At 34.5% G+C, this 72,089-nt stretch overlaps 3 protein-coding genes across 3 annotated transcripts; 1 reads left to right on the top strand and 2 right to left on the bottom strand.

Moving 5' to 3' along the window:
• Positions 1-10,252: 10,252 nt before the first annotated feature.
• On the bottom strand, positions 10,253-11,154 carry LOC110875124. The gene has a single exon (XM_022123337.2). It carries the CDS (start codon positions 11,070-11,072, stop codon positions 10,506-10,508), a length of 567 nt encoding a protein of 188 aa, XP_021979029.1. The 5' UTR covers positions 11,073-11,154; the 3' UTR covers positions 10,253-10,505.
• Positions 11,155-33,468: 22,314 nt separating this feature from the next.
• On the bottom strand, positions 33,469-34,014 carry LOC110876964. The gene has a single exon (XM_022125120.1). It carries the CDS (start codon positions 34,012-34,014, stop codon positions 33,469-33,471), a length of 546 nt encoding a protein of 181 aa, XP_021980812.1.
• Positions 34,015-57,721: 23,707 nt separating this feature from the next.
• Positions 57,722-58,573, top strand: LOC110876965 (ATP-dependent DNA helicase PIF1-like). The gene has a single exon (XM_022125121.1). The coding sequence runs from the start codon at positions 57,722-57,724 to the stop codon at positions 58,571-58,573; it is 852 nt and encodes a 283-aa protein (XP_021980813.1).
• The last annotated feature ends 13,516 nt before the right edge of the window (positions 58,574-72,089 follow it).

Below are 72,089 nucleotides of genomic sequence, written 5' to 3'. Positions count from 1 at the left end.
TTTAATTTAGCATACGTATCCCATATTCAAAGAATCAATCACTTCAACTCATGTAAATATATATAACTACATTGAGCTTAAAAAAAACAACAACATAATCACATCCGATTGATTCCTTATAAATTCCTTAAGATTATGCAATACTATAAAATTTATGTTTTTCACTCAGCTTTATGCAGCTGTAGTAATTCAGTATTTTCCCACCTTTACATTGAGTATTTCACTTCAAACTAAAATTCTTAGTAACGGTGACTCCGAGACCTTTCCGTGGATATAAAATACGTCCCGAACGGACATTCGGTTAATTTTCTATGAATTTTTAAAGATTAGCAAAAATCTAGAAATAAGCTGAATTTTCAGCACTTGGGTATCTCGACCCATTAACAATTTGCACTCTTTTTGATGGGTTTAAACTCCTAAATCATCGCCAAAATAATACGCTATTGTTAAGTTGAACCATATTCAATAATTTGTATTAAACCACCTTAACTATAAAAAGAACTTCAAGTCAACAATAAGACTATTTAAATCAACACGACTCCAAACACATTCGAGTACTCACCTTGGCCCGTAGGAGTGTTGTTGCTTTATCATTCGTTTGACACGTTGCCATCCAAACATTACCTCACCTATCTTGAGAACAAATCAAACTTGTAAATCATTAGAACACATAACATGGGTATTCATCTCATAATACCTAAGTAATTATCCACTCATTATCAAGCATGTGTTCTAAATCATTCTTTACCCAAGACTTGTAATTGGTTTATTACTACTCATTTGACCCATTAGCACTCATTTATGTTCAATCATAACTACGGGTCAAATTACCAATCCAACATACCCCTTTAACAGCAAGCCATGGTCCTTTGGTTGTAAACCAAACCAAGTTAAACTCACATATCCATTCGATTCGTTTAGGTGACTAAATAAAAATAACATTTACATATGTACTTTATGTTAATCACATTCACCATTTGATTCATCGAACCTTTATGTTTACTAAACACTAATTTATTATTAGCAAATCATTAAAATCAAGTAAACATGACAAATCTTTCAAAATCTCACTTTTATTTTGGTTTAGGCATTTAATCAAACACTCTGTGGGCATGATTAAAATTCATCATTACCATGCCCGTTCGAACTCCCAAAATCACCATTTTATCATCAAAGACGTGTACTTTCTGTATAATACCCAATAGTACTGTTTTTCATGTTTTTAAATAAAATCGTCATTGTTTTTAGGATTGTTAAATTCTACTCAGATTTGGTCAGCAACTTCTCACATGATTTTCATACATCCCTCCCCTAATCACCAAATCATAAATTTGACCCTAAATCATAACATGCAACATGAATCCATAACTCAAAAGTTACAATCAACCAGTCTAGCATAACGACTATGGTTGTTCAACACCAAAATCACACACAATTACTGCCAATTTCGTGGGTTTGAACAACAAGCATGGAGAAGATTAACTTTTGAGTTTTATTAACAAAAACTAAGAAATCACTTACCAAAGCCCTAGAAATCGAGCAAGGACGGTAGAATTGAGACACTAGCCACCCAATTTCATGATTTCCATGGTGAATTTGACCTGACTTCCCCTTGTTCCCTCCTGCTTGCGTCGCACAGGGATGAATCCCCTGGACGTTTTTTTTCTTTATTTCCCCTTTCTTTTTATGTTGTTTACCCCTTTTAGAATATGTTATTTCCCTTATCACCATAACTCATAACTGTTGGTTTTAATCAAGTTTAACCCCTTTTGCAAGTAAATCTCTTATATATATATATATATATATATATATATAGGGCTTGGCTATACAAGAAACCCCATCTTTTTTAAAAAACTATACAAACCCAATACCATCCATTGATTATGTTTCATCACACTTGATCAATGGCTCTCATAATTTTGGTAACAATTAGATATAAAAGAAATGTAATAATACACATTAATCAACTAGAAGGGCATTTTGGGTAGTATATTCCTTCTCTTTCCACTGTCTAGTCCTATCATCTTTAATGCACCTCTCTTTCTCTCTCTTCATACCCAATTCGAAATCACAATCTCAGCTCTCTCAATTCCCTCTTTCCCATAACTTTCCCTTCTCTCTACAAAACACTTACAACCTGCAAGCCTAAAGAGGGAGTGAGAGCCGTGAGAGAGAGTACCAGAGAAATCGAAAGAGAAAGAGAGGTCTAGAGAAATCGAAAGAGAGAGAGAAAACTGGTGGGTTTCCAGCCACCCACGGCAGCAGCAGCGCTGTGGCGGTGATGTTGTTGACCGTTATGGTTGGGGTAGGGGAGGCGGTAAATGCACGATGAGTGAGGCACGATGGTGGTTGGTGGAAGGTGGTGGTTGGTTCATTTCGGGTTGTTGGTAGTTGATAGCGGCGACAGTGGGTGGTTGTAGAAGGTGGTGGAGGGTGGGTGGGTGGTGGCGCCGGAGTTCGAAACGTCGTCGGAGTCAAGATCTAGTAATGGTTAATGTTCTCTCTCTCTCTCTCTCTCCTCTCCTTTGTCTTCAATCAAGATCTAGTAATGGTTAATGTTCATGTATTTTAAATAAATCGAAAACTTTAGGATGAGATTTTTGAACGGGATTTTTTGTTGGTTTGGTTGCTTGTTTGGGGATTTTGATCTTAACAATAATTGTTTTTTTTGTTGGTTTGGTTGCTGGTTTAGCCTTTTGATCTGAACAGTAAGTGTTTTTTGTTGGGTTGTTTGATTTACAGAAACAGACCCGTAACATGTGTTAAGCACCTACTAGAATAATATATAACGTGTGTTGATTTACAGAAACAGATCCATAAAGATATTCAATTGACAAGCTGGATGGATGCGGGGATATTGAATAAGTCAAATCTTTTGGGAAAGAAGTTTTCGTTCGTTTATAATATGTGTTAGTGGTTCATGCTGTAACAGATCCATAAAGAAGTTTTCATGCTGTAACAAGTTTTCGTTCATTTATAACATGTTTAGCACATTTTGGAATGTATAACATGTGTTAAGCCTCTGATATAATCTTTTTGTAACCTGACATGTATTTATGTATAAGCTAGTGGTTTACAAAACACCATGATGTGTATATACTGATCTAACATGTGTTACAATTTGTCTGTTCGGAACATGTAATTGATTAACATGTGGCAAGGGTGAAAACAGTCGACGGGGGGGGGGGGGGGTGAGTTTAATGGTGAGCTTAGTTAATATCGTAATCTTGTTGTAACCCCACTTGTATACATATGATAACATGTAAGCATCCATTATAACCCGACTTGTATTCATGTATATCAAAAGTGGTTTGCAAAAACACCATGATGTGCATATACTGATCGTAACACGTGTACAAGTTAATATGGAACATACAAGTTAATATTGTAACACCGTATACCTGGGATAACATGTGTTAAGCCTCTGTTATAATCTTGGTTTAACCCAACATTGTGTCATGTATAAGCTAGTGGTTTCTAAAACACTATTAACTTGTATAATCTTGGAACATACAAGATAATATTGTAACACCGTAACCCGACTTGTATTCATGTATATGAAAGTCACATCCTTTGGGAAAGAAGTCTTCATTCATTTATAACATGTGTTGGTGGTTCAAGTTGTAACAGAACACCATGATGTAACCTGACATGTGTTCATGTATAACATGTATTAAGCCCCTGTTAGAATGATATATAACGTGGGAAAGAACTCTTCGTTCGTTTATAACATGTGTTTGTTTTGCACATTTTGGAATGTATAACATGTGTTAAGCCTCTGTTATAATCTTTTTGTAACCTGACATATATTCATGTATAAGCTAGGGGTTTACAAAACACCATGATGTGTATATACTGATCTAAGATGTGTTACAATTTGTCTGTTCGGAACATGTAATTGCTTAACATGTGACAAGGGTGAAAACAGTCGACGGGGGCGATGAGTTTAATGGTAAGCTTAGTTAATATCGTAATCTTGATGTAACCCCACTTGTATACATATGATAACATGTAAGCATCCATTATAACCCGACTTGTATTCATGTATATGAAAGTGGTTTGCAAGTTAATATGTGTACAAGTTAATATGGAACATACAAGTTAATATTGTATAACGTGTGTTAAGCCTCTATTATAACGTGTGTTAAGACTTCCAGAATGGATGCATAAACTCCAATAGTAACTTAATAACATAGTATACCTCATATAACGTGTGTTAAGCCTCTTTTATAACGTGTGTTAAGACTTCCAGAATGTGTTAAGTCCATACCGTTTTAACATCATGTACTAGACAAAACAAAATAAGAGTCTCACGTTACATATTACTAGTAAACGAAAATACATAGCACTAAGAAAATGGCGGAGCTTCCTTTGAAAATCTGCCTTAGCTTTTCAGCGGTTACCGTTGCTGCCTTAGCTTTTCAGCGGCTACCCTTGCTTTATTGTTTGGGTCGGTCTTGAAACGGTTTGTAAACATGTGGGTGTGCATATGCCAGGGAAGTTATAAAAATATGTTTTCATGTCACACGTAACACGTGTTACGTTGTACATGGGTTTCATGTCACATGTAACACATGCATGTCCGAGAAGTTCAAACTATAACACGTGTTAGTTGTGTTGTGCTGCAACATAAACATGGTCATGATCCTTGAGTATCTGATCCACGTTTGACGAAACCACGATTGAATATCTTTATTGTTCCGTTTCTGTAAAGCAACACACGTTATATATCATTCTAACAGGGGATTAACACATGTTATGGGTCTGTTTCTGTACTATAACGCACAAAAACAGTTACGATTCAGATCAAAAGCCCAAAACAAAGCAACCTAACCAACAAAAAACAGTTACTATTCAGATCAAAAAGCACCAAACAAGGCAACCAAACCAACAAAAAAAACAGTTACTGTTCAGATCAAAATCCCCAAACCAACAAACACATTTTTTTAACACAAAAATAACTAATCCATGGATCAAAATCAAACGAGTTTGAAACCAAAACAAGTAATCCATGAATCAAAATCAAAATTTATAAACACCAGGAGAATGAAAACCAAACTAAAATCAATAGTATTGAAATTTATTACCTATAAACGTCATTTTTTTGAAACAATAATCAATGGTATTGAAAAATAATTAATCTTTTGGCAACATTCTTAATTCTGGAAAAAATAAAACCAATTGTGAAGAACGAAAATCAAAGTAAATGACAATTAAAAATCAAAACCAACTTATTATTGACAGGATCTTGATTCTTCGACAGTATCTTGGTTCTTCGATTTCTTTTAAGAAATTAACATGTAAAGTTGAATTAGGGGTGTAAAAAAGAAAAAAAAAACTCGAACCCATAAAAAAAAGGATGAAAAACCTTGATCATTCTTGTCCTTGTCAGTAGGGAACTCGTTGTGAATGACGTTCCCGTCAGCGGGGATCTTTAAATGGAGGTTCTGAAATGGTGGATCTTGAAACCGAAATGAAGTTCATGGAAATGGATTTTGGGTAGAACTTGAAACAGATATGAAGTTAATGGAAAATGGAACCTGTTGGGGAAACTATGGATCGGCGACATTAACTCCAATGTTGGTGGATTTGTCTCCATGGAAATTAATGGAGAAAGCATGAACTTGTTGAGAAAGATGTTAATGGAGATATGTAAAGAGAAATTATGAAAAAAATATGAGGATGGGTAATTTGTACACTGGAGTTGATGGGCATTAATTATTAAAGTCAAATCAAGATGGGAAAAGTATCTTGGGTTGGGACAATTACTAATTTACCCTTCTATTCAAAAAGGTAATTGAAATGGATATGGATACGTAGACATATGAGAGCCACATGTTGAGTTTACTAAGTTTCTTAAAAAAATGGGGTTTTTTATAGAGCATTATCCTATATATATATATATATATATTTAAAACTACATCATATTATTTTTTTTCTTCTATAAGAAAAATACTATCTTGCCAAAATAAACTTCTTTTAGAGACTAAATATTTATTTACATTAAAAATGTATTTTAATCACATAAAAAAAGGGGATGTTACAGTTTTATATTTGCCAGTTTCATCCAAATATTCTCAACTTGACAGAAAAAATAAACAAAGTTAGTGGTTTGGATGAAAATAACAAAAAGTTACAAACGTTAGGGGCAATTTGATACAAAAGTGTCATTTTAAACGAAAATGACAAACCTGCCCAAACCTCAGGGTCGATTTTGACAATTATCTCTAGGAAAAGATGAAGACTGAGTTTGAAATTAACTTGATAGAGTTTTCAGCACAACTTTTATAGTTATAGACTTATAGTTATGTATATAATACAAATACTGTTTAGTTTTCTATGTAATTATATTATAAGTAATTATATTAAAAATGTTTATTATAATATCTAGTAAGTAGTGATATAATTACATAGTATTAATTTATAAGTTGTTTTATGCATAATGATGTTTTACCTTATGTTTAGATTTCTTTTTAAATATATATTTTTTTAATTTTTTATCTTTTGTAATTTAACCCAAAACTTGATTTTTTTTTACTATTAACCTAAAACCTTTTTATTTTTTGCAATTTATTCACACAACTTTTTTTTTATTTTTAACTTTAATCCCCTATACTTTCAACTTTTTTTACTTTTAACTTTCATACCGTTTACAACAAACTAATTTCTTTTGTGCGCATAAATATCTTTTTTGTGAATTAAAGGAACTAGTTAAATTTCCGCCCGCGCGTTGCGGCGGGTACCCAATGACTGCAAAACGCGTGTCAGTGACGGTAAGCAGATACCGAATATCAAAACATAAATAAAAATGTCGTGAAAAGGATAGTTAATCCGTAAAAAATGATTTTAATTAACCTAATAATAATAATAGGACCCACACGTTGTAAATTCGGTTGTTTTCAGTTCAATTATTACGGTGCTAACACGTTAAAATATAGATGAGCTCGGTACCGGTAACGGCAATGTTTTAAAAACCGGTAAAAACCGGCCGGTTATACCGGTATTACCGTTTTCAGATGTAAATCCGATACGAAACACCCCGGTAAATAAGTGAAACGGCATAAGGTTTGTACCGGCGGTAAAATCCGGTATACCGGTTTGAAATGTAATACCGGTACCAACCCAGGGTCAATTTAGTTTGGGTTGTTACTTAATTTATTATATATGTTACTTATCTTACGTAATTTTTATATATTAAGATTATTCGTAACTAAAAGTTCTTATTTAATATTGTATGAAACGAAAATAGTTGATATATTCAACACTCAAATGGCTTAAACGTATTGTACACTTTCATTTAAAAGAGCTTGTTGGAAAATAGAATGATTTTTTATTATCTTTTGGATTATTTTTTATTATGGATTTAGGATCATCTTTTAATATGTAATCATGCATTTTTGGATTAACTTTTGAGTTAATGTTGTAATTTATGAAATTATAGAGTTAGATAGTCAACCCGGTTGAACCGCTCGGTACAACCTGGTTCAACCGGTTAAACAATTTTTTAGCCTATTCCGGTTTGATTTAAAAACCCGTGTTTTAAACATTGGGTAACGACACCGAAAGTACCGATCCGGAAAATCATCGAAATTAGGTACTGGCACCAAAAATGCTCGGTACAATACAGTATGGTATTTGAAGGTAAAAATCAATAAATATAGGTATGGTGCTAGACCGGTGTCGAACCGAAAGTAACGATTCTGAAAACGCCAAAAGGTGGGTACCAAATTGGTACCGAAATTGATTTGATATAGTAAATTTGGTACCGATACGATACTGGTTTGATTACAGGATTTGATACGATTTGCTCATCAATAATCTAAATATCCAAGTTTATTTTACATGATACAATTCACTCATTACGTAAAAAGACAAAAAATAAAGCAAAATAAGTTGTTGTGTATATACAACTCATTCAAACGAAACACATTTTACTTATGTGTGTATGAAAAGTAATCTAAACTGTGCAATTATTTGCATTGCTACGTTGCTACAGGATTTGATGAGCTCGGTACCAACTGGTACCGAAAATCCCGTTACCAAAATCCCCAAAAATGGGTACCGGTACCGAATATACCTGGTACAGTACGGCTTGATACGGTCGGTACTGATACGACACCGGTATTTGAGGGTAAAACCCGATGAGTACCGGTGCCGAACGGATACCAAAAATATACTTATTGGTAAATTTGATACTGGTACCAGTACCCGATACTATTAATTTATTTTTATTTTTTATTGTTAATTCATTTCTGTTTTTAATATTTATTATTTATTACTGTTCATTTCCTTGGATTTTTAATATAAGGATAATATATGTGATGAATCCATATGCCTTTACTTTAAGTAAGAAAAATTTGACGGTTAAGATTGATGTTATTTTTGCTAGGTGTTGCGTTTTTAATCAAAGTGACTTTTTTCAGAAAGTTATTTAAAAAAATTAAATTAATTGAAAAGTACAATAATTAAGAATGTTTATTATAAAAGTTCAAGAGACTAATATACACTATATAAAAGTTCAAGAAACTAATATACACTATAACATATCATTTGTTTTGCCTTCTTTTAAACATAGTTGTAAAAAGGTTGAGGTTGATTCCTACATTGTGAAAGTTAAGAATAAAGTTCCCTGTTAATGTGACACACACATAACGCTGATGTGTCGTGATAAATTTTTTAGAGGCTTTATCCCACCTCATACAGCCTAAGAAAAGACAAAGGAAGGGTGTTATGATGTTACATTAGTTTTTTTTTTTTTTTTTTTTTTGTTTTTTTTTTGGTTAATAGCATTTCATATCAGTCTAGATTTCTTACCGTATATTGGTAAATGACTTAACATGTTATCTTTTGATGGACACTAAAGACATATATGTAATTTTTTTTTTGAAAAAAGAAAACTTACATTATGAACATGTAATACGAACCATTCATGTAATTTTGCTTGTGAAAATATTGTTATTTTATACCTTTATATCAATAAAGAAACCATGTATGAACATTAATGGGAGTTTTTTTCGATAATTTTCTGTCAAATATATAGGGTTAAGTTATTGTACAAATGAGTTTTAACATATAAAATAAAGAAGTGAAGCAGATTTTTTTTTTTTTTGAAAATTTTCTCCTACTTATTAAGCACGTTTTATAGTCTATGAATCCAAAAAAAATATTGATTTTACACTAATAGAGTAATTATGTAATTTTGTAAAGTGATTATAATTATTACTCTATAAAATTATAGAGTAATTATAATTGCAATTACTCTACAAAATTACTCTACTACAGTAAAATTATGATTTTTTTTTTTTTTACATTTTACAATTAAACGTCACTAAACTTTAGTAGGGAAAAAAAGATTTCTCCTTCAATTCGTACGTTAAGTGTATTTTTTATGTTAAGACTCATTTTTTACATTAAACATATTATAGAAATTTAAATTTTGAAAATTTAGACTTGAAATCGACATTTCTCAAAACATTAAGGGCATGTTTGGCTAAGCTTATTTAAGTTAAAAAGGACTTTTGGGAAAAGAACTTATTGAGTGTTAACTTTTTGATATGGAGTTTTTAAAAAAAGTGTTTGGATTAGCTTATGGGGTGGGAAAAGCCAATAAGTCAATAAGTTGTTTTTTAAAAAGTGTTTGGCTTTGCTTATTGATGTAAAATGACTAAAAGCTAATAAGTCAATAAGTTAGTTCAAAAAGTCACAACATTCTAACTTTTCAAAAATGACTTTTTGATAACTTTTTCTCCTTCTCAAAAAGTCATTTTGAAAAGGACTTTTGCATTTGGTAAACACTAAAACTCCTTATTGGCTTTTTGATTAAGTCAATAAGTTGGTTGGAAAAGCTTAGCCAAACATGCCCTAAATTAAGGGAGTTAATATTCACACATTACTTCTCTCTATCTCTCTCTATACATACATAGACATACATAGAAAGAATTGGAATGAAAAAGGGTGTAAAAATAAGATTTATGGGTGTAAGAATAATAGAAGCCTAAATTAATTATCGGCAATGTTTTCGACTAGCACACATGCATACTCTAACATGTAATATTTATTTTTTTAACTTCAGCATAATTAGCTAGTCTCGATTTATGATCTTTATATTTTTAGTTTGCAATTGAAAACATAACAATTAGAGTAACAACTAGCAGTTATACAACTTACAGTCTCTAAGAACCTTCTAGAAATATCGATCACCCAGAAACTAGCAGTTATACAACTTTTTTTTTGTAAGTTATACAACTTAGTATGTCCAACTTTATTTTATTATTATTTTGTGTAATAATATACAAGATTGTAATGTACACCAATCTCTTAAAAATAACTATTACAAGCTCCATCTAAAATTCACTTGTAAGTTGAAAACAAGAACTAATAAAAGGCCTCTATACCAATTCATAATCACAAGTTTTATTATCGAGGTCATCACTCATCATAACACTCTTTTCTCTGGTTTAGGGACAACGGACCCTCTTGACTCCTCTGGTTCTGCCTCTGCGAATTCAAGGCGAACTAAACGACGCCTTGGTATTCTGTCGTCGCAAGTCGTTGTAAAACTGGCTTATGAACTTCTCCGCCGCCTCATCCACATGGTTGTCCTCATCCACACTACCCAACGGAAACGGAGAGTCCGTAACTCTTAGTTGCCTAACCACCGGGCTCCTCCCGAACCCAGGCAGGGCTGGTGAAGCCGTCTCACTGTGATTAACCATCTCCATGGCCTTCAGCACTGCATGCTCCACGGGTTTCTTGGAAAACGGAGACAATGTGTAGTTAGTATTGACAGGGCTAGTAGTGCAGCTAAACTCGCACTCACTTGGTGGTGGGGAAGGGGAGGAGAGGTGGTGGGGGCGGCGGTTCGTTGTTAACGCGGCCCAGTTGTGGTGGTGGTGGTGGTGGTGGTTGAACATAAGATTTTGCAACGCCTTACCGGCGATCTTGCCACGTTTAATCATCATGTTGAGGTCCATCAATATTTTTCTCTTGGAGATGCTTTTTCTTAGCATGAAGTAAACCACACGCACCAAGTTCCACACTTTTTTCACTAAAGCTGGTAGATTTTGTTCCATTTTTTAATGTGTGAATGTTTCTTGATTTCTTTATCAAAGTGTAAGATTTGTTGAAGAGTTGGTCGAAATGAGAGAAATATTTGTGTTGATGAATTATCATGAAGGGTGTGAAACAAGGGTATTTAAAGGTGTGGGAATTGAAGACACGTAGGTTGTCCTTTGATGTTAAGTTAACCCGACTTGGTGGTGGTTTCATTATTTTATATTTTATTAGAAAAGACTCTAAAAAGTAAAAGTGTAAGGAATTAAAATATGTGCATCTTTTTGTTATATAATTTTCATATTTTTATTGAGATAAAATAATAACAACTATGTTATATTTGGCAGCTTTAATTAGTTTATTACTGTGAACTGCTTTCAATTATTTGTATGAGCAATTATTGATGGATAGATTGAGGAGTTTGGATTGGATAAGATCATAGTCATGTGAGAATAGATTAAGATTTACCTTAAATTCATATAAGCCAAACATGGTTTCTTTACAATGCTTTGTATGCAATGCTATACTTTCGTATTCTTTGGATAAAACTATATATCCAATTTTATCTTTACAAGGCACATGCTCCAATAACAATTAACAAAACTACAAATTCCAAACAATCTCAGGATTTTATTGTCATTGCTTATATATACTCGACCATTAATCAATACAAAATATAATTTAAACAGATAATAGTGTCATAAACAGGATTACTTTAAACGTGATACATAACTTATAATTTATAATAAGTTTATTTTGTGTGTTGATCATCAAATTATAACCTAATGGTATCTTAGGGTAGAATAAGGCGTTAGGTTCTGCATTCGATTCTCATAAGGTGATTTTTTTCAAGATTATTCACTACTAGAAAATTGTCAAGTTTGTGACAACCAAATTTGTAGCAAATTTGTCTGAAATTGGCCTTACCCACAAATTTCCTACAAAAAAATTCATAGGAAATAAACTTGTGGGTAACTGGATTAGCTACAAAAATACGACAAAATCTGCTACAAAATTCCTACAAAATCTCTCGTCGCAAAATTTCCTACAAAATACTGACAAATCGCTCTTCTTACAAAATTCCGACAATTCTTCCACGTTTTTGCCTTTTTTGTATATTATTTTATGATATTTTAATTTTAAAATTAATAACATTATTAAAAAAAATATTCATAATCTTTTATTTTCTCGACAAAATTCCTACAAAATATAAAACTTTCTTGCGACAAAATTCCTACAAAATATAAAACTTTCTTGCGACAAAATTCCTACAAAATATAAAACTTTCTTGCGACAAAATTCCTACAAATTATAAAATTTATCTGCGACAAAATTCCTACAAATTATAAAACTTTCTTGCCACAAAAATTGCTACAAAACTTTCCACAAGTTTCCTACAAATTTATAAATTTTCTCTAAACAATTTGCTACGAATTATCTACAAAATTAACGGTTTCCAACAAATTTCCTACAAAGTTATCAAAACAGTTTGCGACAAATTTCCTACGAATAAAAAATATATTTTTTAATGCAGCTACAAATTTCCTACAACTTAGAAATTAAGATTTGCGGCAAAATTCCTACAATTTTTTGCGACAGATTTGTGACAAAATAACAATATCTAAATTAAAAAAAACCGTTTTTTTTTTGTATAAAAAATGTAGCAAAATATAAAACATTCTAAAAAAATTGCAGCAAGCAAAATTATAAAAATTCCAAAACATTTGCAACAAGCAAGATTCTAAAACATTCCAAAACAAACAAAAAATCCAAATTAAGAGCAAGTTTTTTGATTCAAAACTAATCCAACATTCCAATACTTAACAAAACGAGAGCTTTGTTTACTTCTTTCCGATGTTTTTCACCATTTCTTCCATATTTTTTCGCCATGCGTCTTGGTCGGCCCACTCTTTTTCACGCTCTTGTTGAAATAGTTCGAAACGAGCTTCTATTTTTGTCAGGCCTCACGTTCTCTTTCTAGTTCCGCCTGAACTTTTTGAAGCTGAAAATTATAAAACCGTAATCATCACATATCAACCCGAACAGGTCGATCAACGCGACCCTACAAAAATCTAACTAACAACGTAAAAATCCCTTATAACAAAATACAAACACACATACATATTAAAAAATGAAATATCATATTAAAATGTTGTTATTTATTTGTACTTAATTATTTTAATAAATTATGACAGTTATATAATAAATATTTCTACATCACATAAGTTGGGGTATCAAAAGAACTAACCTTATAAGTCTCAACTAGATGATGCAAATTGTCTTATTTGTAAAGCTTCCCGATCTTCCAATCACTAAGTCACCAAGAGTAAACAACCAATAATTATTGGAATACAATATGAACCATAAATAACAGAAATAAACAAATAGAAATAATAGAAATAAACAAAGATCTTGGACACAAGTTATTTGCAAATAGGTTCTGGTTGAAATGGTTCCGGATCAGAACGAATTTCGAATCGGTCCAGGATCAACAAAAAAAAAAGGGTCCACATCGTCCTCCTTATCAGGATCAAACTCTAACGTTCAAAATACCATTTGATTCGGTCAAACCATAGTTATCAAAAAATATTAATTAATTGAAAGAAGAGATAAAAGATAGTTGTTTTTAGTGTAATTATATGGTAAAAAATGATTGATAGGATGTGAAAGCTCTAACATTGTGTAATTACAAAATACTGATTTCAAGATTAGGAAGAAATTAGTCACTCACCCTGTTACTGCAGCGTCAAGAATGGCTGGATGAGTTGCTAGAACATCCTCTAAATCAGCAGGGGCGATCTACAGTCCAATCATATTATCAATTTCCGTCAGAATCACGTTTAATACCTTTTAATTTCCAGTTCGCCCTATTACCTGAAACCCTTTGTACCTGAAACCAAACAAAAAGCTCAACCCCCGATATCAAATTCCTATGACTTAAAACGAACCACTATAGTTGTACATAACAGAGGAAACTTAAAAACCATCAAGCAGAACAAATACGAGCAAGAAGGTTGGTAATCCCAACCAGTTTTAATTCATCAATTGTTTTCATAAAGTCTCTTCTTTTAATCGAGATTTATAAAATCTGTAGCTTGGAATTCGAACTTGCAAAGTATTTATACACAAATGGTTGGTCGATCTCACTTTGATGAAATAAAAGTGTCACAAGAGTAGGGCTAGAGTACACCAAATTAAAATACCTTAAAATCAACAAAAAGTTCATCAACAGGCTTTAGTATCCTAGGAGTTAGATTGGCAAACGATGAATCTCCATAAAGGATGAGCTTTGCACAATAAATTTGGATGACTTTTGACCAGGTTCATTTTAAGGCAATATCTTTTTTATTTTTATGGATTTTTTGTAGAAAGATAAAACATACCTCGAATTGACCCAATCAAATGGGTCAAAGCTGCCACCACTACAGCAACTAATATGTGCGTGGACAGAAAGTGCTAACCGTCTAATCCCTGCAATATATGTATACATTAGACTGTGGGGTATGGTGGGACGGGTGTTTGGGGCATGGGTTAACACGTGGACTTCGAGGGGCACCGCTGGTCAGTTGCATGTTGGGTCAGTATGGCGGGGCGTGGCTAGCCCGCGTGGGTTGGCCACGTGTTATAATTTTTTTTTCAATTATTATAAAAATACACACAAAATTAAAAAAAAAAGCCTAGCCACCTATAGCCTAGCCAACCCAGCCAATGAGGCAACGAGAGCCGACCACGGAAGACCGCTAGCCCCGCCCAACGCCCGGGCTGAAACCCCCGCCCAAAGGGCCACGCCGAAACCCAAGCCCACCCGGGGTGGTGACTTGGGCGTTTGTACCCAACCCACGCCCCAACCCCCGCCCTATACCCCATAGTCTTAGGTGACCTGTGGGCAGCTTAGTAGCTAGAGCAAGTGCACCGAGTGTGACCATGATAAGATTTACCCATAGGAGCTGCATAATCAAGACTGCCAACTTGCTTGGTTTAAAAAAGCGCGAAGCGCTCCGAAGCGTTTTGGTTCCAAAAGCTTTAAGCGAAGCTTCAAGCGCGAAGCGAGAGCTTCACGTATACGAAGCGCTCCATATTATATATAATTATATATAATGTTAATTTTATATATATGTATAAAAAATAGCTATCCATATTATATATATGTATTTTATAATGTTAATTTTGTACTTTTATGCATAAATTAAAAAGTTTAAGGACCAAATGTAAACCACTGAAGATAGAGGGGGTTAAATGTTTAAATAGACAAACTATCTTTACACTTTTTAAGTAAAAAGTTAGAAGTTTTAGGGACTGAATGTAAACTAATGAAAGATAAGAGGGGTTAAATGTTTAAAAACCTTAACTTATAAAAACCCTAAAAACCTAAAATACATATACGCAGCCGTCACCGTCCGCATCTCTCTTCTTCTTCCCCCTTCTTCCTGGTTTCCGGCTGAAAGCAACTCCGTCGCCGGAATTTGTCGCCGGATTTCACATAGGAAGTCGCTATATCGTCGCTATAAGGTCGATATGTACCTTGTAAAGACTGTTGGGCTTAAAAAATGGCCCAAATGGTGACCTGATTGGCTGGAGCGTCGCTTCACAGCTTCAACGCTTCACCGCTTAAAGCTCGCTTCAGGTCGCTTCATGTAATGCATCGCTTCAGAGCCAAAAAAGCGTTTTTCCGATCGCTTCATCGCTTCATCGCCTCAAGCGCGCTTTTTTAAACCAAGCCAACTTGTTATTAAATAACTACTGTATCATAAATTAATCAAATTCTACCAAACATAACTGATAAAAATGTTTAAATATTGGCAATTGGCTTAAATTAAGCATAGTTAGACTACTGGTGTAAAGGTAGGAAGCAACTCCTGTACACAAACCTACTGTTTTAACTAAAACTACAATTACTTTATGTATCACGCCAAGTAGACTTTTTATGAGAGGCAAGCAAGAACATAAAAGTGCCATCTTTACAACAAATTATTCCATCTTAAAACAAGTAACCATGAATTTCAAATCATGATTCATGAGATTCATCAACAATGTTAACCATATAACTTCAAATTTAAAGCCGTAAACTCTATTCTCATGCATATAAGTTGAATTGTAGTAGTGTATATACCGAATACCAACTGAGCAAAAGGAATCCATACAATAGCAAGATCTGAGTTTCTAATTGTACTAGATCATATTGGGTATAAACATATTGTATATGTATACTTTGTTATCGTTGGTTGCTGGTGGCAGTTGTGCTTGTTATTCTCTTTTCATATCACCTCATCCTGATCCAAATCCAAAAGTTTTGTATGAAGGGAACTTTTGGGCAAAAACTAAAAATAGTGCAGAAAGAATAAAGCTATATCTGAATCATTCAGATCTAACCTTCAAATCTGGATCCAAACAACACAATTTTGGTACAAACACCCAAAAAAATAACTAAACAAGAGGCCACGCCGAAACCCAAGCCCACCCGGGCTGAAACCCCCGCCCAAGGGGCCACGCCGAAACCCAAGCCCACCCGGGCTGAAACCCCCGCCCAAGGGGCCACGCCGAAACCCAAGCCCACCCGGGGTGGTGACTTGGGCGTTTGTACCCAACTCACGCCCCAACCCCCGCCCCATACCCCATAGTCTTAACACAAAAATGTTGCTTTCAGTACCTGTAAAGTATCACATGCTATTCCTAACTAGAATGCTTAGATCTAGGATGCTGAACATAGATTATACAGAAAGAAAAACATAATCCAACACTTTCATGCCTCTTTCCTTATAACAGTTGAGCATATTTTTTTAGTGGTAGTCGTATGACCGAAATCTTGGTTAGATAGCAACAGATCAACTAAAATCATAAAATTATCATATTCTACCGACAAAATTTAGCTGGGATGTGCAGAAATTCATCAAAATATGTCCGGCATTCGATTTTTTATCCAACACTTCAGCAAAAACACTAATAAGTTTCATATTTATACACTAATAGTAACAAAAAACACTTATAGTAGCAAAAAAAAAACTAAATAAATTTCACAATTTCACTCAAATTTAGGTTTTACAAAACTACCATGAAAGTTAGGGACTTAGAGTTTACGAGATTGGGATTAGGTCAACTTACCGGTTTCACAGTTTGAAGCGCCGACTGAAACCACCGTCTGGAACGCAGCTTCTGGCTTCTATCTTCGTCGTCGCCTACTCATGGCTGGTCGATTTCTTTGTTGGGAAGATTAGGGCTGGAATGAGTAGCGGGAAAGGGGAGACAGTGAGCCATTAGAAGCGGGAATGTTTTCAATTATTTTCAATTAGGGCTTGAAAGGGTGGGCCACAAGGTTGACGATCCAAAGGTGTAAGTTTGTCATTTCTTTTGATTTTCCATTAAATTAGAAGGGCATAAGGACTAGTTAGACACTTAAGAATGGCAAACTAAAAAATCAACCAATGAGAATGTATTATGTAAATGGTTAAATACTTGGTGAAGTGGTAAACTATTAAAAAAAAAAGAAAAAGGTGTAATTGGTTGAGATTGAAATGGACCCCACCCCACACCCCCCCCCCCACCCTCTCTCTTATCCTCCCTCCCCGCATCGGCATGGCATCACCGCACAAACAAGTCAAAATCGGTAAACATCTTGCTGTCGGTGGTTTACCGCATCGGTAAACTCGTTTACCGAGTTTTGTCGATCACCACTCCGGATACCCTAATAGTGGCACATGTGAGACAACATTGACTTTGTGTAGACACGATATATTAATCAAAAAGGGAATGGAGGATACGTGAGACACTTGGCTTTGTGTAGGTCCGATCGGTTAGGCTGTTCGTTCGGATAGCCGAGCCGTTCGGCCAGCATTCTGACCTGGTTGGCCTGTCGTCTAACACTTGGCTGTTTTGATATTTTGACGTTATATCGAGGTAGTTTGACAACGAGTTGAACCATGGAACTTTCGTTCTTACTGGTTTCCCCTGTTTGGACAGGAATCACCCAAGTCCGGCAGGTGAACTGTTCGGAACGGTAGTTTGGCGTTTAACCCGAAATCGGTGAACCTCGTAGTTATAATCCGAATCTTGAACCACGTGGTTGCTATAATGATTAGTGAGCTGGTTCAAGCTCCGTTTCTACTGGTTTGAAGGTGTTGAGTGTAAAAGAGTTGAAAAAAAGTCGGAAAATCTGTCTTTCAATCTTTCACACCGTGAAATGTTTAGATCTATGATAGATTTTAGTTTATTTATGTGGAAATCGGTTAGATCTAAGCTATTCATGGTTGAATGAGGCCAAAACATGATGTTCTTCAAGAACACCATGATGACATCACCCAAGAACACTTAGATCTTGGTGATTTCACGGTTAGAAATCAAGTTTTGGAAGATAGAAAGGTGTAGAATCGTGCATTGATAAAAAATGTATAAGAATTAGAGTGAAAACTTACCGGAGTTGAGAGAAATCTGAGAAAAGGTGAAGAACAAGAGCTGGTCGGTCAGAGCTTTCCAAAAGTGGTAAAGATGACAATGACAGCCCTATTTATAGACTTCCCAAAGGGGAAAGTGCTAACCGATCGGACGGATATCCTGACCGAACGGCCTGCTCGATCAAATAGCATGTTCGATCGGTTGGGGTGTTCGATCTGCATGTTCCTGTTCGATCAGTGGCCTGTCTTCGAGTGTTTTGCGACGACTTTTGATATTTCGATTTCAATGGAGGATGATATGAATACGACAGAGTTTCCTAGTCAAATTACTTTCAGTCCCAACTACTATATCTAACATAAGCATCTATAATTCACGTTTCGATGTCGATTTCGATTGAGTTCGATTGCTTTTCGAGTTTAGATTTGATTCGATTGATTACCACACATAACAACGTAAAGTAAACACGCACAAATAACACATAAGGCACACACACACGTATAACAACACTAATGTTCGCATAATTCGAGTTTCGAGTTCGATGATGATTTGATTAGCTTGATTATTGATTGATTAACTTTATCGCATTGTTACTTCCTGCTATTCAAAGTCGATAATCGGTTCGCATAGATAAATATTCGATCACTTTAATTAAATAACACTTACCCACATAATACAAAAATTAAAATAGACTAGTCAAAGGTCAAACTTTGACTTTGACTTTGATATTCGAAAACACGGGGTGTTACACTCCCCGTGGCGAGTCTAATGGTGGTTGTTTTACAGTTATCGTGAGAGGGGGAAGATCAGTCACCCACAAACCGAATGAGTAGAGATAAACCCTTTTATGCAGATTCAAACCCCCTGTTCAGTTGATTCCGATCAATTAGACCAGTGTTTCTTCAATAGTGTAGCATGGTATATGATCATATCGTATCTTACAATATAGTATAGTATAGTATCGTATACTATAATGGTATAATATATTATAGTGTAGTATTGTGTATTATATGATAGCATCGTACAGTATAGTATAGTGTAGTGTAGTGTTGTATAGTATAGGACCGTATCGTATCGCACAATGTAATATAGTATACTATACTATATCGTATAGTATAGTGTCGTGTCATGTTGCGTCGTGTCGTGTCGTATAGTGTCGTGTAGTGTAGTGTAGGATTGTATCATATGGTACTGTATAAGATTGTATCGTATGGTAAAACATAGTATAGTACCGTATAATATATGGTATAGTATGCTATGATATAGTATAGTACAAAATCCTAGGGTCAATTGCCACAAATTTCCGACAAATTTGACATTTTACAATTTAAATTATATGTTATTTTCTAAATTAAACTAACCTTTTTGTAGGAAATCTGTAGCAACTGATGTCCATTTCTTACAAATTTTCGACAAACTTAACATTTTATCAAACTAAACAACTGTTTTGTAGGAAATTTGTAGCAACTTGTGTCAATTTGCTACAAATTTCCGACAAATTTATTATTTTATTTTTTAAAATTATCTATTTTTCTAAAATTGATAATAACATAACTTTTTTTTTTTGTAGGAAATATGTAGTAACTTGTGTCAATTTGCTACAAATTTCTGACAAATTTAACATTTTATTTTTCAAAATTATGTTTTCTTCTTAAATTGTTGAATAATAGCCTTTTTGTAGAAAATTTGTAGCAATTGTTGTAAATTTGCTACAAATTTCCGACAAAATTATCATTTTATTTTTTTTAAATTATATTTATGTCTAAAATTGATAAACTAACCTTTTTGTAGGAAATCTGTAGCAACTGATGTCCATTTCCTACAAATTTTCGACAAACTTAACATTTTATCAAACTAAACAACTGTTTTGTAGGAAATTTGTAGCAACTTGTGTCAATTTGCTACAAATTTCCGACAAATTTATTTTTTATTTTTTAAAATTATCTATTTTTCTAAAATTGATAATAACATAACTTTTTTTTTTGTAGGAAATATGTAGCAACTTGTGTCAATTTGCTACAAATTTCTGACAAATTTAACATTTTATTTTTCAAAATTATGTTTTCTTCTTAAATTGTTGAATAATAGCCTTTTTGTAGAAAATTTGTAGCAATTGTTGTAAATTTGCTACAAATTTCTGACAAAATTATCATTTTATTTTTTTTAAAATTATATTTATGTCTAAAATTGATAAATAACAAATAAAATAACTTTTTTTTGTAGGAAATTTGTATCAACTGGTGTCATTTTACTACAAATTTCCTGCAAATCTAATATTTTATTTTTTAAAATTATGTTTTCTTCTTAATTTGTTGAATAATAGCCTTTTTGTAGGAAATTTGTAGCAATTGGTGTCAATTTCCTACAAATTTCTCACAAACTTATAATTTTATTTTTAAAAATTATCTTTTTTTCTAAAATCGATAAATAACAAATAAAATAACTTTTTTTGTAGGAAATTTGTAGCAACTGGTGTCAATTTGCTACAAATTTCTGACAAATTTAATATTTTGTTTTTTAAAATTATGTTTTCTTCTTAATTTTTTGAATAATAACGTTTTTGTAGGAGATTTGTAGCAACTGCTGTCAATTTGCTACAAAATTTCCGACAAACTTATCATTTATTTTTTAAAATTATGTTTTCTTCTTAATTTTTTGAATAATAACGTTTTTGTAGGAAATTTGTAGCAACTACTGTCAATTTGCTACAAAATTTCCGACAAACTTATCATTTATTTTTTAAAATTTTCCTTTTTTTCCTAAATTGATAAATAACAAATAAAATAACTTTTTTGTAGGAAATTAGTAGCAACTGGTGTAAATTTGCTACAAATTTCCGACAAATTTACTATTTTATATTTTTCAAATTATTTATTTTGTTGTAGTTACAAATAATATAAAACTTTATAATTTTTGTCGGAAATTTGTCGAAAAGGTTATAAATTTTGCGACGAAATTGCTACAAATGCTTATTGTGTGGCAAATTTGTAGGAAATTTGTGGAAAAGTTTTGGGTTTTTTTTTGTTTTTCTTTTTTGTCAAAAAATTGTAGGAAAATTGTAAAAAAAATTGAGTTGTGGGAAATTTGTAGAAAACTTTTGTAGGAAAAAATGTAGTTTTCTAGTAGTGATTGGGATGACGGTACGATAATAATCTAGTGATGTATTAGTGATCCAAATTTACGGTTTTAAAAATCAAGCTGTTTGAAATGCAAGGACTATATAAGTTTAATAGTTTATTATGTGGTGTGAGTGTTACCAAAAGTAGTCCCCATTTGATTTTTGAGTGTAGGCGTTGAAGGGAAAAAGGGATTACTTAGCCAGCCAGGTTTTGTGACCAATGCCCCCCACCACGTTTACACCTGCCTCGTTATATACAAACGCCGTTATACCAAGACACTCCTCTTCAATTATTGCAATCCACTAAAAGTCAAGAGAAAGATTTGTTTTTTTTTTCCTTAACTTTTTCGTTAATATAAGACGTTTTCATATTTTAAATGAAGTTGTTTTCAAGTATTTACATGCTAAGCAAAGGACTCCTTTGGTAAGCAAACGTGAAATAAAATTAACATTCAATTTATCATTTTAAAGAAGCAAATTATAGATTTAATAGGTGATTATGGTGTTTTAATACTATAGGGTCCAACTAATTTATTTTATAAGGTCCTTAAAAAATCTAACATATGAGTTCTACTATTCTTTTAATAAAACACTGAGGTTCGTAGACGCCGACTCGGACCATGTGAGTCCGTCCCTACAAAAGAGTAATTTTAGTATTCTACCCCACAGACCAATGTATACTTAACCCCGTATTCGCATTTGCAGTGTAATTTTTTGTTTCGGTTTTATACATAAGATATCCCTAAACATATACGAGGATACCCATGATAGAAGATTATGAAACTTGATATCATTCATTAAGCCCAAAACCTTTAGTAACTAAGCCCAAATAATTAGTTTTATGATAATTAAACTCAAATTGTAATAACTAATAAAGCCCAAATATTAAAATAATCCATTTGAATAATGTCATGGTTTTTGCGGTTGAAAATGATTTTTTTATAAGGTAAAAGATGACAATGTGATGTAGTGATTTCAAGCTATATATGAAAAAAGAAGAGTACAAATCTATTATGTATTTGCTTTACTTTATTAATTTATTATCATTTTTCTAATATTGTATGACTATACGGTAAAAAAAAATTAAGTTACCCCTGATTTAATGGGCTAGTTCCGCCAATGCTATCCCCAACGTTAAAAGTTTAAGTAAAGTCTTATCTTTTTGACATGATTTGTTTTTTACTACGAGTAAACCTTCAATAAATAAACTATTTTACTATTAATTATAACAAAATGTACGTCTGAAACTCTGAATTGAGAATACCATATAGTGACCAATTTATGCATCACTAATTACGGTTCTACAGTTTTTTAACCATTGACTATTATTCCATATATAACTTTGTAACTTCTTTGTGCATCATCTCTTGTACATTATGCTTTGTGTGTTTTCCAAAAAAAAAGTTTATTTTTTACTTTTAACTCAAAGATTTTTACCTTTTACAATTTTAACCATACATAATTTGTTTTTTAACTTTAACCTAAAACTTTTCATTATTTGCAATTTAACTTCACAACTTTTGTCACTTATAATTTTCATCTTTCGCAAATTTTCGTTTTACGTATAGTTCTAAATTTTTCGAGTTAATACGACACAACGTACATGTGTGGTTCAACGTTTTTACGTCTATTTTTCCATGTTTGACAGGTTCGTCGCAACACGCATATCCTTGGTCGAGTCAGTGTTGGTGGTCGATGACGGTTGTGTGACATTAGTACTATTTGACACTGTTTTACGCCCTGGCACAACGCGAGGTGTGCTTTGGGGGGTTTTCAAAGAAAAAATGGTTATGCATATGGTTGTCGTAACGTTGGCTTTGGGGTTTTCCAAAAAAAAATTGATTTTTTTTTTACTTTTCATATAGAAGTATTTCATAAATTACTTTTAACTCAAAACTATTTGTTATTTTACTTTTAACCCAAAACTTTTTATCTTTTGCAATCTATCCTCATAACTTTTGTTACTTTCAACTTTGGTCATTTATAGTTTTCATTTTCCGCAAATTTTTTGCTTTCTGCTTGGTTCTAAAATTTGTGACTTAACACATCGCAACGTGCGTCTTTGGTTTAACGTTTTTACGTTTCGTTCTAAATTTTGCGAGTTAACACGACAGAACGTCCGTGTGTTGGTGAACGTTTTTACATCGTCTATTTTTTCCCCGTTTGACAGGTTTAACATAACGTGCGGGTCCTAGATTGACTTAGTTATAACTAAAGAATCCTCGCCGCATTGCGGCGGGTCGCAATCCTAGTTTATTATTATTTATAACCAAGTTTTTCTATGGATGAATAGAGGTTATGATATAAATATATTTTCAAGTTCTTTCTGGAATTTCCTTTTCACTTTTTAACTGTAAAGTTTTGTACCTTGGGTACCCAAGAAGGCAAGAAATTCCCTCTGTTCCATTTTAGTAGTTTTAATTAAAAACAAAAGAAAAAAGATAATCTAAAAAACCTCGTTAGGAGTTTGCAAGTTATTTCTATATAATAAAGACTGAATACAAAATACAAAATTCAATTCTAGTACTTTGTCATTTTAATTCTTACAATTTAACAATTTTCATGGTTTCGTCACATCGAAGTTTAATAGCCAATTTTCATTACACAGCTAGTGACAAATTCTAAGACAACAAATAGAGTCTAATTTTGTCATTAATCCGTGACGACTTCATATATGGTCTCTAATCAGATAGTGATTAAATGCAACCACCTAAGTTTTAGTCCCTATTTAATTCTGATGGTGGTTTTTGTTTTTGAACCACAAATGGTACTCATACTATATTTTACACCAATTAATCTAAATTCCAATGATGTCACTAAGTCCGATTTATGCTATAAGGGTAGGTTGCAGGGTGTGGAGGCACCAGCTGTTACAAAGCATGATTTAACATGTGTATGTGGGTGATTAATTAATATCTAAATATGGAAAAAGTGTACATGCAGTTTGTAACCAAGATGTGTTATGGTTGGTGTTTCTTGTAAACTAAATATACTCGTGTTTTTCCTTTTCCTAAAGTTTGACCGGCCACCTAGTTTGCTTTCTGGTATCATGGGTAAAGTCGTGCCCCGCATGATGAATATTATTAATCAATCGATACATGAACACGTTCGCGTTTCTTAGAGTGTTGGTTATAAATCATAGTCAATTAATTTACCCTGGAAGACGTAGAGAAAATGTATATAGACAACGTTCTGCTTTATAAAGTGCTATTTGTTGTTTACTTCAGGCGAAGTTGTTAATTACGTAGATGATTGTCCAACATTTACTTTTAGTAATGCATTTTCTGTGTTAAATATATGTGTTTAATCTTAAAGTTGCGACCATATTATTAGTAAATATTTTAGTAGTGTTGAAATGTGAATGGATATAAATACAATCAAAGACAAATTATGTCTAGAGTTTCTTTAAAATCCTTGAGTGTGAACCGAGAGTTTCGCTAAGGATTGAAATCAACAAGGAACTCTAAGAAACTAAAGTGGTAATAATATCTGTATCTCCTAGACGGTAGCATTTGTGTATCTCTCGAATAAATATCTATACATATCGTGTGAATCCATATATATGTAGAGCTTTTCTAAGCATGTAGACATGATCCGGATGAGAAGAACATACGGTTAGGAATTAGGAAAGAATTTGATTAACGTGACAAGTATGGTGTTAGGATTAAGTGACCGCACGATAAGATGGTCATGACACAGGAGGAGGCGTTGATGTAGACAGATGAATATCAATATGGGAGGGGATAAATTGAATGATACAAGGAAGTGTTACTCATTTGAAATGACCTTGGGCCACATATCGTAAGGCTACAATGAAACTCCAGATATGTTGTCTTTACAGTAAAACTTTTAATATGCAAATAGTATAAGCTTATAGTGGCTCGCTATAAGTTTAGGCGGTCCTAAAATTTGTTCTTCAGGGTTCAAATTTGATATTTCGTGCCATTATGCATGTGTAGATTATTCTCTTCACTTGTAGCTTGTATTGCCGACTACTTTTCCCCATGGTCTAGACTTGTAACAAGCATATCTACTATGTTGAGAAAAAAATGACAAAAGCAATCATCATTTATATCATTTTACATTTATCTCAAACCAATTTCACATATATAGTCATAATCGACTTATCGTCAACAAGATCATGTATCAAGTATTACTCTCGTATCATCTTGCAATATTGGAAAAAGAAAAGATATCTCATTTGCTTGGAACATGAAAAGATATCGTTAAATGATCATGTGGAAGACAAAATGATTAGTCATTGCATTTAAACTTTTCATAATGATATATAAATTACAACTTAATCGTTTTCATGAGATAAATTGTACTATTTCATTTGCTTGGTATGTTGATTCAGTTCTGTTTAAGCATGAAGGAAAACATATGAATCATACCTGTCACTGCAGACAGTGCAGAGGAGAATCCAGTGAGAGAGTTCGACATGCCTGTCATCTTGATTCGGTTCCTCCTTAGGGTGCTGACTGATGATGGTGACTTAGAAACCGAAAAGGGTATCGGTTAGGAGAGGAGGTTTCGTGATGATGTTATGGCTTATGGGGTGTGTGAATTGTGTAACTGAGTAACCCTTAAACCTCCACCTTATTCTCCTTATATAAGCACTCAGGAGGAAACCTAATTAGTTACTAAGGGTAATATGGTCCATCAACAATTACCAACTAATTAAATAATAGGTTCTAATATATTTTGATCTCTATAATGTAAATGATTAAGATGGCTATAGATTAAATATTAAACATAATAATATTTAATCTTACATTCTCCCACTTAGCCGAGTAATCATTTACTATGAGTATTAGCTAAGCCTGATCAGGAGTTAACACTCATTTTAGCCTTAAACAAGTACTATAGCAGAGAAATACAGCCGTTGAATCATTATGCGACTCAGGACCCCCATTAATCATACTATAGCCTTAATTTAAAACCTAGTCGTTATGATCAAAATACGTGTAAGCCCTTTGTTTGATTTGTAACTTTTATTTGTCTATATGCCATTATACCGGTTGAACATATTCTAACAGACATACAAAATCAAACTTGAGGAAAATCAACTAATACTTAGTCATTCATAGTACGATATGCGGTTGCGCATGGCCATTAATTAATACCCGTCTATGAGCTCTCTTAGTAAGACTTATGGGTAATAGCCCTTCAGTTATAGGATCCTTAAGCATATCATGAATGTATTCGATACAAAACTTAGTTTCCTCAATTCGTTCATAAACGAATAATTAATTGCGTATCGAAACTTAATGCAGCACCTCTTGAACTGTTACTGTTCAAGGAGTTATGGTAGCTGACTTTATCACACTAATTCTTCAAAACATTATATGGAGTTAATAAACTTATGAGTCCACTGATTAAATTTCCAACAACATTTAGTGACCATGTTATGTCGTTATAACTTAGGTTGTTAATATCAGTGCATTATGACTCCTCCATGAAATAGGTTTTGTCTGCTGACATAAAGATATACCTGAAACTGCATTTCATAATCTTTGAATATCTCAAAGTTAGAGTAATAAACCGGTTTTAATTCTCACTTCTTCTTTAAATTGTAGTCTCTCGTTTCTTTTAAAGATATTGTAATACTCCATTAGATGCTACACATTAATCTAGACATATCTAGTGTGTTGCAATATGAGTAATATCTAAACGAGTATAGACTTAAACTTACATAAGGCTTCTAATTAATGAAGCATAAATAAATAATCTCATTTATCCTATTATCCTCTAAAGGAGAGCAATATTGATTGTTACATATGTAAGGACCCATTTAATGTTAAACTTATGGAACGAAACTAATATCCCATTGGGTCTATCTCAGTATGTTATGATATCAATCACGTAAGAGATATCTCTGAGTTTTATTATATCAAAGTTTGTGTTAACAATGCTTTGACTTATGTAACATATGCTTGTCAAAGAATGTCATCTATATAGACAAGTTTATTTTAGTTGCTCCCACTCATCTTGAGGTAGGTACATTAATCCACTTGATTCTTGATGAAAATAATTACGTTAGCTTTTCATCACATTATGATGTTTGCATTAACCCATACATGGATATTATTGGCTTACAAACAAAGTGTTCTTTAACCTTCAGTTTGAAACTTTAGGTTGTTATCTAATGAACATGTAAATGTGTCAGCCATTTATTAGGGAAAATCGTTTTAATGTTCATCTAATGTAGCTTAAAACTATTATAAGCTACTAGAACAGTGATGATCCTCAAAGAAATCTTTTGTTAGGTATGCAATAAAGATTCTTTAATAATTTATCTCTTCCTGAGTACAACCTTTGACAATCAATCATGCTTTTGAGTGTCTTAACGCTTATATTAGGATTTGGTTTAGTCATGAACACTCTTAGGTAACTTAATCAAATCCCAAACGTTATAAGAACACACAAAGTCAGTTTCACTATAAAACTGTTATATTCCATTCAAATGATTGATTTACACTAATGGCTTAATTTGAAGAGATAGGATCAGTAAACATTTCCAAAATCCATTTCAACTTCAATTAGGGAGGTTATGTAATCATCAAAGTTAGTAGGCTTTTAAACCTAGATGACCTCCTGAGTTGATTATTGGGTTCATTAGAAGTTTCAATTTTATGGATTAGCTCTTGGTTAGGTTGCTATCATTTTCATTCTAAGTTTGTAAGAGTTGGTGCAGTATGGTGTACAAGAGGTGTAATCGGAGTTAAATTCGGAGTGAATTTAATGACACTCTTCCCCCCGCCTCTTGTATTCCTTGCAAATCATGATAAGGACTTTGACTGCTCCCACTAACCTTAGAAATCTTTAGGAACTCAGCATGCTTAGGGTCAATACTTAACGACCAACAAATTCTAATAGAGAAAACAAATTAATGACATTAGTCGTTGTAGTTTCTCTTGTTGAGGATTATGTTAGTTTAGGTAAGAAAAATAAGTGCGCCCACAATTAAGCAACAATGAAACTTTTGTAAGAGTAGCATTAGATTTAAGGAGATAAGGTTTGATTGAACAGTGTCGTGATGGAGCGACGTCTTGTACAAGAGGTGTGAATTTAATGACACTCTTCCCCACCTCTTGCAACTATTGCAAGTTATTATTAAGACACTTAATGCTCCCACTGATCTTTAATATCTCTAGAATGCTACAAGAGAAGTTTCAATGAGCTACGTGACGTGGGAACCTATCTTATATATGTTAGACTTTATTTGATTTCTTTAATGTCCAGATATCATAAGAAACTTTAAGGACATATTTAATAGAAATCTGATTAACTACATATATGAATAGAGTTCTTCTAAGACCGTAGGCCATATGCGACAAAGTTTAGATACAAGTTGATAGTCTTTCAAATGATAAATGAATTATGTCTGAATATTCCATTTGGAATAAGTTCCACGAATGTCAATGAATGACTTATGATGGACCCATACTTATTCCTTAAGCCAAATAATATTTAGGGCTGTAACGTCATGATTTAAAATCACTTAAAATGAGATTAGATGAATAATCATCCTCATTAACCATGTCATGATTTCTCATGAATTTTGGTTCTAATGGATGAAATTTATAAGTCTCATTTTCCTTTTGTCAAGTTCTCGTTAGCATGATGACAAAGGTCGTGAAAAATAAGGTATCATCTAGTTTCATCTTGGTAATGTTTCTATCCAGATATTTAGAACAAATAAGAGGAGAGTTTAAGATAAGTGTGACTTTATGTTGACTATGCAAACCTCACAACCTTCATAACATTGCTTAATTATGATACTGTATTCTGATTAATCTCCAGAATATATAAGGTATCGAAAAGCGTTGTTGGAAGACTGTTCATTATGGTTCTTATAGTCTTAACATTTAATTTTGTCACTAACTCTCATGTTAGTTATTTGTCGAGTTCTGGTAAGGAAACGTATGGAACTAGAGTCAACTAATCATGTGTTAATTGGAATATTAAAATTATCAGACTTAAATATCATTAGTAAGTTATTATCTAATTAATTTATCCAACTGTTCTTTAGAATAATGGATAGTCTCGTTGCTTATGCCTAGGCTAATGACATAATTATGCAGTGAGATTTTCCCTTGAAGAACCTTAACGTTGGGATTAGCACTTGTAATTTGTCTATGGACTTTAGAACAATCCTCTCTTAAGGTTTTAGTGGTTGTAAGGTGAATAACATCTTATTTTCCAGTCTCAAACATTTATTTCTATGTACATATGTTGCTTATCAACACACTCGTTATACTTTGGTACTTTTGAGTGTTATAGCTGATTTATAATGCATCAAATTGTACAAATGAAAACTTAGTATGTAATGTACTGGAAAATGTACTTATTTCCATGCGTAAGCCCTTAACTTTATGGGTCATGGTATTGTACATTATAATATATTCACATATACCACTTAACCATATAATTTATAATTAGTCAAATGAAGACATGCACCTTAGGAGTTCTTGTAATTATTCCACAATTATAGATTAGTCTTAGGAAAACTTAATCTGGAATAACTTTAGTGACAGCAATTATGTTAGAGAGTTCTTGATTATCATAAGAGACATCATGTTCGATTTATCCTAATCATCATGCTCTACTTTTCTTCCGTAGTGCCTTATCAGAAGAGAGCAATAAGGTTATCGTGTCTTAAGAGATAATCAAGGATTTAATTTAAGAGCTAATTCTTATAGAAACTTTAAATAAAGCAAAACATTTTAGGCTTAGGAATTAGAGTGGATGAGATATAGATTTATAGAAGAAAATCATAGTGAGAAAAATATGGGACTAAGAATAAGGCAGACAAAATGATCACAAAATTAATTGAGGATCATTAATATAAGGATCATTATGGGAAGATGTTGTGATATGTCTATTACTAACATCAAAATAATAGACTACTTAAAATTCTACTTAAACGAAGACAAAACAGCTTTGGCCAGAAGTGTAATCATTTAAGCATATGTGCAAAGTGGTTGTAACAAATCAGCTTTGGCCAGAAATTGAGACAAACACTTTAGTTATGCACTTGTTGAATATGCCATCTATGAATGAATTAGATCAGCTTTGGCCAGAAATAAAGACATTCATGCTTATGATGCACACACAACATAGCTTTTTGTAATACTTGGATGATAAGTAGATGTATCAAGTCAGCTTTGGCCAGAAATGATATATCAAAAACTCATTCAAGTAAAGCCATTTTGGTTTTGCAAAACATTATTTGATCCTCATTAATTAACTAAATAATTACAAAACCAATCATTTAATAGCAAACCACCCGTTAGCGCGGATCGAACTCCGCGGTGAGTTCGCTGGGGGTTGCGGGGGACAGCGTGCCCCCGCCCGGGGTTCGGGGCGGGGCCCCGAAAAATTTTTTTCTTTAGTTCACATTCAAACAGCTTAAAATAATGAGATTGCGAGTCGCAACCACGATCTCGACTAATGACGTTACGGTTGCGAGTCGCAACTACGGTTTCGACTAGTCACGTTATGGTTGCGAGTCGCAACTACGGTTTCGACTAGTCACGTTATGGTTGCGAGTCGCAACTACGGTTTCGACTAGTCACGTTATGGTTGCGAGTCGCAACTACGGTTTCGACTAGTCACGTTATGGTTGCGAGTCGCAACTACGGTTTCGACTAGTCACGTTATGGTTGCGAGTCGCAACTACGGTTTCGACTAGTCACGTTATGGTTGCGAGTCGCAACTACGGTTGCGAGTGATGACATTCTGGTTGCGAGTAGCAACCTCATGATTGCGAGCCATGACGTTATGGTTGCGAGTAGCAACCTCATGGTCTCGACTAATGACGTTATGGTTGCGAGTAGCAACCTCATGGTTGCGAGTTGTAGACCTTTTGCTCTCAAGTAGCAACCTCATGGTTGCGAGTAGCAACCTCATGATCTCGAGTAGCAATCTCATGGTCTCGAGTAGCAACCTCGTTCACAGCTGTTAATTATGATATCATAACCGAAATTCGAAATCTAAGGGATTAAGAGATATTCTTTCCTGTTTTAAAGTGATCTAATTTTATCAACATATTTCGAAAATAATAACTGTTTATCTAATAACAGTTTCGAATAAAATTAAAAGATAAATTTAGATCAAACATGGAAAAAACACCCATTAATCCTAAATCATTCCAAATCATAACAGAATTTTTCGAATTTTCACATGAACATGATGAACCCTAATCATAAAAAATAAAATTCTGGAACCCGAAACCTGAATTTTAATAATTTTACTAAACAGATTTCGGCTAAAATTGTAATCCAGTTAATTCGGTGAACAAAACAATTAATCTTTTCATCGAAAATCAGAGATCTCGAGTCGCAACATGATGAACTCGAAATCGGCTGTTATGTTTTTAAAGGTTTCAAAATTCCGTTTTCCAAGTTTCAATCCCAGAATTATGGATACGAAAACAGAACTGACTAATCAACATATGCTCTGATACCACATGTTGGTTCAGTTCTGTTTAAGCATGAAGGAAAACATATGAATCATACCTGTCACTGCAGACAGTGCAGAGGAGAATCCAGTGAGAGAGTTCGACATGCCTGTCATCTTGATTCGGTTCCTCCTTAGGGTGCTGACTGATGATGGTGACTTAGAAACCGAAAAGGGTATCGGTTAGGAGAGGAGGTTTCGTGATGATGTTATGGCTTATGGGGTGTGTGAATTGTGTAACTGAGTAACCCTTAAACCTCCACCTTATTCTCCTTATATAAGCACTCAGGAGGAAACCTAATTAGTTACTAAGGGTAATATGGTCCATCAACAATTACCAACTAATTAAATAATAGGTTCTAATATATTTTGATCTCTATAATGTAAATGATTAAGATGGCTATAGATTAAATATTAAACATAATAATATTTAATCTTACATGGTATGCCTCAAGAGTTGTTAAGGGGATCAAATGGATCTTGAATATACACGCCTATTGGGGATTTCTTCAAGTAGGGTACTTAGACTTGATTGTAATTATGGTTTCTATAATTTGTAGCTAGGATCACGGTTGTAAGAAAATTGGTGTAAGCCACCATTGGATCACGGTTATAAAATATTGCATATAAATAAGAATAAATAAAAGATTTCCATGTTCTTGCTAGGGGTGTACTAAACTTGCCAAGCCGATTATTCAAGATCGATTCATCAAAAAGGTCGAATCAAGTCGAGTTTCAAAGAGTTTGAGCCTAAAAATAAATTTCTTTAATAATAAGTCCGAACCCCAGACTTACTTATCGAGGTCAAGTTGACTCACGAGCCAAAACTAGTCTATTATTTATATAATTTTAATTTACATTAAATATATATTTGTATTATAATTAGAATAACATTTATGTAATTTTAGTTTACATTATATACATATATATATTTCTATTATAATTAGAATAATTAAATAAAATATAATTTGTTGTCGAGCCAAACTTGAGTTTGTTAACTACTCAAGTGCGAAGCTCAAGTTAATGAAACAAAGCTTAATGGTTAGTGAAACAAAGCTTAAGCCTCGTTAACACCACTGCTGGTCAGGCTTAAGCTTGACTCACATAATCATTGTGTCGGTATATAATCACAATTCACAATTTTATTAAATAATGTATATATATGTAGAAACATTTTCCACTTGTGCCATGATGAATGATCATTATCACAATGAGAAATGAAACTTTATAACTGTTGAACAAATCAACCTATGATGTATAGAGTGTACAAGTACATATGTAATCACTATACAAGAAACAAAAAATCATTCCTTTGATAGAATAAACACAAATATATATGATGCATTCGTGATCATACTAATAAGAAATAGCAAAATACAAAAATGAAAAATCCTAATCGTAGACACATAACCCACAAACAATTTCTTTAAGATTAACAAGGGAGTTAATATTCATACATTTTCGCCACCACAGATCTGCTTCTGCCGCCGCAAGTCATTATAAAACCGGTTAATAAACTGCTCGGCCGCCTCATCCACACGGTTATCCTCCTCCACATTACTCACCGGAAACGGAGAGTCCGTCACCCTCAGCTGCCTCACCACCGGACTCCTCCCAAACCCGGGCAGCGCAGGTGACGCAGTTTCGCTGTGGATCATCTCCAAGGCCTGGAGAACAGCCGCATTAAAACCCTTGATGTCAAGTTCCGCCTTAGGTTGAACAATATTGCCCGAGTGGTGTTTCTTTTGGAATGGGAAAATAGAGAATTTTGTTACGGGGCTGGTGGTGCAGCTGAACTCGTATTCACCGGGTGGTGGGGAAGGGTTGGGGTAGGAGAGGTGGGGTGGGGTTGAGGGGCGGTTGACGGCGAACGCTGCCCAGGTGTGGTGGTGGTGGAACAAGAGGTTTTGCAAGGCTTTACCGGCGATCTTGGCTCTTTTCATCATCATGTTGAGATCTAGCCATATTTTGTTTTTTGATATGCCTTTACGTAGCATGTCGTAGAATAAACGGAGTACGCTCCATACCTTTTTTGGTAAAACTGGAAGGTTTTGATCCATCCTTTTGAAATTTATTGGTTTGTAATTTGTTTTTGTGTTGATAGTAAAATGAAATGGTTGAGCTGGAGGAGGGTAGGGTATTTATAGGGGAAGCGACGCCGTTTTAAATTAGGGTTGTTTCATGTTTGGTCCGTTAATTCACGTTTCCGTTTTATATATTTTTTTTATTTGTAGGAAATATTAATGGTTAACAGTTAAACAGACTAACGCTTTATATTTTTTTTATATTTTATATTCGTTGGTATATATGTTAAACAACTAAAATCAGTCAGCTGGTATTGATATTGTGATTTGTGAATATGAACGTTATATGTAAAGTTGTAAACATTTTTATGAGAAAATAAAGAGTGGAGATTCATATTTTGGGTGGGAAGAAAAGAAAAAGACGCTCCAGTGCCGTTAGAGGTGGACGACGGATGCGATTTTGATACACCAAGATGTAACTTTACATAGTGGAGGGTTTGATTTGTATATTTGTATCTAAGGGTGTTATAAGTTGTGTTTAGGGTTGACGAGTCGTATTTGACAAGAACCCAAACACGTCATAAATATTTGAGAGTTGATACGAATACATTCTGTTTAACCCGAATTTTACTAACAAAAAATACAAATACATAAACAATTACATTTATATTATCAAATTGATCTGATGTTAATTTCTATATATTTTTTAATTTAACATAAAATAACTAACTATATTGAGCTATGACTTATGCCATATAAACACATTTAAAAATATAAAGTAAAAATGAACCGGTTAAACAGCTCAACCTCTAAGTCCATCAAATTAACCCAAACCTAACCTATTTAGGTAAACGTCTTCACAACAAAATGACCTCAACCTTTCAAACTAATCCAACCATATATTTCATGTTAAGGACATGCTTTATCATAAACTAGTGGTATCTTTCCGCGCCTCACGACAGGAATTTGGTCAGTTTTGACACAGTATGTAACAGTATTGGAATTTGGTCGTTACATTGTGATATTAAAAGATCATGCACATTACAAAACAAAAAAAAATTATTTATAATGATTTGATTACACGAAAGTTATGTCATGTATAAAAAGTAATAAATTCTTTTTAAAATGGAATTTTTGTATTAAACACACATATTTGAAAATATTTCAAATAAAGTAAAATGAAATTTAGAAAATAATTAAATAAACATTTCAAGGGTGAGACACATAGGTGATTTCTTTTTTTAATGTTAACTTAATTAAAGTTTCATTTTTAATGTCAAAACTACCCCTTAGGCTAGAGGGTATGGTGATGGTCCTCTCTTGGAGGATGGTCCGTCACGTAAGCGCCACGTAAGATGGGTATGAAGATGGGGCAAAGAGGATGTAGGTATGAAAATGGGGGATGATCCTAAAATATATATTATATATTGTATGTATATATGGTCTGTGAGGAAGTTTTGTCCTTATTTGGACCGTCCTGGACGGCGAGAAGAAGACGGAGAGGACGAGACGGAGGGGGGGCGAGATGGAGGGAGGAACGGCGACGGTAGGGGACGGTCCAAAGCCGATCCCCATACCGTATAGCCTTAGATGAGCATACAATTGCACAACCGTAATTATAATGTTTTTATTGTCCAATAAATAGGGATGAGCATATCGGTATCCGATACCGAACCGATACCGATACCGCCTAATACCGATCCCGAATTTCACCTAAACTAGGTACCGATACCGATACCGAAACATGTCGGTTAGGTATCGGTACGGTACGGTATCGGTATTATACCGTATTTTGAGGGTCGGTATCGGTATAATACCGATACCGTACCGTACCGATACCGAAAACGCCAAAAAGTGGATACCGATCTGGATCGGGATCGGTACGGAATCGGTACGGGATCGGTACGGGATCGGTATGGAATCGGTATTCGGTGGCATATGCTCATCCCTAGAGCATAGTAGCATACAATTGTTTTAAATGGCATAATCGTAATTATAATGCTTTTATTGTGCAATCATTACACTGTTACTAACACCATTCAAAAATTGTTATATTATAGAATAGAATGCACAACTTTATATGTAGATTTTTAGTAGAAAAATGAAATATATGAAGAATTTAGTTGAAAAATAAGTTTCTATGTGAATATAATTAAACAAGTTTAAAGTTTAATTAGGAGAGAACTATTGTTACAACAAGTAGTTTCGATAATAAAATACTCAAACTCAAATTGTAGACAAAGACCACATAATGGGTAACGCTTTTTATGAAGTTGAAAGTCAAAAAGCCAATTACTTAGCGAGAGAGGTTATGTGACAAGAACCACTTTGTCACCTGCCCCGTTAGCCTAAGCATGCCCTCGCACCAAACCCCATTATCCTCATAATGCTCCAAATCAAGAATGGTGACTCAATCTAAAGGTTGATACATTTACGAGAAAAAACCCTACATCAAGTTTAATTACATTTTTTACATAACATGAATTTTAATGGTAACATTAATGTGATGAGTGTTCAAATAAAAAAAAATGTTTTTTAAAGCGTGACAAGGATTTGATATTAAGTTAATTGTAAATAAAAATGACAAAAAAAAAAAAAAACAGTTTTCGTATTATATAAAATTTGAAAAACTTTTATGCGTTGATTACTTTAAAAAAAATACAAGTACCAACTGTACCATAAAATCCAGAATTTTATGTCTTGTAATTCGATGATTATCTTGTTAAATTTAGAAAATCCAGAATTTTATGTCTTGTAATTCGATGATTATCTTGTTAAATTTAGAAAACGACGTTTTTTTTTTCCTAAAAGGTATAATGCAATATTTATTACAACATGCTTCTAACCCATATATATAACAGCTATCATGAATTTCTACATTTTATAATAAATTTTGATGCCATTTGATTACAGATGAAAGCGAAGCCGTGATGTGTCTTTTTCTATTAGTATTTAGTATAAAAAAAGGGGAATACCCGCACGGGTGACGGAAATTCAGTATGTGTTGTTTCGGCTAATTACAATATCGGTATTCACTATATCAACGGAAAGAAACCCAAAAACATAAACTCAATAGTGTGCCCAGAATAATATCGACACAAAGTTTTATATCGATTGAAATTCTTAAAAACGCCTACTGGTTCAGATTATAGTGATACCAGTGTCGATGTTGTTCGGTCGGAATTTGTGTTGTTTGTTAGGGTAACGAAACGGTACCGGCATTCGAGAAAAGCACTTTATTTTTATTACAACTCTATTGTCAACAAATTTTATACCGATCTAAACATAGTCGTGATTCATTTTTTTAAGTTAACGAACGCAAACTCTTAAAATAAAATCAAATTAAATAAATTAAAAATTTAAACTATTTAGAGAGTATAAAGCGTTTAAAAAATGAAAGGGATTAAAATATTAAAATTGTATTGAATAAAAAATATATTATATGATAATAATTATAACAATCGTTAAAATATAAATAATAATAATAAATATAAATAATATAGAAATAGCAAATTATCATAAATTTAATATCATAATAAAAAAACAATTTAAAAAAATAATTTAATATTATAGTAAAATAACAATCAAAAAATAATATTATGGAAAGCCCTCTGCAATCTGGTTACACACACACAAAAAAAAGGGGGCAAAAAGTAAACGCCAGTATTGAACTTCTTATCTACGTATTAAGGTTAAATGCCAGAACCACTTGAACTACTTTATGTTTCCTTAATATTCTATATTTTATTTTATATTTATATAAAGTAAGCTGTGAAAAATAAAATAATAATAGTAATAATAATAAAAAAAACTAATGGGTTACATGTGACACCTAAATATTGGCTTCACCATTCAAACTAACAAATGTATGAGATTACTGTACATCTCTTTTAGAAATGTAAGGACATAGAATTGTAATTTAACGAAAAAGTTAAACAAAAGACAACATATTATAAAATTGATTGTTAATAAAAATTATATAAAATTTAGAGTAAAATGTATTTTTACCCCTGAAGATATAGCCCATTGGCACCCTTATCTCCTACCACGAAATTTTTGTTGTCTTACCCCTCAACTATTGAAAACCGCTGCAATATTACCCCCCCTAGTGTTAAAATCTGTTTAAAGTCAACGTCAATTATTAACGGTCAAAGGGTAATATAGTCTTTTACACTTGTATTTGATTGTTTCCTCAACACAACACCCTATATTATAAACTTCACTTCGACCTTACCCCCCCAAGTATTCCCTCAATCTCCTTTCTTCTCTCTGGCGAACACATCACCGGCGACCACACCAAATTTCTTCAATTTTCACATAAATTTATAGAGAATGCAGAGCTTTACAACAACCTTTGTTATCTTCTCCATTGAAACCCCTTTTCTCCTTCATATCATTTCCACACACACCCCTCTTTCTTGTACAACATCTAAACCACAATCCCCTCTAATGTTCATCCATCTCTTACGCTTTTCTACCGATGAGAGAGAAAGAGAGTGTCGAGAGAGAGAGAGAGTGAAGCGAGAAGAAAAGAGGTGCCGCACCGGCGACGGCGGCGTCGGCAATCACGGCTGCACCGGCGACGGCGGCAGTGAACCGAACTGGCAAGTCTAATCTTCATCCTCGTTCTAGATTTATAAGCTATCGGGTCGTTCTTATTTAAAACTCTGATTGTTTTTACGGCTGATAAGTGATGGTGATGAACGGCGACAGCGAACGAAGGTCTCCGGAGCTCCGATTCACGACTGTAACAGCGGTAGTATGCACCCCCTTTCTTTTGATAGCCCCCGGTCAGTATAAACATATATTTGTCTTTGATAAGTCTGCGTTCTTTGTGGTTTCTCAGTGTGTTACTTGACAACTTGGTGTGGTATGAATAAAATGGAGTTCGATTTAGTGCTATATGAGAATGTAGGAGATATGATGGTTTTGAGTATATGTGTAAATGTTAACTGTGTTTGCATATGTACATAAGAATTCAAAGAAATATCATCTTGTGTTTGCACTGTGTAAATGTCATCTTGTGCATGCAATACTGAAGGAAGCAAAGAAGTATTTAACATCGAGAGGTAATACGTTTTCTTACAACAAAGCATAGGGGATAATAAGAAAGGATAATATAGTCATTTAACACCGGGGGGTAATATTGCAGTATTTTTCAATAGTTGGGGGGGTAAGACAGCAAAAATTTCGTAGTAGGGGGTAAGGTTGCCAATCGCATCTAACCTCAGGGGGTAAAACTGCAGTTTACTCTAAAATTTACAACAAATCTTTTAAAGTAGTTATATATCTAACCCTACTAATTTTTATCTACAATATTAGGTAGTACGTGACGCGCGTAAAGCGCGTCGATCGCAACTTGTAGCTTAGAAGCTTCAAATGGCTGCAAGAAAATCTGCCACGCCAAGCACCATCACAGCCATCACTCTCAGATGAACACTAATTCATCTTCATCGAGACCCAAATAAATAGTAAATGTCAAATAAACATAAATAAACTACTTAAATCTGCAGAAACAAAAACATCTCAGACGAACACGTAAATGGTAACTTTATAGATACCAATAAAACATAAAACAAACCGGTAAAAATAAGTCAAAGGTTCCAAAGCCATATAACAGAACACAGTCAACAACAGTTTCACCTGAAAATTCCAAAAGCCAAAAAACTGAACCAACCCTACAAAAGACGAATAATCATAAGACTCAAAGGCGTACCACAACACTGCATGGGTCTACACCATAGCCCATCAATTGTCATAACGACAACATGCAAACATAAATTAACCGTGATAAGGTACAAAGTACACAACTCGCACAAACAAAACAACTCGTTGGAAAATCCGACCTAAAGAAACCAAGACACCGTAAAGCCCGGCGTAAAGAAACCAAAAAACCCTAACAATTTTAGGTTCAAACAAACAAGAAGCATCAGATTTACCTATAAAACATGGAAAAGTAGGTCGCCGATCTAGAACAACCACGACGGAACAACCACCTTAAGTCCTAGGGGGCGGATGAGGGTTAAGCGGTGGTCGTGGTAAAATCTAAAGCGTGCAAATGAAGAAGAACAAATAACCTCTCACTTTAAATACCACCCAATGGTACAAATACATAAACCATAGATACAACCCATATATACACAGAAAACATACAAAGCTTTAGGTCCAACATATCAAAGCAACTTAATGTTGCTAATTGAAAATATATAATTGTGCGATTAAACCATTAGAACCTATGTGTCTAATTTTATGGTCTAATTAACTATTGTAAGTTGTTTTTGTTACATTAGCACCCGTTATAAATGTGTGTGACCAATTAGAATAGTGTGTCTAACTTGTGTATATTGACATTATTTTATATGAAACATTAAACAAATCTTACATCGTTCAGTTTTGCTCATAAGAGAGATACTAACATAAAATAAATGTTCATCTCAAACATCATTCTTGCCTTTTGGGGTGTAACTAGAAATGCAACACGCCACGATGCGGCGGGAGCTAGATTTATATTTATATTCAGCCAGTTATCGTTGAGTCACATCGATATGGTTAATTACATAAGCAAGAGCAATAAGTAAGTCTTTAGATTTTATACAAATTTTGTGGTTGCAAGTTACGTGATTAACATTAAGCATGTTAGTTACATAACTTGCGGAAAAGACATTGTCCCAAGCGATGTGGCTTCTTGAACTACGGCTTCCAGTTGCGGTTGTTTCCTAGTAGGCAACTATGCAAAAGGTGTTTCCCCTTCCTGTCATTCTTGGCATCCCGTCTTTAGATGATGCAAGGATGAGGATGAGGCATTTCAAGATTTCTTTTGCAAGAGCAGGCCTTTCATACGCTTCATTCTCGCCCTCTTAATCATGGCAAGCTCCCTGGTCAGCTATGGGTCTACAACATCCAATTAAAAAGCCTTGTGCGTTTGTGATCGTGGCGGTTTTTTTTTTTTTTTGGCACTTGAAGCCGCCATGCGTTTCTCTTTTTCCAGCTGCAAACAAAACTGGAAACATCTCATTTCAACATAAAATAAAAATTAAGGAAATTAATCATTTTGTTGCCTCCGCGTGTTGTGGCGTGAAACCTATTGCTTTATGTCTTTGAAATGTTGAACTGTGACGCCACGTAAAAACGTGTCCAAATTATATATAAACACATGTCCTGAACTTTAAACGCGTGGGAATTTTTTTTTGAAGGACTTAAAGTGTTACCATGCCAAGCTTGGGCCTCTGAATGACACTACGCAGAAGATATATTCTTAATCAAGATATTAGATGAAGATGACGAACCATGTGAATGTAATCTAAAGATTTTAAGGCTTCGGGAATTATAACGCGTCAACATGTTAATTCTACCTCTGAGTGACCGTTTAATGCCCACAAGGCTTGGTAAAATTATAAATTCATTCTCATGTAAATCTGACAAGGAATGCATAATTATCCGGTTAAAATTGTGATGAAATTAACCAATCTTCCAAGGAGTAAGAATGCATGTGCAATATCGACAAATCTTCACATACGGCAAATTTCTACAAACTTCAAAGAAGACATATATGCATGGCATAGTAAATTGAGCATGGCAGGACTGATCATTTGGACTATTACACTGAATTATTGTTCAAGATTCGGACATTGGAAATGCATGGAAAAGTGTATGAAAGTTTAAAAAATTTTGTCCTCTGGTCAACGGTTACGGACCGTATGGCCCTAGGCTTACGGTCCGCAAAGAGGTAACTGGGCGTTGCAGTTCAGGTTCGGTTACGGACCGCAACCACTTGGACTTACGGTCCGTAAGTAATGGATACGGACCGCAAGAGCTTTCCCTTACGGTCCGTAAGCTCGTCGCTGGGCAGAAAAATTGGACACATGTAAGTTCAAGCTGTTAACCGACTCCAACTCATGAAATTCGAAACCAGGGACTATTAAACGGTTTTTATAAACCACTAGGACACCTGGGGTGATCCTAGGGCCTCCCATAACAGCTGCCTTTGATCCAAGCACTTGGGACAAGCTATATAAGGAACACTTGTGTTAGACTTTAAGAGCTCACATTTGCAACATCACTTATAACTTGTCTCTGGAGCTTGCAAGGACTTGGAGAAGACTATCAAGTGTAGAAAGAACTGCTTGGACCTTTAGTAAGTCTCTAATTACCTGATTAGTCCTTGTAGTTAGCTTAATTATCTAGAAGTCAAACTTGACGTAATTTAAGTTTGACTTTCGTTTTAATCTCATATGGTTTAACTACTTATCAAATTGAAAGCAGTGATAATACCACATTAGTATAGGTGATTAACCCTTAAAAGGACATCTCCTAATTATCTCGTTTGAGCAGTTAATTGTCGGGTCAAAGTAGTTTGACAAAAAGTCAAACTGGACTGAAATTGCAAATTTGATTAAAAATAATAAACCAAAGGTTCTAAATTATAATTTAACACTTTAATGACCTGGTAATTAATATTTAATCATGTTTTATCAGTCCTAATTCGACAATTAATAGTCTAAGGTCAGTTTATAACCGAAAGTCGCAAAAGCTTGACTTTTGCTTTGACTTTCAGTTATGACCCGTTTAAGCTTGATTCTCCCATGTCTTAAGCTTCCATTAGGACCACATTACTTAGTAGTATAACCCTCTGGAGTTATATTGCTTGGTGCCTTGTGGTTTGAATTATATGCACTTGATCGTGATTATGCTTAATAATGCCTTAAACGCCCTTTTCACTTAAAACTGAGATTTTAGCAATGTGAATGGACTAATGCCTTTTCTACTGATATTTAGACATGTCCCGAAAATTTGACATCAATTTGAGGTCTAGAATAAGAGTTATGCTCAATAGCGTAATTAAGGAACTTTTTAATATTTAAAAGGCATAATTGGTTTAAGGCCTATCTAAACCCGATTTTTGACACCAAACATTTTACTTACTGATGTTAAATAATATTTTGGGATTTTTGAAGATTTTTATTTATTTTTAGGTTGAGCATAACATAGGATTATAGCCTAATTTCGGTTATTGTCGGTTTTACCCTTTTCATACATAAAATGAGTCTTACATAACATTTTGATGCCAAACCTTTTGCTACTGATTTTATATGATAAATATAATATTTTGAACCTTATAAGCTGATCAAAAACTCAGATTTCCTATTTTTACCCAAATAGCCCTTTAAATCAATTTTTAAACGTTTTTAGCACCTAGTATGGGTCAAAACTATATTTGGTTTATAAAACTCATTACCTACTGATGTTTTAAGCTAATATATGTAATATTACAGTAAGTTAAAGTTTTTAACTTAGAAGTCTATTTTGACCTTTAAAAGCTTATGTAAAATTACCAAAATGCCCCTACGGTGTATAGTAGGCTATAAAAGGTATATTTTTTATATATTAAAGTATCCTACTGATATAACTTATCAAAATACATGTTTTAATTAATTTAATCAGATCTGGAACTCTGTTTTATAATTAAACTCTTTTGTGGACATTAAAATTACCAAAATGCCCTTATGGGACTTATTTTGGTTTAAATTATTTTTTGGGCATATATGTTAATATATTACTGATATATTAACATATTTTGAGCATAATAATGATTAATACATGTATATAATTCATTCGGCTACCCGTTACGCATTTACGCGTTCGGATCGGTCTACGTGACTACCCAATTCTTTTTCCTACGCGCCCGTAATTAAATTACGGACCCGTTCATCAACACAAATCACATAAAAATTCAGTTTATGAACAACTGGCCTATGATTCGGCTCTTTGATTATTTGACCCGTTTTGTTTACAAGTCCTGCAACTTGTTTTTGTTATCATCTCTTGTTTCAAGGATTTTACCCATTCCTGAGTTTTCAAACAATAGCGTTTCGCTCCCCTACCGAGAGTTGCTTACGCCTAAACAACATGCATTGTTTATGAGGATTTTAACATGCTCCTTTTTAACAATTTGACAAGTATAACTTCTAAATTTTAAATCCCCATACAAAGGGTTTATTTGCAACAAGTTTAGCGTGTCCGTTTCACGGCTTACGCTTTAATTATGACCATTCATCGAGTGATAGGTTAATCGCTTCGACAGTTACAACTCCACATTGTTTTGACTCATTTGGATGTCGAATGAAGGCCACCATTTCAAAGACATACCAAACTCTACATATAACACATGTTTTGACCCGTTTTATTTGTCTAAGGCACTTCGTCACTTTCGTGACTTAACGGTTTTCCTCTTTGGCTGAATTCTAATACAACAAACTAGAGCAAATAAATAACATATTGTAACGAAACCATAGGTCGCGTACTTGCATAATTCATCAATGTTGGTTTCTCACCATATTTACCCATTCCCGGGCTTGTCAACCTTAGCGTATCACTTCCATTCCATGGTTTACGCTTTATAACCCAATTTAACGAGTGATGTTAAGTCGTTTCAAGCATTACCAATTCGACCATTATTTACCCCGTTGGGTTTGTCGAGTGAGTCACATCACTTCATTGACGTTCCAACACGGCTATTTTTTACAAACATCAGCAAACATATTTATTTAACTAGTTTGACCCGTTTGGTTGTCGAGTGTGTTACACCACTTCATTGACATACCAAACGCCATCATTTTCGCCATATCAATATTAAACATATCTACGATTAGGTTTATCTACATAAATTTAATGAGACGACAAGTCACGTACCTTTAAAGTGCACCCTTCAAATGCGTATCTCCTCCGGCTTGCCCACTCGACGATCCGGATTCCTCGCCTAAAGAGTTCAATTCACATTCAATTTAGAACTCTTTTCATAGTTATTAACGCATAATTCGCTAAAATAATCAAATATGCGTTTTCATCTGATTCTTAACATATTAACCCTCACTTAGGCATTTTAACGAATACCTGGCGGGTCTGATTTTACATAATCAATATTAAGTTCATGTCTTGTTATTTCCATTGCTAACAACTTCAATTAGGCATATCAACACATAATTTTTAACATCAATATTCCAGAAATTACTTCTCAAATTCAGATTTCACTAGAACAAGCATTATAATCCTAGTGTTCATCTAATTTCTACAAACCCATTGATCACCTACAATGGTGATTATAAACCCAACAAGTATGATGCAAGGTTTTTACAAGAAATCATCTAGGGTTTATCCCTAGATATCATATCACTTCTAATTCCAACTATACAACAATCATGTAGGTTCAAATTCAAAACTCATGAGTTCATCTAAAATTTGAAGTGGAACCAAATATCGAAATTTCACATACCTTAGGATCCCTTCGTCGAGATGATCACTAATATGTGTTCAGATTTCGTTTTAGACTTGATTTAGGCCTCCAATTTGTGAGTTTTTTTTGTGAAAATTAGGGTTTGAAAGAAACCCCATGATCGCCCCTTTCTTCTGTACGACCCAAACACATACTCATGTGTGTGTTTGGTGTTTTATTTACTAATTAAACTTTCATGTTTCAAGTTTTTGCTAATTAGGTCCCTTAACTTTTGATTATTATTTAGTTTAGCTGTTTTAAACTTTATTATATATCACCTCGAGACTCGTAACTAACTGGGTTATAAATTCCTAGTTAGTTGATTCTCGTTTGATTAATACTTTATAATGAAAATATAAAGTTTTATATATTTGGGGTGTTACACGACTGTTGATGTCAGATTCTTTTAGTCTTAAAAAAATGATGCAAGGCTATTGTCATTCTAGGTAAGTTATTGTCGTCTTCAAGAAAATGCTTGCTACAGTTTTGTATTATAATTCCGATAGATTAGTCAAATATCAAGAAGCCTCATAACTTTGTATTTCATTTAAAAGCAATCTAGGTTCTTCATAAACATGAAACAAAATATGGGAGTAAACTTGTATAGTATAGATCGATCAAGCAACACATTGATCGTTTGATGGTTTTCACAAAAGATATGTCTTAAAACTACATATTCACTAATCGACTCAAGTAAGTTAACAACGCAACTAAAAGAATCATTAACTAATGTAACACCCCTAAAATTATTAAATATATATATATATATATATATATATATATATATATATATATATATAGGGTAGGGATATGGTAAAAAATGTTTAAAATGTGAGAAGGGTAAGAAGTGTTTTAAACCATTGGATATTTGATCTAATGGTTGAGATCAATAGGGTATAAAAATGTAAATTGTGTTTTAATTAGAGGAACCTTATGTAAAATTGAAGGGCAATAGTGTCTTTTTCAATGTTTGAAACATGGTAACCGTAACCTACACAACCAAAAACACCTACATTCACTCCTTTTTCCTTAAATATCGGAATTAATGATTCACCTTAATTGTAGGGAGGTCTTTGGTTGCATATTCTTCATACGTTATCATAAAGAGATCTATAATCAAATTCATGGCGTGGTGTTCTAAAACAACAGGATAAATTGACTATGATTCAAGTCATGGTGTTTTATCTGGAGACATTGTTCATGGCGTGGTGTTTTAAACATCTATGATTCAAGTCATGGTGTTTTATCTGGGGACATTGTTCATGGCGTGGTGTTTTATCAATACAAAACATTCCCAGATTTTAAAACACCATGACTATGATTCAAGTCATGGTGTTTTATCTGGAGACATTGTTCATGGTGTGGTGTTTTAAGCATCTATGATTCAAGTCATGGTGTTTTATATGGAGACATTGTATAATCAGATTCATGGCGTGGTGTTTTAAAACAACTGGATAAATTGACTATGATTCAAGTCATGGTGTTTTATCTAAAGACATTGTTCATGGCGTGGTGTTTTAAAAATCTGGAGACATTGACTATGATTCAAGTCATGGTGTTTTATCTGGAATCCATAAAACATTGTATTGTGATTACATCCATGGTGTTTTAACATCTGGACAATCAATACGAAACATTCCCAGATTATAAAACACCTGACTATGATTCAAGTCATGGTGTTTTATCTGGAATCCAAAAAACATTAAAACACCAACTCAAGATCGAAGCTGTATGTATATAACCCTTTAAAACACCAACTCAGGAATGATACGTAGATAACAATCGTATTGGATCTTGCAAAAAAAATATATAAAATTCAAATCAATCCCTAAACATTCTCATCGCCAGTTATTTTTTTTTCAGTTATATTGGAAATCAATTAATTGACAAAAATGTACAATTACTAATATACCCTTTTGAATTAATTAAGATGAGGGACACTTGTCATTCCCAAATTATTTCTTACACTTCTTACAAAAGATGGACTTTGTACAGGATCCTCTACCTATATATATATATATATATATATGTATATATGCGTGTTGAAAATAAAATAATGAGATTTTAAATTAGAAATAATAAACCTAGTTAAAATCTTGTTATAAAAAGATGGGAAATCAAAGAATTTTTGCCATTTTTATAAAATAATAACTTAGAGGGACTAAAGTTGGGCAAATTGAAACAAGTGTTTTAAAACACTGGATAAACTCAAAACTCACACAACTTGTGTGTGAGCTGGGATCGACCAAACCACAGGAGAAACAGAGACTTCATCTCAAAACTCTAATCTCACTCAAATCCTTACGATTCTCAAAGAAAAATTCGATTAGGAAGCAATCTCAAGCTAGAATCTTGATCACTAACCCTATGGGATCAAAAGATATGCTAAATTTTAATATATGATGATGTTTTGATGATTCTTGAATTCTCATAAATGAAAATGTTGAAGAATTGATTGATGTTATGATTAAATTAGGATGATTATAGGTCTAAGAACAAGTCTTAGACAAGAAATTGGTAGAGTCATGTTAAAATCCATTGATTTCAATGGTTATCATATGGGTTTTATGAAAAGGATGAAGAACACTTGAATTGTAAGGATAAATTAGTGTCAATTGAATGTTTGAAGGTAAGTTTAGGTGTGATTATGGTATCTTTGACCTATAAATCGAAATACTATACTTAAACATGGTTAAAGTTACTAATCATGAATATGTTAGTGATAGGATACTAATTATGCACACAAGATGTTTGATAAAATACTTGAATGAACTTAAAATAAGTGAGAATTATGAAATAATCACTTATTTGATTAGTTAAAAACACTAGAAGTTTAATAGAGAAATTTGAATTCTAAGTGTTATGTTCGAATTGGATTCTATAGGCAATTCGGGTGGATCGTCAAGTAATCAAGGCGGAACAGATAATTGTATGAAAGGAAAGCTTTAAAGGTACGTGGCTATACGCTTCGTAAAATAACTTTTACTAGTATCATGATGATTATTTATTTTGAATGATAAATGTTAAGTGAAACATATTGAAGTTTGGTTAACATTAAAAACGGTGGATTCCGTAAGAATAAACCAAACAGATTAATTAAATTCTAACGACAAGTTAGAAGATATATATATATATATATATATATATATATATATATATATATATATATATATATATATATGAGTAGGAGTTGGGTGGAAAGTGTGTTTTTCCTAGAAAGTCTAAGAAGCAATAAGAACGCGACATGTGGCATTGAAGGATTTTATCTAAAAGGGCATTTATGTACTTTTACAATCTATTTTTATTTTAGGAAATTATCTTCAATAACTAACTATACATAAATTTCGGAATTTTTTGTTTTCGATTTCTGATCTCACGTAATATCAATCATTCCTTCGTTTTCTTGCTGGAATCTATCAGCATGTTCTTGGTACTGTGTTTTAACAGTTTGTTCTTGGTGATGTGTTTTAACAGCAAACAGATTCATACAGCTGTGTTTTATTATTCAGATTCATACAGTTGTGTTTTAACAGCAAGCAGATTCATACAGTTGTGTTTTAGCATTCAGATTCATACAGCTGTGTTTTAACAGCAAGCAGATTCATACAGTTGTGTTTTAGCATTCAGATTCAAACAGTTGTGTTTTAACAGCAAGCAGATGCATACAGTTGTGTTTTAGCATTCAGATTCATACAGTTGTGTTTTAACAGCAAGCAGATTCATACAGTTGTGTTTTAACAGCAAGCAGATTCATACAGTTGTGTTTTAGCATTCAGATTCATACAACTGTGTTTTAACAGCAAGCAAATTCATACAAATGTGTTTTATCATTCAGATTCATACAGTTGTGTTTTAACAGCAAACAGATTCATACAAATGTGTTTTATCATTCAGATTCATACAGCCGTGTTTTAACAGCAAGCAGATTTATACAAATGTGTTTTACATCAGCAGATTTCGCCCCAGCTTTCGATCGGCTTCCGGTAACTGTTCCGCTGCTATCTATCCTTTCCAAAGTTTCCTGCTTTTTGAATCTCTTCCCTGCAACCAGCAAAATACCGTCAATTACAAACAAGAATCATCCGTAATCGCTTTGTAAAACATGCAGTACAATGAAAGCTTGATCTTACGTATATGGAACAAGGAAAATCTCTTATCTTCATCCATGATTTTAGGTATTTTTTGTATGATTTTGGGGGTTTCCGAATTTGGGTTTAGAGAGAGAAAGAGAGAGAGAGGGAAATTGGCGTGTATTAAGGAGATGTGATATCTCTGACGGTTATTTTTTATTGGTTTAAAACACACATAAGGACGAAATTGCCCCTACTCATTTAAAACAATCTATTAAATATAGTTAATTATTACAAGATTGCCATTGATTTAATCTCAACCCTTAAACACACCAATCGGATGGACAAGATCGCTTCCTAGACTTTCTAGGAAAAACACACTTTCCGTAGGAACCCTACTCTATATATATATATATATATATATATATATATATATATATATATATATATAAAGTGATGGATATCACTATAATTGGCGAATGGGACAACTTGACTCAAATGATGGATGTTTGGTAATATAAAGCGATGGATGTCGCTAATGAAACCAAACCGGTCAAAACAACCAAAGTAATGAAGCTTTGGTGAAGTAAAGCGAAGAATTTCGCTAATATAAGATAAACGGGTCAAATGATGACTTGTTTCAAACCGGAAAGGTTGCACGCTTAAAGATGTCAAAATGATGCCGGATTTTTAATTAATAAACATCATAACCGTTAGCTGAGAAAGGGTAACGTTGAATATAATTAGTAAACTCAGTTATGAGTATTACCAAAAGATACAGGACTCCAATATAGGATTCATGTTATAGAGGGTCGAATAAACATACTCATACAAATAAGGGCTCATAAAGCGCATGTATAACGCCCGTCATTTCAGAAATGTTACACGTGTTAGTCGTATAGAAGTTTTGGGGTTAAAAACCAAGTGTAATGGATCCTACTTGTGAACGTGTCGAATAATTTGAAATTAATTATAAAGCCGAGAGCATAAATTTAAGTATTTTTTATATTCAGATGTCGAGTTTTGAATTCATGTTATAGAGCGTTGAATTACGGTCCACGTAGGAAGAAACGAATTGTAAAACGGATCAATAACGAACGAGTTACGACCGTTTTCGTAAAACTAACAATTGCTGGAAAAATGCAGGTTTAAAACCAAACCTGCTGTCGAAATGTACTCGTCGTGTCACGCACGGAGGCAGTTAACACGGTCACGGCAAGCGACAACCCTCGCGTCGCGCAACGGGGTTTTGAGAGCGTGGTCACGGCATAGGACGGCTTCAAAAGCCTGGAAAATCGTTGTTGTTGTTTGTTTGGGTCATAGGAACTCTTATAAACATGTTTTTACACTCTTTTAACTAACAATATTGAGTGTTTGATTGTAGGTAATTAACGCCATTATGCGGATGACGATTATGTGATGAAAGAACCGAATACACACTTATATGAAGCTTCCGCAACTAAATCAAGACCTTTGTTACTAATCTCGTTGGGGTTATTTTGTCCAACTTATGTAAATATTATCTAAATTTTTTGCAAGCTAAGTAAGTTTAGTTATGACAATATGGTTTGAAACTTTAGTAAACGCATTTTGAAGGTTTTGAACTTTATATAAAGGTCATTAAGTTGATGTTTTTTATAATAAATACATTATATATTGTATGAAATATAAAGAGAATGCAAGGGTCTTACAACTAACTCTCAAATGCACATTTGAGATTAACCATAGATTCCACAAATCACTCAATTATAGTAGTAGTATTTTACAACATTCGTAGTTGTCCCTTGAAGCATGCATGTTATTTTCATTCAGTCAAACAACCCTTTGGCTGCTCTTCTCCAAACATGATAGCAACCTGCACAACATTCAATATTGTCTCAACTTGTGTTTGGCTTTCAATAATGTCAACTTCACTGACAACAAGATGCTTCAAGTTTACCTGCTTGGACGAAAGGCCTATCTTCTCCAAATCATTGAGTTGCACCATTACAGCCATTCATTATTAATAACTATCGACACCTTCAACCATTATATAAATAATACTTACAGTATTTACCACTACATCCATCATTTTGTTAACAAACAGGTCAAAGTGGACATATGTTATAAAAACAAGTCATTTTTGTATGGTCAAAATGGGCCTTTTTGTCAAATTCTAAATAACTAATAGGTTAATTATGAAAAACCAAATTTTATTACGATGACTTGTTTGAGAAAAAAAACACAACCCAAATATTTGCACGGACACAGTTGCAACACACGTGTAAGTCAATAGATCTATAAATAAACATTTTAAAAAACTCTTTAAGAAATTAGGCTCAGATCACTAAATGTATCATACCCAATCCCACCGCCACCGCTTCCGAGCGTAATGCTAACGGTACCGTTGCCGCCTGCTACATTGTCGTAATTCGGCTTTCTTTTTAGTAATTTTGTCTCTTTGCTCTTAATGGATATAGTCTTCACTCTAAAAACCCTTTGATCTATCAAATCATCAGGCTCGGCTCGAGCGTGAATGTAATATCCTTACTATTATTAAGCGGTTTTCGTTTAAATTGCGAACATAATCATGTAATTATAATTACAAGTACATTGGAAAATACAGATTAATTAAAAACTTTTCTCATAATGAACCCATTACCCCAAAATTTACCATTCGACTAGTCATTTTTCGCAAATGACCATTTTTAGGCATTCGACCCACAAATGTTTTTGCCTAAAAAATTTATATGTATATAAGGATTTCAAAATCAATACACAAGTTCCTAAACCACCCCTAAGGGTCGTTTATCCGGTTCACCCATCAAGGGCTTTTTGGTCAACTTTTAGTCCCTCATTTTACTACGAAGGACTCACTAATTATTTGACCAAAAACTCACTCTTAACTATAAACCTATTTATGCGTACCTGGCTCGGGTCACACTGTTGAGCCGTTTTAGTATCTTGCTTTAATAAATTGCTACTTAATAGCAATACAAAATTCCATACGCTAATCATTCCTGTGAGCATAAAACTCGACAAGCTTTTGTTAGTCGTTATTGTCAAATGGTGTTAAGTTCACCATTTGACCCGTTTGGACGAAATGACCAAATATTTCGCATTTATAGTAGAATGGTATTTATTTACCATTTAACTCAATTTACTTACCTCGAACTTCCACCATAAGGTCATATTTCCTTAAATCTTTTTCATACTTATTTAACCCATCTTGGCTTACGCCGTAGGGTATCTTTTAAACTTTATGTCGACACACGACTAGATTACCATTTTACCCCTTTTTATCATCGTTCATGGTTTTTCGTCATTTTTACTTGTTCCGACCTGTATCAATTACGTCGGAACATCACATTTTAATCGTTAGCTTATCATATCCATAACCCTTATAATAATTAGGCATTCTACAGAAGAGGGTGCAAGCTTTACTTTACTTACCTTGCATCCGATTATGCCCTTCCCGCGTATTTAATCCGTTTGACCCACTTCCTTTCTAAGCTTCCACCTAGCTTGTCAAGCGTCAAACTATCATATAATTTCCATTAGGTGGTTAGATTAGTCATTCAAGATCATGTGACCTTCACACCTTATGAATCTTTTTTACTACTTTTGTTGTTGAACTCTATCATAGGCCGGTTTGATTTTTTAAAAGTCAAATCACCAATTGACACATATAAATGCACTAAAAAGTTCACAAGACTCAATTAGGCATATTATCAAACACTTAGTGAGCATCATCTTTTGAGATACCATATTAGCTAACATGTCATTTATTTCATACCTCAAGTAATAATAAATCAACATGTAATTTCAGTTATTTAAAGCATATACACACTTTGACCATCATAATCATGGGTTTAACTCTTGTGTCAAGACCCACTTCTAATCACTTATGAAGTCTTAACAACATCCCTAATTTGTTCAAGTAGTTCATTCATACGAGTTAGTATGATGTTTATAAACACCAATACAACATCAATTGCGTCAAATCATCAAACCCCATTTAGCTCATACTTGATTAGTTAACTAATCACTAGTTTATGGCACAATTTTATAAGTTTTGCATCTAGGGTTTGTTTCTAGACTTATACTCACATCAATATCAATAACACTATAACATTCAACATTCATACAAGATTTTTGTTTATGCATGTTTATAACAAATTCAAAATATCACCAAACATCAAATTTCAACATACCTTGTGATTCCCTAAGCTTGGTGATCACGATTTTATTAAAAGCCCCAATTTCCCAGCTCGATTTCTCTTTTGATTTGTTAAATTTTTGTGATTTAGGGTTCAAGAGAAGAACCCTCTTTTGCTCTGTGTAAAAATCGACCAGGAACACACTCTTGTGTGTGTGTTTTGGTGTAAATTTTACTTTTATTAAAATCACTTTCACTTTTGCCCATTTTAGTCCCTCCAATATTCAAGGTTTATAAAAGGCTTACTAATTCATGCTTCTTTATTGTTTTAAAACAAATAACTAACTAGGTTAATTATTCCTAGTTAACTTAGTGGGTTCCGGGAGTTATAACCCGTTTATTTTAAGTCCCGTTAACTCGGGCCCCTTTTTATATACTTTGTTTTTCTCAACGTATTTATCCTTTTTTTAATTAATATTAGGTTTATTTATTTAATTCCTAATATTTACCGGGTTAATTTCACCACTAACGGTATTTTACCCGTTCATGAATATTAATGTGGTTTGATTACCAAACCCGTTTTCGGGGTGTTACAGTGAAGTGGTGTGTAGTTTACAAGTGATCCTTTGGTTCTCCAATGCGAACCGCATGCATTGCACAATACGGGCTTGTCAGGAGGCTCGTTTCGCCAAAGTGGGGTGCATGTAATTGCAATAAGTTTTCGCAAAATGTCACAAAAGAACTAAATATATATCAACAACCAAATCAGAATAATATCAAACATAGTTAGGCTTATGGATAGAAAAAAGCCCTAATGCAAATGTGTGGAGTTAAGGATCTGAACGGAGATGTATTACGAAGAATGTCCTTCAACTTTCAAAAAACGTCAAACTTACAGTGTAAAAAGGGGTAGCCGGAATGTTGCTTGAACCTTAATCAGGTCTTCGTTTCTTGAAGTCACCGCCATCGCCAGAAAACAGAACCACCGTTGTGACCTTCTTAGTTGTCGATTACTGGCCCCCTCTTTCTATATCTACTCTCGCGGCGCTCTCTCTCTCTTCAAACATGGTTCTCTCTCTCCTTCGCCAGTGTTTTGTATCGCATATAAGAGATCGTTGAGGAGGAAGGGAAGGGATGAGTGTTTTGGCTGATGTGGGGTGAAGGGGTTGTGTCTGAGTGGTGATGAGGGTGAAGTGATGACAGAGAAACAAAGAACACAAACAACCCAGCAGCACACGGTTTTCACAAAACCACCGTACAACATTGGAAGCAAAATGTACAACCTCTATTGCACAGAATTGTTGTAAATTAGAGTATTATATAATGGTTGTAGATAAGACAAGGACTTTATGGTTAAGCATACTTGGTTTAGAGTAATTTTTGAATTGGTGGTTACAAGTGAAGTCTCCACCCGAATGACAAAAAACAAGGTGATAAACTAATCTATATATGATAAAATCAAAACTGAATGAACAGTGTTTTGATTTTATCATATAATACTTTATATTCATTTATTATATTATTGGGTACGGGGCGAGGGTTGGGGCATGGGTTGGGTACAAATGGCCAGTGTTTTGATTTTATCATATATTCATTTATTAGATTATGGTTATTAGATTATGGGGTATGGGGCGAGGGTTGGGTACAAATGCCTAAGTCACCACCTTGGGTGGGCTTGGGTTTCGGCGTGGCCCCTTGGACGGGAGTTTCAGCCCGGGTGTTGGTTATGCCTAGCGGTCCTCCGTGGCCGCCTCTCATTGGCTGGGTTGGCTAGGCCATAACGGCTAGGTTTAAATTTTAAAAAATAACTGTTTGGCTTGACTATGGGGTACGGGGCGAAGGTTGGGGCATGGGTTGGGTACAAATGACCAGTGTTTTGATTTTATCATATAATACTTTATATTCATTTATTAGACTATGGGGTATGGGGCAGTGGCGGATCTAGGATTCCGACAACGTTTTATAAATAGGCGGTAACGAAATCGAAAAACCGTCAAATTTTTCCAAACTTTACACTAAAAACGTCAAAAATTTTCCGACCAAGCGGTAGCGGTGGCTACCCCTTGTTCCTCTTTACATCCGCCCCTGGTATGGGGCGAGGGTTGAGGCATGGGTTGGGTACAAATGCCCAAGTCACCACCTTGGGTGGGCTTGGGTTTCGGCGTGGCCCCTTGGACGGGAGTTTCAGCCCGGGTGTTGGGCATGCCTAACGGTACTTCGTGGTCGGCTCTCACTGGCTGGGTTGGCTAGGCCATATCTGCTAGGTTTAAATTTTAAAAAATAACCGTTTGGGTTGACTATGGGGTACGGGGCGAGGGTTGGGGCATGGGTTGGGTACAAATGGCCAGTGTTTTGATTTTATCATATAATACTTTATATTCATTTATTAGACTATGGGGTATGGGGTATGGGGTGAGGGTTGGGGCATGGGTTGGGTACAAATGCCCAAGTCGCCACCTTGGGTGGGCTTGGGTTTCGGCGTGGCCCCTTGGACAGGAGTTTCAGCTCGGGTGTTGGGCATGCCTAGCGATCCTCTGTGGCTGGCTCTTATTGGCTGGGTTGGCTAGGCCATAGCGGCTAGGTTTAAATTTTAAAAAGTAACCGTTTGGCCAAGCCAAACGGTTCACCCAAGTCACTATAAAACCCCCCAACCCCACTGTCTGTCCACATCGCTACCCCAACCCTTCACTCCACCTAGCTGAACCCGTTACCCACACTTGATACCGGCACAACGCGATGAAGGGCCGCCAACCCGGTGAGACCCGTTACTGGCCGGAAGCTTTCGCTAGCTACCGGCACAACGTGGGGAACGACCAGCACAATTCAAACGCGTGCCAACACAAGTGGCGCGAGCTACGACCGAAGCTCGACCGTTTTAAAGCCTACTACGATAGCGTCCCAGACGGTGATATAAGTCACGAAGACCGGGTGGCGGTTGCCAACATCGAGTTCCTGGGCAAGGAGCAGAAGCCGTTTGACAAGCTCGCTATGTTCGAAATCTACCTAACGCTTTAGGCTTTTTTTTTTAATTGTGTAATCTTTTTTTTTAGAATTTTGTAATTTTTAGGAAATTTTAATAATAATTTTAGGCTTTTTTTTAATTCTGTGTATATTTTTTTAATTTTTATAAAACTGGCCAACCCACGCGGGCTAGCCACGCCCCGCCATACCCACCCAACACGTCACTCACCAGCGGGTGGGCTCGAAGTCCACGTGTCAACCTATGCCCCAAACCCCCGTCCCATCATACCCCACGATCAAAAATACAAATGCCTTTCGCGCAACGCGCATCATTGAAAAACACTAGTTGTAGATAAAGCAGACAGATTGGTATGTGAGTAAAACCTTATAAACGTATCACACCCCTATCATGTTTACAAAGGCAGGACACTTCTATTATGTCCACAATAAATATTGATACATATGAAATATCACATCTTAAATACTATCACACGTTTGAGACAGAATGGTTGTAGATATGATAATGTTGAAGCTAAGTTTGAGTAAAAGCAATCGATATATAATGACTTACCTCATGGGAATATATATTTAGACAATAAAAATAAAATTGTAAGTTTCTTCTAGATAAAACAAAAAATATTGATTGATATGTGGAGTGTTTTTAAGTGAGTTAAGAATGAACATATCGTAGCAATGTTAAAGCTGTGCTCTTCGATTTTATATGTTCCTAAACTGAATAATAAATAGATTCTCATGGGCGGCCTTATTTTATGGGCACTATAACTTTAGCGAAAAGTAACAATTTTTTTAAAGACACAAACAAATTGAATCGCAATGATAATTAGACAACATTTAGTGGTCTTTGAGTAAACTGTTTTTTAGACTTATTTCTAAATTGTTGGTTCTCTGATATGACTATGACGAAATAATTAAAATAAATAAATTGTTTTAAACATAAAGGGTTGAATATTCAATGAAATAAACTCTTCTGAACCGAAGAATTCAAATTACATACTAGTTTCATATTAAATTACAAACAAGTTATCTATGATAACAAATTTGGAGATAACAAAAGTACAAAATATAAATGCTAATTATAACTAAGTTGAGACTTGCTTAATGTACGTTATGAATTTTATATACAACACATTAATGAATGAGAAGTAGATGAACTAGTACGCATGATGTAAGAGATTAATAGAGTATTAATCATGATAAAGTTGTACAGAAAATTAAATTTGCATGAGGGTGAAGCAAAATCTACGTAGGGAATGGCTTTTGGATATAGGTGAGGGAAATGTTGGTGGTCCAAATGATGGAGAAGCGTCAATTGAAATACCAAGCGACCTTCTAATCACTGATACATCGGATCCCATTTCCACTTTAATTGATTTTGTGTATCCTTCAATTCTCGAAAACTTCAACAATCAGAATTATTTCAGTGAGAGGGCTATACTTGCACCTAAGAACGAGGTTGTGCATGAAATTAATGATCGGTTGTTGTCACTATTCCCAGGAGAAGAACGAGAGTATCTTAGTTCAGATAGTCTTTGTCAGTCTGAAGATCCAAACGTTACACAACAAAAACTATACTCTCCTGATGTGCTTAACGGTCTTAAAGTATCCGGCTTACCTAATCATAGGCTAGCACTAAAAGTAGGCGTGCCGGTGATGCTATTACGTAACATTGACCAACAAAATGGGCTTTGCAATGGTACACGACTACAAGTCAAAAAAATGTATAACCGTGTAATAGAAGCCGAGATAATATCCGGAGGGAACATAGGCACACGCACTTATATACCAAGGATTAGTTTGATACCTTCTGATAAAAAAATTCCTTTTGAGTTTCAAAGGAGACAATTTCCGTTGGCTGTTTGTTTCGCAATGACTATTAACAAGAGTCAGGGACAATCACTGTCTAGAGTTGGTCTGTATCTGAAGCAACCAGTTTTCACCCATGGTCAGCTGTATGTTGCTTTATCAAGAGTTAAAACCAGACAAGGAGTTAAACTTCTGATTTTGGACAATGACGGCAAACCTACTAATAAAACGACAAATGTAGTTTACAAAGAAGTATTTCGTGACTTGTGATCTCCATGTACTCATTCATCAAACGATCTTACATTCCGTGTAACTGTTCCATAAAAATCATAATAACATTATTATGTTCCATACACACAATATTACACAAATTTGCATCATCATGTATCTCGAGATATTACATTATTTGTCTCATTGTAGTTTACTAATTTATTATTACTTGAACGTTTATTTAATTCAAACGATTACTTCAATAAATTAAAGTTATTCATTTGTGTTTTAGTCCACCCGCGAACCTCGCGGGTTCTTAAACTAGTTAATCATGATAAAGTTGTACAGAAAATTAAATTTGCATGAGGGTGAAGCAAAATCTACGTAGGGAAGATGAGCTTCAATAGATGACACACACTCTGTTTTTATTAATACAAACTTACGGTTTCCTTCTACTATTCTCATTTTATCTCGTCTATAACACATTTGTGACGTTTTAACTCATTTTTAACTTCAACCTACATAACAAAAATACTGCATCAAAGTAGTATATTCTACGATAATTATAATGTAATATCAGATGATGGGTAGCCCACTTGATAGAGTCATTTGTCTCTTAAAGGAGAGGTCTCGGGTTCAAACCTAAACAATGAGACTATTTAAGGATTATTGGTGTGATGAGTAACATTTACCGTTAAAAAAAAAGATGATTAGAATGAGATAACATAAATGCAAAAGGTAGCGATTATTATACTATAGCTCATCTTAACTACAATCATAGCTCTTAATAGGAGATTTGTATAAACATCAACGGATATGGAAATATAAAATTAAGGGAAGAAGGGGTGCCCTCCGGTACCCCTGCCTTATAGCGCGATAACAACGCCCCGGTAGCTCGGGTTGTGGAATCGGTGATTATTGCCTATATAATTGTCTCATTGTGACCCCTGCCTCATTGCAGGTTTTTTGTGAGGATTTTTTTGATTGTTTTGAAGATAGGATTTTCTTAACAATAATTAAAAAGAAAGAAAGTAAATGGATCAATCAATTAACTGTGTTAAAATGAAGTATTTCACCTATTTTAAATGTTTGAAATTCATTTGTGTTTTTATTTTTCAAATATTCTTTATATATTTTGAATGTTTGTTTTTATGTTGTATTATATTTATTAAAACGTATAACTTATTTTTAATTAAAAAACAAAAAACGTATTTTTTATTCATGTATTAATTTATATTTTAATTATGTATTAATTTTAATTTTAATTATGTAGTTATTTTATTTGTGTGTTAAATGTCTAATTAGTTTTTAATTTAAAAAAGAAAAAGAAAAATGGTTTAAAGATAGCATTACCATCTATTAAGGTGTTTTGTGGTAGTTGATGATAAGAGTGAGGTGACAATGTAAAACTAGTGAAATCGATAGTAGACTGATAGTGCCTTTGAGCAGGGCCGGCTTTTGGTCTGGCCAACTCGTGCCATCGCTCAAGGTCCAAATTTTTAAAGGACCAGAAATGCTTCTATAAGCTTATATATATATATATATATATATATATATATAGGGTAGGGTTTCAGCGTGAACAACCTCCCAAGCGTGAACTGCGTGAACTGATCTGGACCATTGATTTCCTTTTTAGTTGTTAAGGGTATGATTGTAATTAGATAAAAAATTAGATTTAAATCATTATTTTAATAATAGAATTAAGTTACATCTTTCCTATTTTAAATTCATTATCCACAATATCTTTTATTTCATTTTTATTTTTTCAAATTTCACCACCAGAATTCGGATTATGATTTTTAAGATCCACGTAACCTTCATATTTCAACGGAGTACACATGTGTACTTGGATATTTCAACAGTACACATGTGTACTCAGCATGGTACATATGTGTAATTAGCTACATAATACATACATATAAACAAAACCTGTAAAACTAGTTTATATTAAGCAAATAATAAGTTACATAATGTTTGCCAAACCAAAAAAAAAACATACAATTACAAGTTCCAGTTTCGTGAAAACAATAAACGCAACATAATCAGAAAAATAAAAAAGACATAGTCTTTTACAACTATTCGCCGCGTTGTATGCTGAATCATCCTCATCGACCAAGCAAACAAATATATGTGAATCATCCTTATCAACCTCATACGTGAATCATCCTTATCGACCTTCCATCTCCACTTTTCTCGTTTACGACGTCTCCTATAATAACACAAAAAACTCAGCAATTAGTACGTTGCATAATTCACAAGGGTGCATCAACAACTTTACACATTTAATACACAAAAAAAAAATATGAGATATCACAAAAACAGACGCTATACACATGTGTACATCGCATTAAAAACAGAGCAAAATCAGAATACACATGTGTACAACACCTTAAAAACATAGCAAAACCAGAATACACATGTGTACAACGCCTTAAAACGAGAGCAAAATCAGAATACACATGTGTGCAGCGCCTTAAAAACAAGCAAAATCAGAATACATATGTGTACAACGCCTTAAGTACAGAGCAAAATAAAAAGAAATACACGTGTGTATATTGCATTAACAACAACCTTCAGAACCTCATAACAATCTTCAAATTCTCAATCAAACAATAATAATTTTCAACATCAAAACAATGAAAAATTGCAAATTTTTTTTTCTCAATAATCAAACTCATAAAAAATCTTCATAACCTCAATCAAATAATAACAGTAATAACATTCAAACATCAAAAACAATAAAAATTTACAAACTTCATACCTGGTCGGTAACGATAAACATCAGATCGGCTGGCGATAAACAACAGATCAACCGGTGATAAACATCAAATCGGGAGTTTCGCCGTTCGCCGGAGAAGAGCAGGGGAAGATCGGGACTTGTGATAAACATTAGATCGGGAGTTTCGCTGTTTCGCCGGAGAAGAGCAGGGGAAGATCAGAGTTTTGCTGTTTCGCCCAGATCAAGGAGTGGCTGTGGTTGCCGAAGAAGATCAGGGGAAGAGGAGGGACTGGAAAACAATTTTGGACTGGAAAATAATTTTGGAGATGAAAAACGACTTGAGATAGACGAAAAAGCTTCCTTGATTCCGCTAAACACCATGTTTGCAGAGGTTTATAAACTTTTAAGGCAAGTAATATGCCATCCGAAAATAAGTACATTTACTTATTTCTCATCTTCAAGAAACATGATAGAACTTACAAGACGAAAGCTTTTCATGTTCTTATGAAATAAATGTGAAAGAGTAGTGACATCAACTATTAGATACATACACCGGTTGACCTGTAAAAACCATGATGTCAGAGGTTTATCACAGAAGCTTACATAATCGAAATATGCTCTCTAAAACGAAATCGATATGGATAGTAGGAGAAAGACAAAAATAATGGATCTGATTTGATGAGATTTTAATATAATGGAAACAATTTAGGTTTCTATTTGAATTCTTTTGGTTGTGTAATTACACATATACCCTTTTGTATTTAATTAAATGAAAAAAAACTAATCAATTAATTACCATCATGCCATTCACATAAAATCTCAAGATCAAAAAATTAAGGGCCCAGATTAGTTCACGCAGTTCACGCTGGAGAAATTGTTCACGTTTGAACCTAATCCTATATATATATATATATATATATATATATATATATATATATACTAAATTATATATTTAATATATATGCATCCACGTATTATGCAAAAAAGTTTTGATGGTGGAGTGGAAAAACTATTTCAAGATAATATAAAGGTCTTATCAAGTCTTTGCTCTACCAACATTTTAATTTTTTTAATTCATTTTCCTTTAACCACAATTTTAGGCCTAATTTTTTTTCGTCGCCGAGGTCTAAACTTTTTTAAAAAATTCCCAAGGATGGCTCTGCCTTTGAGCGTCCCTTCAACCCTTCCTCGCTAAGAGTTGAAGAATTGTCGTCTGTCCAAAAGAAAATAGGGATTTTTACAAAATATTTTGTTTTTACAATAGTTAGCCAAGTTTTTTATAAATTATAAAATTATGATGAAGTGATATGCTGTCAACAACTTAAACTTCTTCCCATGTTTTCATCGTTTGTGTTTTGTCTATCCAAGAAGGCATGAACAACCAATGACCAACTCTCTTCGACTTTTTTTCTCACGAAAAATAGCTTTACTTCCTTATGACACGAAATATAGCTTTACTTCATTATGACCCCTCATGTTTATATAATTATCTTTTCCGCCCCACATGTTCTTTTATTTTATGCTTGTGGAGCAAAAAGGAAAAAAGCAACACACCTAAATCTACGGGCACAGCTTTTTTGGCAATTAAGAATTAAGAGCTATAAACGTCGACTTAGTTAAACAAATAACACAATGCGTACGGAACTTAAAAATTTTAATACAGTAGGTAAAAATATTAGATATTAAAAATCATAGTTTTTAGTTATAAAAATACCAAATAAAGATAATATTTTTCAAAACCAGTGAACTAAACTATACACTTCAAAAAATAAATTAAGGGAGGGGGGGGAGGGGGAGACCCCTCCTCACCCCAATGAAGTTCCACCTATTACATGGTTGCCATATTTGGTTTAAACGCCTTTTGCAAGAACACGTTTTATGAAAACTATCTTTTTACTATCGAAGATTATGAAACACTATTTATGCATGTTTCTCTCCTTTTCTTAAAAGTGGTTTGGTACTCTTTAACTTTCCGTACTCATAAATAAAATTATGCGTCATGTGACAAGTCGCTAAACATGAACGAAATGTACATGTTCTTTTTACGTGTGGGGATCGACTATATTATGAGATTTAAAGGATACATAGATTCCTAATTTCATAGCTTTATACTTTGCTTTGTCCCTATCTTGTTATACGTAAAAACTGATTAATGTAATGAACGGTAATTAGTTTTATTTGAAGGTTCATTAGTTTTATTTTTTAATTTTATTGTCATTCTTTCTGTTTTATCTCATTTTATAAATTTGAAAAAAAAAACAAATTTGATCAATTAATTTAAACTATGTCTAATTTGGATTATTCCAAATTGGCACATTTTTGCGCATAACATTGCAACAATTAAGTTCTTTTATTTTTTTTTTTTTTGAAAGAAAAACTTCATTAACAACCAACCAAACCCGAAAACCGGGCAGGCCAACACAACAACAGAAAACAACTAAATATTTACAAATTTACACCAATTCGACCACGAGACTGGATTATCCTTAACTCTATATTTGTACCAGAGAAAGCCTAAAGACCTAACCTCGCTGAAAACCGACTCCACCTTGGCTTCTATACCCGAGAACACAGCCTTATTACGAGCAGACCAAAGACACCAACACGTGGTAATTATAATACCGTGGATCACCGGTTTAAGGCTGTTGGCAACGTTGCTAAACCTGTGAATCTCCAGCAAGTCTCTGAAAGAGAAAGCGTAAATCGGCGGAATGCGGCACCACCAACTGATTTTCTGCCAAACGATGGAAGCCACACTACATGAACAGAATAAATGGACCACGGATTCTGCCTCCGAATTGCACAGCGGGCACAGCCCATCACCAACCGCAATACCCCTGCTCCGTAACACATCCGATGTCGGTAAGCGGTTCATATCAGCCCTCCAACCAAATATGTTACACTTTAAGGGAACCCAAGCACATCGATCCATTACGTACCAGTTCCGACTACAGGATGACGCATCGATAATGTCTTTGACAGACTTGACAGAGAAAGATCCCGAGCTATCCGGCGACCATATCCACTCGTCAACACTGTCGCTTAATGAAACCGAGGATAGGGAAGACATCAGATCAGCCAATTCCGCTTGCTCTTCTCCCGAATCGGGGTCGTGCCTCCATAACCAATTGCCCTCCATGCGGTCCCGAACACAGCATGTTTTGACCACCTCAAGAGAGAAGAGACGCGGGTACACCTCCCTGAGGGAAACATCACGAAGCCAAGGATCCAACCAAAACAATATACGGTCCCCCCGCCCCACTTTACCTCTAAAAAAACCCCTTAGATGCACATTACTAGCAACAGGCTTGGAGATGACAGACCAAATACTAGCCCAGACACCCCCCAAAGTCTTCTTAAGAGGGAGGAACGACCATACAGAGCCTCCAGAATGAAGCGCATCGACGACCCTAACCCATAAGCTTTCTTTCTCTTTTTTATACCTCCATCCCCACTTGCAAAGAAGAGCCCTGTTAATATTGAACAATTTACAAATACCCAAACCCCCCGTCTTCACGGGAATCGAGAGCCTCTCCCACGCCACCCAATGCGTTTTCCTTACGTCACAAGACCCACCCCACAAAAATTTCTTCATCATGCGTTCCAAATCCTTAATGACCTTAACTGGCGCTCTATAAAGCGAGAAATAATAGTTGGGGAGACTAGACAAGACGGATCGAATAAGCGTCACTCTCCCGCCCAAGGAGAGTAAGGACGATTTCCACATAGCCAGTCTAGCCTCGAAAACATCATAGACGGGTCTCCAATTCACAATGCGGTTCATGTTAGCCCCCACCTTGAGGCCCAGGTATTTGAACGGAAGAGAATCTGACTTGCACCCAACACTATCCGCCAAAATATCCACCTCCTCCATCCCAACCCCGATACCATACAAGCTCGATTTCCCAAGATTGATCCGTAACCCAGAACAAATGTGAAAACATCTTAGAATTCTAACAATATTGATAGCATTACCCTTACTCCAATTCCCAATAATAAGAGCGTCATCCGCAAAGAATAAGTGGGAAAGAGTAGGACCATCATTGGGAAGCTGAACACCCGAAATAACACCGAACTCAAGAGCTTTGTCAAAGAGGCAAGACAGAGCTTCCATGGCCACTACGAACATTTCATATAGGATGACGCATCGATAATGTCTTTGACAGACTTGACAGAGAAAGATCCCGAGCTATCCGGCGACCATATCCACTCGTCAACACTGTCGCTTAATGAAACCGAGGATAGGGAAGACATCAGATCAGCCAATTCCGCTTGCTCTTCTCCCGAATCGGGGTCGTGCCTCCATAACCAATTGATATTGATATTGATTGGACTAAAAATTATAGAAACTCATTTCATATAGTAAATAAATTTAGAAATCAGAAAGTTATCCAAAACTTTTTACCATGGAATCCATTAGTTTTAACGGTTCATTAATTTGAACTAAAAATCTTATATCTGGCCATTTAGAGAAACATAAGAATTTTTCATTATTATAAAAGTCGATGGGAAAATAAGACTCCGCACCACCACCTAAGATTAAATTGATCGTGAATAATCATGTAAACATAATCGTTTCGTGATATAACTTATTCTATATTTTTATTTTGATTCTTTTGAATTATATTAGTAATTGCTTTTATAACATACTTGATTTCAGTATAATATATATTTTAGCAAACTTGAGAACAAAGGTATGTTAATTACAGTTGGTAGAGGTCGGTAAAGCACGCTAATTGAGTAAACATTTTCTTTTAAAGTTTGCAATTAACCGAGTTAATTAAAAATAATAAAATCTATCTTAACAAAATTAACTATATATTATTTACTATTTTTTTGCCCATCATGTACTTTAACACCCACCATAAAAGTTCATGGATCCACGATTTAGATATGTTATTTGTTTCAAAGCTAGAATATAATATAACCACTGCACATACAATCGAAAGTGTTTCAAAAAAGCAAACACTAGCTCATAAATTGAAAATAATGTTAGTGAACATAAAACAAAAACACCCACAAAGACAAGACAAGTATAATCCAAATGAAACAGTTCTTTTTTTAAAGTTTGATTATAATAGTGAGTAAATACAACATATATTTAATTTGGTTTTTAAAGTTTGATTATATTAGTGAGTAAAAAGAACATATATTTAATTTGGTATTGGGCATACATGGCAACTACTACATATAAATACCCGTATAAAGGAGATCGGTCACCAAGCCACCAAAACCCACTTAAAGTATTAAAATTTTTAACAAATTATTACAAACAAAAATAATAATTGATGTCATTACCTATAACAACAATTACCATGTCTAAATTACGATTTTGTTCCTCGAAATTTACATTTTTGTCATTAGTTTTGTTTTTTTCCTTCACAACAAAATTACGATTTTGCCCTCAGTATAAATTTACAGTTTTGCCATCTTTTTTGGTTTTTCCCCTATGAAATTACGATATTAACCCTGTTTAAAATTACAGTAATGCCATCGTTTTAGTTTTTTTTTATAAAATTATGGTAGTGTTTTGTTTTAATAGGTTGAATCAGTGTAACTTTTATGCGTGTCAGTCGGCTGTCTGGCACACGCTCATTTGTCCTGAAAAATTACAATTTTGCCCCCAGTTTAAAATTATAGTCTTTCTATCGTTTTAGGTTTTGTTTAGCAAAACTATGGTAGTATTTTGTTTTAATTAGTTGACTCGATGTAATGTTTTTAGGTCGTGCTATGAGTAGTATATACATGTAACTGAAACACAGACCTACATGTTATGAGAGAGAAATATCAAATGAAAACGACCAAGACTACATCGTCTTTTGACTTTATAGTACTCTTGACCTAGGTCAACGGAGCCTGGAAAAAATAATTGACTAGAATGAATTTGGGTCAGTTTTAAGTCGATTTAAACAATTTAATATTAATGGGGGCTATTTTGGCCTTCTTGTGATGGTAGCAAGTTTCGTGAAGGGTTATTTCCTAAGGACATCGGGAGGCCATTAGTGGGGGTTAAGCTTCTTGGGGGGGCTGTTAGTAGAGACGCAAGCTTTATTAGTGGGTTGGCAAAGAAAAGAGCTGCTAAGGCAGTAGATTTGATGCGTCTTCTACCGAAATTAGGTGACCCGCAGAGTGAACTACTCTTGCTTCGATCCTGTATGGGCATTGCCAAACTTTTCTTTGGCTTGAGGACATGCCAACCTGTACACATGGAAGATGCAGCGTTGTTCTTTGACAAAGGTTTGCGTGAGGCGATTGAGGAATTGGTGGTTCGTGGAGGTCCTTTCTTTGGAGACCTCCAGTGGCGACTTGCTTCTTTACCTATTAGGTTTGGAGGTTTGGGGTTGTATTCGGCTGTAGAGGCTTCATCCTATGCTTTTGTGGCCTCGAGGGCCCAATCGTGGGTGCTACAGGACCACATCTTAACAGACAGTGGTATATGCGGTATGGATTCTGATTATGTTTGTGCTTTGGCTTGTCTTTGTGATACGATTCCAAACTTTGACTTCAGCGGTTTCACTAATAAGGACACCGCCCCCCTAAAGCCCAACATGCATTGGCGAGTGCTCTTTTTAGTAAAATTGTCCACGAAATCGAAGTGCAGTTTGACTTGACCGTTAGACAAAAAGCCGTTTTTGAGTGTCTCCAAGCACCACATGCACAAGATTTTCTTCTTGCTATACCTATAGATGGGTTAGGCCAGCATATGTCGCCGGTGGAGTACCGTACTATCCTTAAGTATCGCCTCATGATTCCTTTATTCCCAGTTGACAAGGTATGCCCAGTTTGTCATAAGGCGTGTTTGGATTCTTTTGGTGAGCATGCAATTCATTGTAGAGAGCTCCCGGGGTTCAAATACCGACATGATTTGGTTAGGGATGTCCTTTTTGACATATTCAGGTGCGCTGGTATTTCTGCTAAGAAAGAGGCACCCATTAATTTCTTAACAGACCTGTTGGAAGGGAGATCTACCCTTCGACCAGCCGACATTCTTGTCTTTGGATGGGTAGGAGGAAAACACGCCTGTGTGGATCTAACAGGGGTTTCCCCGCTAGTGGGCTTAGGGAGTAGTGCTTTCACAGTGGGTCAGGCTGCTTTAAAAGCTGCTTCGGGTAAAGTGATCAAGCATGAGAAAGCGTGCCTTGACAACCAGCACGTGTTTATCCCATTTGCTTTTGATACTTTTGGTTTTCTGGCGCCAGAGGCTGTGGACCTACTTAGTCGAGTTCAAAGGGTCATGCATAGTAATGTTATGACCCCGAGATCTATGGACGTAGTTTTTAAAAGGCTTAGTTTTGCTATTCAAAAAGGGGTAGCGGCGCAGCTTGTTGCCCGTTTACCAACTATCTCGATGTAAATTACTTTAATAATAAAAAATAAATATTTATAATTAAGTGTATATTAATGAATTTGGGTCAGTTTTGATTCGAATTGTAATAATGTTTAAATAAATAAGTTCTAGTGAAGTTTACTCGTTTATTCTATTCTTAGACCATGTGTAGTCATAAAACCCTTTAAGGGGCGTTATGCGATAAGTGTCAAAAAGTACATAAGGGGGGCTTTATGAGGCTTTATATCACAAGAGGGTGTAGTCATAAAGCCCTAGGCTCATCATTAGTCAACTATTAATTTTCAATTTTATACTCACCATGTGTAGTAATAAAGCCGTTCCGCCGGCTCTTCCGCCCCTTCCTCCCTGGTGAATAACGGATGAACATCGTTTGTGTCCGTGTTTCCAGCGTCGGGCGTTGGTGTTTCGGGTTCAAACGACTCTTTGGTTTTCGATCTCTTTGACGACCTTTTATTTGACGACCGACCTGAAGCAGTCCTACCTTGGTAGGGACGTTGGCCCAATTGGCGCTATTACGAAGAATTTGCCAACACTTCAAGTATGGGAAATTACCTTGACCGGCTTGATATTCTATTAAGGCGGCCTGTGCAATGTTCTCGTCGTTATGCGCACTTTTCCATCCGTTTTTTACCCGTTGGTAAACGAATTGAAAATTTGTACGCTTCTTGTCGATATCGGTCTACTTGCCCGATATTGAATCCAATAGCCGGTAGATATCCCCCTACCCATGAGCCCGAAAAAAAGTTCTCGGATGCAGTTCCAAAAGACGTATTTATTTTGGTTGTTTGCTAAAAAAACAAATAATTAATACAAACATATTACCTATTTTGGAGTCCTTCGACACGTCGAGCCAAGCTCGAGTTAATGCGTACTCCTTTTTATCATCCCATGGTTCCACGTTTTTTTCCGTTCGGGTTTCGGTTTTCTTTTTATGGTTACGTTTGGTTTTGTTTTGTTGCGCCTCATCTAGCACCGGTGATCGGAGTGTCGCGCTCCGGTCAAAGATAAAATTTATAAGCCCTATTTACCCTTAACAAATAGCTAGTGGTAGCAAGGGGTCGAACCACGAAGAGTATGTGGTTTGCGAATGGACTTGATTGATTTTAAAGGTTTGTCACAATTATGAAGCTTACTAGATTGTTTTTATGAATTTTGTTGGTTAAGAAAATGGGTCGGAATGAACCGACAATTTGGTTTTAATTATTAGCTAACAAGAACTTAAACAAATGCACGGATTGTAATTGATGGTTTAACACAAGATACGTAAACACAAATCACACCCGGGTTTCGGATTAATAAGTATCTAGAGTTATTTAGCATGAACGGTTTGATTATTTTATGAACACCAATGATTTCTTGAGTTTGTAAATTGAAAACCTAATTGTAGACATCAACAATCATCTAACATACGCAAATGGTGCAAGAAAACCTTCACAATATGAATTAAAGACAATTGTATGTTTTATAAATCAAGAACAATGAACAAACCCTAGCACGAATCAAAACTCATAGTAGTAATCATCTCTCAATGTCAATGATGCAAGAAAATCTTAACAATTTCGAGTTCAAAACAATACTAACAATCAATCCGCACAATTTCAATCAAAAGATTACAAAATGTTTATATCAAACCAAAGCATGAAAAATTACACCCTAGAAAACTCACAACCTTTCACCCGGGGATGATCTTGAAGAAATTAGCCACTCATGGTTGATGATTAATCTTCAAAACTTGATGGAATATGATAATGGATCAATTGGAACCTTCAAAACTCTCTCAAAATCGTCTATGGAGGTCTAGAATGGAGTATCTATAACTGTCCTCACGAAAATGGGTTCAAAATTCATCAAAAGAAAAGTTTCCCCAATTTCACGCTGGGACCAGCGTCTGGGACGCTGGTCTGGGCGTCTGGGACGCCGGTCTCTGAAGTCTTTGTCCGGTTTGCGCCGTTTAGCTCTGTTTTTCGCTCCCGTTCTTCCTAACTTCATTCCCAAGATCCGTTAAGCTTTCAAAATACACCTTAAACATGTCAAGGCCTGCAAAATACAAACCATCTCAAAGTAGTGTATTCTAAAACTCAATTTCGCATAAATCGGTAAGATTAAACACGTTAAGCTTTGGAAATTTACCAACCCATCAACCGGTTGTGTATCCGGAACGAAGTCGGGCTCGCGTAGTGGCGAGCCGAATGCCTGTGCTGAACCGAAGGCTTGAGACGACCTAATTCCTCCCATGTTGTGATTCGGGTTCCAACCGTATAGATTTAGGTCCCCTGAGAGTGGTTGGTTCAGTAGGTTCATGAACCTAGTTTGATGTTGATTGTACTAAAAAAAAACCGGATTTGTCGGGGGTTCGAGTGGGGACCGGAGAAACGAGATGGCTAGGATTGGTCGTTTGGTTCGTATCCGCACCAGAACGCAGAGGAATAAAACCGCGTTTGTAGTGATGCATTGTATAAAAAAAACCTAAATTTTTATAAAATAAAGATAGAGCGAAGATGGTTTGTGAGTGTGTTGGTTTTTTAAAAAAATGGATTGAAAGGGTGATTATATATAGAAATTTAAACGAACGAATTTTTTTTAAAAACTTGACTGTTCAACGGTCCATTTCTGAAAACACAAATGTCTCTAGCGCTATGGTCTTCGCGAGAAAACAAAACAACTAGCCCATAGTGCCAGTTGTAGCAGTGTGGCCGGGCTCTATAGGGCGTTATTATGAGGCTCTCCAATATTATGGACGGACTTATCTAATAACTAAAACTCATTATTGAGTAATGAAAGTTTGTAAAGATGAAAGAATAAGTTTATTATTTGATATTCTAAATATAATTTGAACTTTTTTAGTAAATGGATAAATTTATACTGTTAATAGAGTTCGTATTTAATGCATGTGGCTTATAACTTTTTTCGAGTTTCATGTCGTATTTGGGTCCGCTAACTTTAACAAGTCTGTATGCATAAGATATTAGGAAATTCAGTGCAAGTAGTAAACAAAAGTTGGAACCAGGAAGGGTAGGCAATAAAGAAAAAGCAAAAGGAGGTAATTTGTAAAATCACAGCTGTATGCAACCATTACCATTCGTTTGTTTTTTATTTCTTACTTTTACTTGCTTTAAACGTCTATATATAAGAAAAAAGGTTTTTTCTTACTCGTCATTCTGCCCAAAGTTTTTCTTCTTTTCATTACCTTTCCGTTTTACTTCCATTAAACTCATATGAAAACTATTTAAGTACACGTTTTAATCGTTAATGAATAACGGTTGTTTCAGATCCTTTAGCGCGCGCGCGCACACACACATATATATATATATAGGGTAGTGTTTATGCGATAACCACCTTTATTGTGAGAATTGCGAGAACCAATGTGAACACAACAAAATAAAACCATTACATCACCAAAAACCTAACCCAACCCCCCCCCCCCCTCCAAGCATAATACTAAAAACTAAACTATAAAGAAAGCTAAACCCCCAAAAAACCTAAAAAAACTCTAAAAAAACACACAAAAA

This window comes from Helianthus annuus, chromosome 9, assembly GCF_002127325.2.
Source record: "Helianthus annuus cultivar XRQ/B chromosome 9, HanXRQr2.0-SUNRISE, whole genome shotgun sequence".
NCBI classification, from domain to species: domain Eukaryota; kingdom Viridiplantae; phylum Streptophyta; class Magnoliopsida; order Asterales; family Asteraceae; genus Helianthus; species Helianthus annuus.
This window is presented reverse-complemented; position numbering and strand designations above follow the sequence as displayed.

What these genes read in the sequence shown, in the direction of transcription:
- LOC110875124 (XM_022123337.2), bottom strand. Translation starts at nt 11,072, where the DNA reads ATGGAACAAAATCTACCAGCTTTAGTGAAAAAAGTGTGGAACTTGGTG.
- LOC110876964 (XM_022125120.1), bottom strand. Translation starts at nt 34,014, where the DNA reads ATGCTACGTAAAGGCATATCAAAAAACAAAATATGGCTAGATCTCAAC.
- LOC110876965 (XM_022125121.1), top strand. Translation starts at nt 57,722, where the DNA reads ATGAGGGTGAAGCAAAATCTACGTAGGGAATGGCTTTTGGATATAGGT.